Here is a 72,089-nt window from a genome sequence, read left to right as displayed (position 1 = left end):
CTTCCATGTCCTGGCTATTGTAAATAGTGCAGCAATGAACATTTTGGTACATGACTCTTTTTGAATTATGGTTTTCTCACGGTGTATGCCCAGTAGTGGGATTGCTGGGTCGTATGGTAGTTCTATTTTTAGTTTTTTAAGGAACATCCATACTGTTCTCCATAGTGCTCTATCAATTTACGTTCCCACCAACAGTGCAAGAGTGTCCCTTTTCTCCACACCCTCTCCAGCATTTATTGTTTGTTGATTTTTTGATGATGGCCATTCTGACCGGTGTGAGGTGATATCTCATTGTAGTTTTGATTTGCATTTCTCTAATCATTAATGATGTTGAGCATTCTTTCATGTGTTTGTTGGCAATCTGTATATCTTCTTTGGGGAAATGTCTATTTAGGTCTTCTGCCCATTTTTGGATTGGGCTGTTTGTTGTTTTGATATTGAGCTGCATGAGCTGCTTGTAAATTTTGGAGATTGATCCTTTGTCAGTTGATTCATTTGCAAATATTTTCTCCCATTCTGATGGTTGTCTTTTGGTCTTGTTTATGGTTTCCTTTGCTGTGCAAAAACTTTGAAGTTTCATTAGGTCTCATTTGTTTATTTTTGGTTTTATTTCCATTTCTCTAGGAGGTGGGTCAAAAGGATCTTGCTGTGATTTATGTCATAGAATGTTCTGCCTATGTTTTCCTCTAAGAGTTTCATAGTGTCTGGCCTTACATTTAGGTCTTTAATCTATTTTGAGTTTATTTTTGTGTATGGTGTTAGGGAGTGTTCTGATTTCATTCTTTTACATGTAGCTGTCCAGGGTTCCCAGCACCACTTATTGAAGAGGCTGTCTTTTCTCCACTGTATATTCTCGCCTCCTTTATCAAAGATAAGGTGACCATATGTGTGTGGGTTTATCTCTGGGCTTTCTATCCTGTTCCATTGATCTATATTTCTGTTTTTGTGCCAGTACCATACTGTCTTGATTACTGTAGCTTTGTAGTATAGTCTGAAGTCCGGGAGCATGATTCCTCCAGCTCCGTTTTTCTTTGTCAAGATTGCTTTGACTATTTGGGGTCTTTTGTGTTTCCATACAAATTGTGAAATTTTTTTTCCATTCTTTTTTATGGCTGAATAATATTCCATTGTATATATGTACCACGTCTTATTAAATCAGTTGTCTGTTGATGGATACTTGGGTTGTTTCCGTGTCTTGACTTGATAGGATTAATGATAATACCAAGCATTGTTTGAGCACTTACTGTCAGCCAAGCCATGTGCTAAGATCTCTCCACATATCGTGTCATTGTATACTTACAACAGTCTTGGATGTAGTGTTACTGTTCTCCATGTTTTTCTTGTGAGGAAACTGAAGAAGGGGTTTTTTAAGTTAACTTGTCAAAGAGGCAGCGTCTACATTTTAACCCATGTATCTCGGCTCTGGAGTCCGTATTCTTTAATGCTGAGCACCTCGGTAGTTTTCAGTAAACACCTGCTCAAGGGAATTGAATGGGAGACAATTTGTAGATCTGAGAACCATTGAGAAGACTTTCACAGGAATGCCTTGGGTGAGTGAAAGGGGCTGATGGTGAATGCTTTTTTTTTTTTTTTTTCCTTCTCATATGAATATGTTTGGAGATTTGGATGTATTTAACCTTCATAATCCACAGGCATATTTTGCCATGTGCGGAAGAATCTGGAAAAGGTGGGATAGACGAGTTAGGCAAGTGGGCTTGGCTATGGTTCTCTGGCTCAAAAAATAGCAAAGAAATAGAATGAAATAGCCCATTTTTGTTGCAGTGTATCTTCAAATTTATTTTATGATTTCTGTTACTTCACAAATTCTGTTAACGTTTTGCTTTGCTGTTTCCCTCTGATGTCCCTCCATCCTTCCTCCTTCTCTCCCCACATCCTTCCTCATTGTGGCCACAGGACTGAAGAGAGATTTGTACAGTCCTGGGGGTTGTACCAGAATCAGAAACAGGACACAGCCCCATTGTCGTAATCCCCTCACACAGAATGATCAGTTGGTGCAAACTTAAAGCACCACCATTGGTTTCACAGTCAGGTAGAGAGGATGCTGTTACCCAAGAGCATGGGACTTCAGGGGCTTGGTAAATAGGGCACGACATTATACAGTCTTGCACATACTTTCCTGCAGTTGCAGAGTGATTTCTGTGGGGGAAATTAAAAATTAAAACTACACCCTTTGCGAGCTGCTAATCTCAGAGAAGAGATTGGTACTGGCACTTTGCCCAGTGGTCATTCGTCTGCTACTTATGTGAAATTTCCATCCAGTCTGCATTTTCATCTCAGAACCAGCTGTTGAGATCCAGAAGAGCAGGGCTACAGATGTGGCACGATTAATTCCTAAAGTATAGAACATGATCACATTGCAAACAACTATCCTGAAAGTCCCAGGTCCTTGCAGGAGACAATAACGCATAAAACCATGTGGTGTATACACTGTGGAAGGGGTAGGGAGCCTGTCTCTTGCTGACTTGAAGTCCCCGTCCTCTCCTCTCCAGCCCTGGCCACTGCTGTTTGTGATCCATGCATCTCCCACTCCCCTCTCAACCTCTTGCATTTTGCCATTTTCAGTAGGGTTTGCTTCTATTCTATTTCCACATTCTCGCCCTGAACCTTTTATTATCTGTACTTACTTCCCTCTCAGGCCCTTACTTTCTTCCCCCAGGCTCTATTTTCTCAGAGGGCCCTTCGGTCCTGTCTGTTCTATCTTGATCCCAGTCTGCCAGACTTCTCCTGAGGCAGGAGATAGATGGGCCCCAGGCTGGGCAGCTGGGGTTTGTCCCCTGTGGATGGATTCTCCAAGATGAAGAGGAGAAGCTGAGCCCTGCCCAGATAAGAGACCACATATTTCTCCTTCTTGAGGTCAAGGAGACCTTCCCGACTACACATGCGCAGAAAAGCTCCTCGGAGGTCAAAAGGGAGGGTGCGCCACCCCATAGTAGGTGACGCCAACCTGCCCATAGGCCTCTTTGCTAGAATCCATCTCAGCTAAGTGATGTGCAGGTGCACATGGGAGGACCCTGAGATAAGCCAAATACGGACTCAGAACCAGGCAAACCAAGATGACCGGCCAAAGGAAACCAGAAGAAATGCCCCATGTAAGTGATTTGACAACCATGAGGGCACAACTCTCTCTCTGAGCCCGCCCCTGTGAGTCGATTCACATGTATGCATTTTCCTCCTAATAAACACTTTACTTGCACAGTCTCTTTGTGGGAATTCGTTTCTACAAAGCCAACGGGCCAGGGCTGACTTCGATATCTGGCTGAGGAACCGAAATCCTGCTTTAAGCCGCTGCAGGCCGAGGCCACCTGAGATTACTCCTTTAAGCTTTTCTACTTCTCCGTCCAGCTTGGTCCCCATGACCTATTTCACCTGCATCTCCCTAGGCTCTTAATGTCCCTGCTGTTCCCCCTCCCAACCCCCAAGACCAAGTCACTCTCGGGCTGATGAACAACCCTGAACAGAAACATCACTTGCAGCCCGTGTGTCCCTGGCCGCTTTCTTTCCCATCGCAAGCCTTCTGTTTCCTCTTAGATGTTTTCCCACCATCTCCCCTCCCATTCTCAGCAACACTGACCTTGTACCTGTCCCCCTTGACCTCTCCCTCCCTCCTGTATCCCTCCTCCTTCCTTCCTCCCCACCGTCCCTCCTTTCTTTCTATACGTCTTTTTTCTCCAAACAGAGAATTTTTTTTCTATACTCTTGCAAGTCTAATTGCATCTCTTCTCCAGAGCCAGCCTTTTGTGTATGTGTGTGTGTCTTTTTTCACACATTTCTCCATCAATTAGCTCCTCTCTTTTGAAGGTTTTTAAATGTCCTCTTTTCTGCTATGTAATTTCCACCAATATACAAACATGCTCAAGAGTCTCCCCTTATTAGAATAGTATTCATCTTGTATCTTTTGTAGCCATTATTACCTTGTCCCTGCCCTTCACGTGGTGGCCAGACCTCCTGAGTAGCCTACAGTAGCAGCCACCTCCAGCTCGTTTCTTTAATCCACTGAAATCTGCCTTGTGTCCCTTTGTTCCTCCGGGACTGCCCTTTCTAACACTGATAATTCCTGATGCAGAAGCCAGAGGACACTCTTCAGTCCTCACACTTACCTGATATCTTAGCAGCATTTGGCATTTGTTCTCTTCTTGAATGTCACTGCTCTTTTTGCTTCCACGGTTTTCCACTTTTTCCTTTGCAACCCCTTCTCATTTCCTTTATTGGCTACAATTCCTCATGCCACCGCTAAACACAGGGGGTCACAAATATTCCCCTTAAACTTCTTTTCACCCAGCACACACTTGGGAGGCTTTTTTACCTGCTGGCCACCTCTAAACACCGTGGTCTTCCGTGTCTGCATTTCCAGGCCAGATTGCTCTTCTAATAGGAAGACCATGACTTTGCCTGCTTATTTTCTATATTTTCACCAACGTAAGCAAGGCTACCTCAAACACGATGCATCAAAACGTAATTTATTTTCTTCCCCCACAAACAGAGAATCCCTCTTCTATCCCTTCCTTGCTGGGTGGTCCTGCCACACACCCAGTTGTCTGATCAGGACACAGAGGAGACACCCTAGATTCCAACTTCTCCTAGGTTTTCTTGAATGCATCTTCTCCACCGCTTCTGCCGTTGCCTTCATTTAAATGATGGCTTCTCCCCTAGTGAGACTGAGGAAATGCCCTGCCTCTGGACACACCAATGCCAGCCATGCATTTGCCATGTCCTCCTTTCCCTTTGCCCATCTGTCCGTAGCCACCCTCCTCCTCTTTGACCCCGTTGCACCCCTGCTCAAGCATTACCTTCTTGTCCTGACTTCCTCAAGTTGGCATCCCCCGCTGTGTTTCTGTGATATTTCTCCCTCTTCCAGTGGAGCATTTTCACCATCTTATATAATAAACACTGACTTACTTCCTCCAAGACTAGACTTTGAGCTCTAGGCAAGACGTTTGTGTTTTGTTGTTCTTTATGATTTATCCAGTATTCTCAGCACCTAGTACAGAGCCAGATACATGTTCTTTGAATGAAAACAAGAAAGAATAGCTTAACATTTCCAAAGAGATTAACCCTTCCCTCATCTCTGTCTGCCACCATGGTGTTCCACTGATTTAAACAGTGAGTCGTCGTATATATAGTGAAAAGGACACTGATTGACCTTGAGGAGAGCTAGGCTAGCCCTAGTCATTAGGTGTGTGAACTTGGGCAAGAAATAGCCTCTCGAGCTTTCTGGTTTTCTATCTCAGAATTAGAGAATAGAATTAGATGATTTGAAAAGATACTTCCAACCCTAAAATACTGTAAGCTAGAACGCTGTCTTCTAAAACTCTAAACAATGTGGCTTTTAACCTTGGATCCTTGGTTGAGGTCCCAGGATGCCTGCTATGGTTTCTAGGAATCAAGCGAAATCGGATTCAAATTTTTGTTGTTGTTGTTACCTGCTGTGGAAGAGATTATTGATATTAATAGAATATACAAAGTTTTATTTGGTCACATGACCACTTAGATGAGTACACTTCCCAATCTTCCTTGCAACTGGTTGTGACAAAGTGACTGGGTTCTGTGTGACCAAAGGACTAACAGCGTGTGAGCAAAAGTGATAGGGGCAGCTTCTTTGTCGCCCCGTGGCTGTTCTCCACTCTTTCCTTAGGATGGAACATAGATATATTGATGCTGAATGAGTTCTGGCCAAGAAGGGCTTTATCCCAGAGTTGACAGATCATTAAATCAGAAGGAACCTGGGGGCCTGAATGATGTATGTGTCTGAAGCTGTACCCCTGTCATCCCAGACTTTTCTGTAAGAGAAATTTAAACCTTCTATCTAGTTTATGTCACTGTTATTTTTAGTATTTAATGAAACATTTAGTCAATATACTGCCTGGTACCTTTGTACATGCCCATTTCTGGAAAGGGGGCTCATAAATTTCACTAAATTTGCCAAGGAGTCTATGACTCCATATGGTGGTGAATTAGAGATGGCCACAAATTCTTTGACAGACCTCCCATTGAGAAGTGGGTTGATGTCCCTTTTCCTTGAATCTGAGCGGATGCTGTAACTGCTTTGATGAACTGAACAGCGCCTAAGTAAAGTGGTGCCAGTTCCCAGTCTAAGGCCTGCAGAGAATGGCAGCTTCCTCTTCCTGTCCCTGGGAAGAGTGACTTTTGGAACCTCACCACCACGATGTTGGGAAGTCCAAATGGCCCATGGAGAGGTCTGTGTGGAGAAGCTCCAAGACCCCTTCTTTACCTCCTTTAAAGCTCACACCAGTACTGTGAAGAATATATTGTCATCCCGCATTAGAGGTGAGAAAAATGAAGAGCAAGTAGTTTAAGTAACTTGCCTAAGGCTACTATTAGGAAGTGGTAGATACCAACTTTGAAACTTGGAGTCTAACTCTAAAGCCTGTGGTCTTTATCACTGACGTATAAGACACTGACATATATTAGAAGAAATTGTAAACATTCAGCTAGGTTTGTTATTTAACAGTCTCTTTGCTATTGGGCCTTTTATGTATATCTATGGTAAGCTAGTCTTCATATATTTCACTTCTATTTAATGGACGCCCATTGGGGCCCACATTAAAATTTTAAAATATTTTACGGTGATCTAGCTAGCTGCTCGTCCTACCCAGGAAAGCACTGAGAAATACAGCTGTGCCATTTTGTTAGTAATTCCCAAGTCCTGATCATTTTCCCCCTTTCTTTTCCTAAGTATATGTACTTAAAAGTGTCTCGGCATTTAAATCGTTTTCTGCAACACGCACCTCATATTCTGTATTTCTGAGAGGTGTGTGCCTGACATTCACATCCCTAAGTTTCCACCGCCTGTCTGCACAAGAGTCCAACTGTTCAGTCTCGCTCATGCGCCTCCTTAAGATTCTGTTGGAACATGCCCAGTTAATGCCTGAACATGACCCCTTTCTGTAGATCCATGCACGTTTGTACGCACAGCCAATCTGCCAGTCCGGATCGACAGCCTCACACCAAAGCCTCCATTTCTCAGCAGGAATCCAGCAAACCAGATGTCAAGTGCATATTTCCTGAGTATTTTATGGGCTCCACAGAGAGGCTCTCACAGTATGGTTCAGGCCTCAGTTTAGTGCAACTTGTCAAAATGAATTGTTTCATTTCTGTACCACAAATGCCAGGTTGAGACAAAAATTAAAAAAAAAAAAATTCTGTGTAAGAGTTTAGGCTTTCGTGTCCTTAATGAAAAATCCCATGGACTTGTAGTTGCAGTTAAGGTCTGGGGCCGGGGGGGTCCACTTCTCCCCCAGCGGAGGGTAGGCAGTGTCCTCCAGCTCAGCTTATGCAGCTCAAGGGAGGTGAGAACTTGCTCTGTGAGGTCCACGACATCCCAGGAGGTGGCTGAGCAGACTTGTGACATCAGGGCAGAGTTTCAAGGAGGGGTTCTTCCTCCTTCACCTAGAGAAACTCAAGCACCAGCAACAGCTCATTAAACAAATTCCCAAAGTCCCATTTGCTCTCTGGGGTTTGCTAACCCGGACCGCAAATGGTGGTTCACTTCTTTCCTAAATGCAGAGTGGAATTCTTCTCCTCAGTCCCTTGGAGGATTGAGGAGAAGTTCATCTTTAATGAAAAAATGCCTTTATTATATAATGGTTAAGACCCTGGTCCCGGTATCAGACACAGTGGGGTAAGGACGCCGGTTCTAACCCTCCTTAGTGAAGAGTCTTTGGATGCCTAGGATGGAGACAGATGCTGTGCATTCAGTTGTACTGTACTTAACTGAGAGGCCGTGTGTGCTGTGCTCAGCCCTGGGCTTGCACAGAGTCAGCACTCCATAAATACAATCTATTGTGCATTTTGAATAATACTATTGATATTGCAATAATAAAAAAATAATGAAGATAATAATTGGTTCTGATTCTTCATGGCTTCTTCAACTATGTTACAAGACAGAGATCTTCTGACAATGTAGAATTTGGCCACAAATTCTCTCTTTTGAATTAGTGGAGTCATATTGAGGGTCCCCTGGTCCCTCTCAGCTGAGTTAATGTAAATGCAGTATTTTCCACAATCACTGACTTTTGTCGTTGTCTCTGATTTTCTCAGTCATCCATCAGTCAGCCAAGGCCAGCCTTCCCCACCCTGCTCAGCGGTTGGCACTCAGTGGCACCCCATCTAACCTGTTGTTTTCAGCTAAGCTCGGGCAAGTACACTATTTCAGTAGATGCAGAGCCAGCGCCCACTGGCGTGGTACGGACCAAGCGTGGCTGCAGTAGCTTGGGTGTCTGTGCTTAGATTATTCTAGGTGTCCACAGACCACTGTCTTCCTTTAACCCCAGTGGGTCACCACCTTGGCTTTTCCTGTTTTAGCCCTCGAGAAGCTTGCTGTTATTACAGTCTTGTCTCAAACCCCAGATGTGTTTATCTGGCACTTACCTGCCAGTCTCCATCTGGGACACAATTCCTACCATACTATGGACTGGAGTCCTAGAACTATGTAAAATTCTAAATGTCTACTTGACCTCAGGTATTATCTACTGCCTTCCCTACATATCCACGCTATCCTGTCTTTGGAGCTTTTTGGCAAATTCCTTATCAAATCCAATCTGTTTCTTAAGCCTTCCCTAACGGTTGCCATACTCATTGATCTTTTGCTTCTCAGTATTTCACTCTATTACAGATTATGTTTTCCTTTGTGTGTTACTTGTTCCATTTGAAGGTAGAAGACATCTCTGAGCTTTCTTTGAATCTTCCACTTGTCAGCCCTATGTACGATATCTGTTAATGGAGAGACTGATGAAATTACAGAATAAAGAAAGAACTTTCTATAGTTCCATAAATAAGTCTTGGATATTGTCAAAAAGTCAGTATTTTAGAGACTGTATATATATATATATATATATATATATATATATACACACACACATTAATATATATACGTTTATACATATATATATTAGCTGAAGGAATGCTGACATCAGAGTCCTTAGACTTGGTTCAGATCTTAGGTCTTCTACCTACTCACCTGTTATAGAAATATAAACCTTCTGACTCTGTTTGCTCATATTTTAAATAGAGATAATATATCTACCTAGTATTTTTTCTTGAAGATTAAAATCAATAATGTATATGAACATGCTTAGAAAAGCACAATGTTATTATTGCTGGGATTCCTATATTTTATAAGAAATAGTGTCAAGATGAATTTTTGGTTTACCTTTATTGTGATTCTATTACCAATATCATTATATCATGACCAGGGAATATTTAGTTTTGATCAAATGGCTTTGCTTCCGGCATTTGTGTACCTGAGTCAAGAATATACCTGACTCAGTGCTGTTGATCACTGGTGGTCTGTCCATTCAGAAGATGATCATGGCTGTCTCACTTATATGGCCAGATTCAGATCTCACATAGGAAGAGAAGATAACATGGAAATGTCTGACCTCAAGCACTAGGATGGGAAAAGGAAAAATTCTTAAGAAAAAAAAAAAGACGAGTACAATCCATTGGTTCTGCTCAGATCAGACCTCCACCTCTTCAGTGCCTGAGCTCAGCCTCACCCCCTCTTCCCCATGGGTGGGCTGTGGGAGGCACAGGACAACACTGGTGATTTACAAGCCCCTCGATGGTGCTGTAGAGATAATGAAAGAGGCTGGATTTGACTTTGATTTTTCCCTTGAATCACTTACTTTTTAAAAGCCAATTACTTCTGGTGAATATTTATTTGCCTTTCTGGTTCTGCAAATTATTTATTTAAATAGTTCTTAAGAAACAGCTGTTTGAGATTCTGTTTAGGAGGATGCTTTGAACATCTACGGTACACAATTCCTTTATTAGTCAGTGGCTGCACATCCCAAATCAGATCCCTTTCCGTGGGGTCCTGCAGGCTCTCTGCGCAGGTAGCTCTCGGAAGAGACGATGAACTGCTCTCTTGGCAGCTGTGGCAGGGTTAGAAGCACCCTGTGCCACTAACTGGCTTCTTTTAAACACTTTGGTCAAAGCCTTTAGTTAACATCGCTGCTCAGGTAAGAATGTTCTTATACTCCGCAGACTTCGTGAAGAGGAGGAATTATGCTGGTGAACAGAGCTGGTGGGATTTACCTATTGACATAGACAATGAGCTGTTCGCAGACATGAGGATGTGGGATGCATCCTGTCGCAGCGTCTGGTAGAAGGTACGTAGTCCATGCTTGCTAAAGTAATGCTGGCCTGGATAGAGTCCAGCCCCGCGCGTGGTATTTAAATCCTGTCTGTGGCATTCTTGCCAGCGTGTTCTAGAACACTTTCACTGACGGGGAACTCCGCAACTCTGGATATTGCAAACAGGGCTGAGCTGACTCATAATCAATGTGCTGGTGTATCTTCCCATTCTGCCTCTTGCCTCCAGGACTGTAAGCACCTTTGCCCACCTTCTTCAACCAACGTGGTCTGAAAACCCTCTCTCAATACCTCCCCTGCCCCGGTCAGAGTTTGCTGGAAAGAAAGGTTTTGACAAATCCTTCATTCTAAGGTATAAATAAGCAATACTAGCTGAGAATATTACAGTCTCTTGGACTCATTTGCATCTGATCAGAGCATGGATCTTTAAATTAAAAAAAGATCGAAACTCTATCTAAAAGTAAAGTTTCAGGCTCCCATCAGTGGCTGGAAGAGAATTCCTGCATTTTCCCCTTGCCAGCCGCAAGGCCTTCTAAGACCCTGAAATCTTACCTTGTGGGCAGCTGTTTCATATCCCTGTGCAGGATCTAAGAGGAGGCGTAAGCAAGCATCTTAGAGTGTTAAGACCTCAAGGTTAGCAAGTTCCCCCTTATTTCTTCCCGGGAATTTTGCATTATCCTGTTTTACCAATGATAAAATATTCGCCAATTTCAGCACAGTGATGTAATTTATGATTTTCCTAGTAAGTTCTTTTCTGTGATTTGGGAAATATAAGAGGTTTTTGGACTGTTCCATTGCTAAAATATTCCATCTGATTTTTGATGCTTTCATTCTCCTGAGAAAACAGAAACATTTTGCATTAAGGGAACTATTTTGTGAACACTCTAATCAATTCTAAAGAAAGTCCCTCAGTGTGAGGGGGCAGCCAGGACATTTAACTGAAAGCAGGTCTCAGAGCCAACCCCAGACCCAGGCATGGCAATTAGCAGAAGCACCGAGCCTATGCCTGGGGAATTAAGGTTTGTAAACCAGGTCTGCAGGCTCCCCAGTCCTCCTGGGACCTGCTGCAGCCCGGGAAGGGTTTGAATTGATTTCTGTCCCTGCTCAGAGATCTGTGGAATATGCCCACATAGCAAGAGAATGCTAGCATTACAGGAAGGACGTGCCTCTCACTCTCCTCACCGGATTGGTCCTGGTAGGCGTTCATTTCCCTTTGGGACCCAGTGGAGCCCTTTGTAAATGGAGGTCTCACATGAGACCCGAGGGGCCTGCTGTTGTTTCCATGGGGGAGATGCTGAACGGATGTACTCTAGTTCCTGCTAGTTGCTCCCACTCATGGATACAAATACACAGACAGCAAAGTAGCAGTGGGAACAGCACAATGAAAGCACAGAGTTGGCAGCTTGGATATAGAGAACAGAGATTGTTCCAAAGGAGAAAAGACAGGCTGCCGATGATAGGGGCACTGACGTAGATGCAATAATAGCAAGAACAGAGTCACAGGTATGAAGAGAAGACGTGGACGATCGCGATGCATCTGAGTAGAGCCTATTCAGCCCGAAAGCCCTTTCCTACATGCCAGTGTGAATATTTCAAGGGGAGGGAGGCAGGGCACACATTTCTCTCCCTCGCATAGTGAGTGTCTAGGATCATTAGGACTCCGAGTAGAAAAATGGAAATAATTTGACAAAATTCCCAGAGGCACCACATGATATAAAGCATGACATTTTTCACATATGTTTAGGCTTGTTGCAAAATGGGCAACGCTTCTAAGAAAGAGAGCTTTAAAAATGTAGATACAGAGTCAACTTTTGGTTATCTGAGCTCATGCAGTTGTGGAGGATAAGCAAGGAAATGAACATTTTTTTTAAGGCAGATAATCAAAAGCATGTATGTGTGGTTCTAGAGAGCAACGTGTGGGTGTGTGCGCAGATTTGGCATTCTGCGCGTTGCTTGATGTTAACGTGTATTTGTCTTCTATGAATACACGTTAGGGTGACTGGAGGAGCACAATAGGAGACCTGATTTCTAGTTTCTGTACTGCTGCTCCCTTGCTGTGTAACCCCGGAAGAGTCAGATTACCTCTCTGGCTGTCACCGGGAAAAAGAAGGCATTAGTCTTGCTATGCCCTTGAGGTACATCCCAGCTACAACGCGGGATGATTTGATTGGTTAGAGTGTCTGACATTCCAAGCATACCCTCTGATAACAAAGCTATGTATAATCTTGGAGCTGGAAGAAGAGGGAGACAATGAAAACAGCCCAGTCAGGAAAAGGAAAATAAGTGTCTGGGGGCAAAACAAGTGGATCATTTGAACTCAGATGCCTGTACTGAGGGTAGGTTTCAAGGCGCCTGCAGGTGTCTGTTCTGTGTGCCCAGAGCTCTGCTTCTGCCCTCAGGAGCCCGGTGACCCACTGTCCCCTGTGCACAGGGTAGTCACGGGACTGCATGTCTCCGTCCCAGATTTTGCTGCTCCCCTCCTCGTGGCCTGAATTGCAGAGTGAGACCAACTGCTCAGCCCTGCTGGGCAAGCCAATCCCCTCAACCACGGACCCCACCTGGGCCCCTTGTTCTGGTGAAACACGGGAAAAAGAAGAGTTGGAGGTTTCTAGCAATTTGAGGAAATGGCCAGGTGGGCAGATGGTAAAGTTACAGTTTGAAAAAAGCAAGTTTTTTTTTTTTTTTTTTTAAATTGTAACTGATCCAATATTTTGCAAATAGATTGTCCTTTCATTGCCCTCTTCACATCCTGTTTCCCTATAGCTTCTAAAGCCAAGGCTGAGTCCTGAAGCTCAGGACACAGGGGAAGGGCTGAGAGGAAAAGACCGCAGCTCCTTCAAAGTTTCAGAGCTCACACTCAACTTTCTCAGGAAAGCCGTGACTTCAAGAGTCAAGTTTTGTGGGGAGAGGAAGGGGTTTCTAAATGATGAAATCCACACAAAGATGGAGAAGTGGTGGATTTCATCTCTGAGTTTTCCCATAAGTGAAGGAGAGGGGTGACTTAGAACAGGAAGTGGGGAGGGGAGCTCTTCCGGGAACTGGGAAGGTGAGGATGTACCATATTTTATTCAATAAATTCTCTATTCTTGTGCATTCGGGCATATCCAACTTCTTTATGAAATTATGCTTTAAATGAAGAACATCAAGGCAATACTGGGAAACATTTCCGTTTCTGTCTCTGCTATTAGTGAAATAGAATTCCTGTATTGGAGGGTCACAGCTCTGTGACCTAGACCCATGGAACATCAAAACAAAACAAAACAGACCAGCTGCACTGGAACCACCAGAGGAGGGGGTTGTGTGTTTTAAAGGTTCTGCGGGTAATTCTGGTGGGCATCCAGATCTAAGAACCTTTTTACTAAGGAGGCCACTGAGATGTCATTTCTATTTATAGATTTAAACATTAGTTTGTTTCTCAGCCTATTGTCCTTGGAGTATAATGTTAGGTAAGGTTCTGAGTTCCTCTAAGAAACAAACAGACAAAGCAAAACAAGTCTGGTGGCGTTTGCTGAAGGGCAGGAGTTTTCCCCGAGCCTCCTCGTGAAGTGCACACTTGGGTTTATGCTCCAACAATGAAGATACTAGCTGGGTTTATGAAGCTTCCTTCTACAGGCTCTGTGGGGAGGTATTGCCATTCTTGTTATTTTCTGTGTCAGGGGAATATGCAGAGAATCACGTAGGTGGAAATCTAGGCAGTGTTTCCCAAACTCTGCTCCATGGAACACTCACGTGAGAGAGAGAAAGAGATTTAAGTGGTAAAATAAATTTGAAGCAAATATTCTCTGGAAGGTCACAATTGATATGAGTAATGTTTAAAGTGGTGTGAAGTCTTATATGAGGAAGAATTATTTAGTTTTTTGTTTGTTTGTTTTTGTTTTTTAATACCAAATGAGACCCTTCATCTTAACATTTTGTGGGACATGGTGTGTTGTGGACACCGCTTAGGAAATGTTGACTTATGACATCCTACAGAGGAGGCTTAATAAATAAACAAATAGTTTAATAAAGAGCTCTCCGGTTATGGTGGAAAAAAAGAAAATGTGCTTTACCCTAACTCTATAAACTGGTTCTAGTCCTTCATTCCATTAATAGCACAGACTTAATCTTTCTGAGCCTCTATTTCTCCACTTCTTATAAGGGCAACATGAGGACCAAGTGAATTAATTCAGCTATAGTCCAGCAAAGCATCTGCTGTAGAGTCAACGTCTCTTGGTACTTACACCAATTCTACCCCCTCCAGGGTTTTCATAATAGTGGCTGAATTGATGCCATGTGATCAAGTGCAAGGCCGACCCACCAGCACGCCTTCTTGGGGGGGGGGTCAGACCTGCTCATGTTTACCTACCTGCTTACATTTACCTGCCTCTCCTCACACGTGAGCCCACCACACCTCCAGCTCCTTCAAGGCAGGGACCGTGCTTCCCTTACCAGTATGTCCTAATCCAGGGCTGTCCTGGTCTTCTTGAAGCTGTGTGATGGGGCAGTCCTGCTCCAAACAGGGGGATTCATAGCAGGGACTTGGTGTTTTCATTCATTCTTTTCTGTTACTTCATATCTGGCCCATTCTATTTAACTATTTCGGGTCGTCCCCTCTTGATGAAGATGAAGTTGAGATTTGCTGCCCTTCTTCAGAAGTAAAAGTGGATGCGGGCAGGTGGGTAGGAACTTGAAGTGAGACCAGACATTGCTGAAGGAGTCGGGCCCTCCCTTTCTACAACCCCAAAGCATCCACGTGTGTTCTGATGCCCGCAGGACACATTGTTCTGAGATCGAATGTGGGCTGTACATTTTCCTGCCAGTGTGAGAGGACTACGTTCTCAGAGAACAGTCCTAAAGCCATCAGGGTGGGAAGCAGAGAAGGGACTTGATGCTTCTCCTCTCACGTGTGTGGTCACTCTGCTGGGCACTTTGCTTTCATTGTCTCTTTCTACCCTCATAACAGCTTTGTGAAGTAGACATTATTGTCCCCATGTTAGATGACACCCATGATTTAAGTAAAGTGCCAAACACATAGAGTAGTTATGTCCTCCATAAAATGGAGCCTCTATTATTATTTGTCCCCAAATAGGAAGAAACAGGCCTGAGATCTATTTAACAACTTTTCCCAGGCCACAGAGTAAAAAAATGGCAAAAACAGAGTTTCAACCAGGTATTCTGACTCATAAATCTCTGCAGTTTCTCCTCCAATCCTTGCTTTGTAGAATAAATAAGGAAAAGAGCTTTGTTGCTGAGATGTGATGCTACTTTCTTCCTCCTACTCCTTTGTTTTGACCTTTTAAAATTGGGAAATACAGTTGACTCTTGAACAACATGAGTTTGAACTGAGCAGGTCCATTTATGCATGGATTTTTTTTTAAATAGTAAATACTACACAATCCTCAATTTGTTGAATCCACGAATGTGGAACCATGGATGTGGAGGGTCAACTATATATTATAGTTGGATTTTAGACTAAAGGGAGGGTCAGCACTCCTAACCCCCATGTTGTTCAGGGTCAACTGTATAACACAAAAACAGAATCGTAAAATAATCACTAATACATCTTAATGCATTATTATATAGCTAAGACTGTGAAACAACCATCTCAGTTCCAAACTTCAGAAACCCCAGGGCCACCCAAGGAAAGGGTAACCACTCTCTTCTAGATAATCTTCCCTGCTCTTCTTTGTAGTTTGTACGTATCTCAAACCACATTATCATTATTATTTTTTGGCTGCATCACGTGGCTTGCGGATCTTAGTTCCCTGATGGGGATTGAACCCAGGGCCACAGCAGTGAAAGCACTGAGTTCTAACCACTGGACCGGCAGGGAAGTTCCTCAAATCACAGTAATTTAATTCTCCCTGCTTTAAAAACCTTATATTAATGGATCATACAGAGTGTACTGTTCTGTGTCTCACTTCTTTCAGTCAACAATATGGTTATGAGATTCACCCATGAGCATTCCTGTTGCTCCAGATCCTCATCAACATTTAGTATTGTCAGAGTTTTGGATTTTGGCCATCCTAATAGGTGTGTAGCAGTATCTCGTCGTCTTAAGTTGCAATTTAATAGTGGCATAAGATGTTGAATGTCTTCTCATTTGCTTACTTGCTGTCTGTAAGTTTTCTGTGATGAAGTGTCCGTTCGGGTATTTTGCCCATTTTAAATTGAGTTGTTCATTTTCTTATTGTTGAGTTTTAAGAGTTCTAAGAATATTTTGGATGAGTCCTTTATCCGACGTGTCCTTTGCAAATATTTTCTCCCAATCTGTGGTTTGTCTTCATATTCTTTTGACATTGACATTTGCAGAAGCTTTTAATTTAATGAAGTCCAGTTTATTTTTTGCTTTCATGGATTGTACTTTGATGTTGTATTTAAAATCATCATCATATCCAAGATTTATCCTATGTTATCTTCTAGGAATTTTATAGTTTCACATTTTACATGAAGGCTTATGATCCATTTTTAGTTAGTTTTTGTGAAAGATATAAAGTCAGTGTCTAGATTCATTTTTTACATGTGGGTTTCCAGTGGTTCCAGTATTTTTTTCTGAAAATGCCATGTTTGTGCCATTGTATTGCCTTTGCTACTTTGTATAAGATTAATTCATTGTGTTTATATGGGTCAGTTTTGGCACTCTACGTTCTGTTCTATTTATCTACTGTCCGTTATTTCTCCAATACTACACTCTCGATTACTGTAGCTTTATAGTAAGTCTTGATGTCAGTTAGCCTTAGTCCTCCAACTTTGTTCTTCAGTATCATTTTGGCTATTCTGGGTCTTCTGCCTTTCCATATAAACTTTTGAATCAGTTTGACAAGATCCACAAAATAAACTGCTGGGATTTTGATTGGGTTTGCATTGAATCTATAGGTCAAGTTAGGAAGAACCAAGATCTTGACAATAAATATTGAGTCTTCCTATCTGGGAACGTGGAATATCGTTCCACTTTAGTTTTTCTTTGATGTCTTTCATCAGTTTTGTAGTTTCCTTCATGTGGATCTTACACATATTTTGTTAGATTTATACCTAAATGTTTCATTTTTGGGGTGCTAATGTAATGAGGCATACCTCATTTTATTGCATTTTGCTTTATTGCGCTTCATAGATACTGCATTTTTTACAAATTGAAGGTTTGTGGCAACCCTCCATCAAGCAAGTCTATAGGCACCATTTTTCCAACAGCATTTTCTCACTACATGTCTCTGTGTCACATTTTGGTAATCTCACAGTATTTTAATATTTTTATTATTATTATATTTGTTATGGTGACCTATGATCAGTGATCTTTGATGTTGCTGCTGTGACTTGGTGAAGGTTCAGATGATGGTTAGCATTTTTTAGCAATAAAATATTTTTTTAATTAAGGTATGTTTTGTACTGAATACATTGTCTTTTTAGACATAATGCTCTTGCACACTTAGTAGACTACAGTATAGTGTAAACATAACTTTTATATGCACTGGGAAACCAACAAATTTTGTGACTTGCTTTACTGCAGTATTTGCTTTATTGTGGTGGTCTGGAACTGAACCCTCAATATCCCCAGTGTATGCCTTATGTGTATTTGCATTTGCATTTGTTCATTGCTAGTATATAGGAAAGCAGTTGCATTTTTACATTAACCTTGTACCCTACAACATTGCTATAATTACTTATTATTTCCAGAATTTTTTCTTGATTCCTTCAGATTTTCTACATAGATGATCATGTTGTCTCTGATCAAAGACAGTTCTATTTCTTCCTCCCCAATATATAGACCTTATATTTCATTTTCATGTTTTATTGTGTTAGCTAGGTCTTCAAGTACAATGTTGAAAGTCAGTGGTAAGAAAGGACATCTTTCAGTTGTTCCTGTTCTTAGCAGAAAAACTTCTAGTTTCCTGCTGACAGTTTTTATCATGAATGGGTGTTGAATTTTGTCAAATGCTTTTTCTGCATCTTTGGATATGATCATGAGATTTTTCTTCTTTAGCATACTGATGTGTTGGATTACATGAATTGATTTTTGGATGTTGAAGCAGCATAACAGGGAAAAATCCCATTTGGTCATGCTGTATAATTCTTTTTATTCATTGTTGAATTTGATTTGAGAACTTTTTATATCTATGCTCATGAGAGAAATTGAGCTTTAGTTTTCTTGTATTATTTTTCTATTTTGATATTACGTTTTGATATTAGGGCAATGCTGGTCTCATAGAGTGTGTTGGGAAGTATTCTCTCTGCTTCTATCTTCTGCAAGAGATTGTAGAGAATTGGTATAATTTCTTTGTTAATGTTTGATAAAATTCACCAGTGAACATGTCTGGGCCTGGTGCTTTCTCTTTTGGAAAGTTATTGTTGATTCAATTTATTTAATAGATGTAGGCCTATTCAGTTTGTCAATTTCTTCTTGTGTGAGTTCTGACATATTGTGCCTTTCAAGAAATTGGTCCATTCATTAGGTTATCCATTTGTGGGCATAGAGTTGTTCATAATATTTCTTGATTATCTTCTTCAAGTCCATAGGAAATGTAGTCCGCTCTTTCATTTCTAATATTAGTAACTTGTCTTCTTTCTTTTTTCCTAATTAACTTGGCTAGAGACGTTGATTTTATTGATCTTTTCATAAAACCAGCTTTTGGTTTTGTTGACTTTCTCTATTGATTTCCTGTTTTCAATTTCATTGATTTCTGCCCTAATTTTTATTATTTCTTTTCTTCTGCTAATTTGAATTTAATTTGTAATTTTTTCTAGTTTTCTAAGGTGGAAATTTCAATTATTGATTTTAGATCTTTCTTCTTTTCTAATATATGCATTCAATGCTATAAATTTTCCTCTAAACACTGCATTTGTTGCATCCCACACATTTTGGTAAGTTGTATTTTTGTTTTCATCTAGTCCGAAATAATTTTAAATTTCTCTGGAGATTTATTCTTTGACTCATGTGTTATTTAGAAGTGTATTATTTAATCTTCAAGTATTCAGGAATTTTCTAGGCATCTTTCTGCTATTGATATCTAGTTTAGTTCCACTGTGGTGTGAAATTTGACATTGTATGATTTCTAATCTTTTAAGATGTGTTTTATGGCCCAGAATGTGGTTTATCTTGGTGAGTGTTCCATGTAAACTTAGGAAGAATGTATATTCTACTGTTGTTGGATGACATATGATGTATATAGGTGTCAGTTATATCCAGTTGTTTGATGGTGCTGTTGAGTTCAATACATCCTTACTGATTTTTCTGCCTGCTGGGTCTGTCAGTTTCTGATAGGGGGATGTTAAAGTCTCCACATATACTATATGATTTACCTATTTCTCTTTGAAGTTCTCTCAGCTTTTCAGTTTTTGCCTCATGCATTTCAATGTTCTGTTGTTAGTTGAATACCCATTAAGGATTAAGGATTGTTATATCTTCTTGGAATATTGACCATTTATCATTATGATACAGTCCTATTTATCCCTGATAACTTTCCTTGCTCTGAAATCTGCTATGTCTGAAATTAATATAGCTACTCCTGCTTTCTGTTGATTAGTGTTAACATGTTATATCTTTCTTTTTTCTTTACTTTTAATCTACATGCTTCTTTATATTTAAAGTATGTTTCTTGAAGACATATAGTTGGATCTTATTTTTTGATACACTTAGGCAATCTCTGTCTTTCAGTTGGTACATTTTCTTAAAGTGATTACTGATAAAATTGGATTAATATCTACTGTATTTGTTACTGTTTTCTCTTTGTTACCCTCATTCATCATTTCTATTTTTCTCTTCCACACTTTTCCTGCCTTTGGTAGTTTTAAATGAGCATGGTATATGATTCCATATTCTCTTCCTTCTTATCATATCAATTATACTTTTTAAAAACTTTTTTAAATGCCCTAGAGTTTGCAATATACATTTATGAATAATCCAAGTTCATTTTCAAAAAAAATAGTATACTGCCTCACGATAGTGCAAGTACCTTATAAAAACAAAATACTCCTGCTTCTTTTATCCTTTCCCTTGTATCATTGTTGTCATTTATTTCACTTATATATAATCATAGATGTATACTTTTATATAAGTACATATATATGTACGTGTATATATGTACATATATATTCATATATGTAAAGATAATTGACAACATTATTGCTATTTTTATTTGGAATAGACTGTTATCTTCATGTCAATTAAGAATAAGAAAAATAAAATTTATACTTTATCTTCATTTATTCATTATCTGATGCTCTTTCTTTCTTCATGTAGATACAAGTTCCTTTTCTTAATCATTTAATTTTTTTGCAAGACAGGTCTACTGGCAACAAATTCCCTCAATTTTTGTTTGTGAAAGTCTTTATTTCTCATTCCCTTCGAAGAATAATTTATCAGGGTATAGAATTCTAGGTTGGTGGTTTTCTTCTCACAACACTTTAAATATTTCACTCCACTCTCCTTTAATTTGAATGGTTTCTGAGGAGAAGTTAGGTGTAATTCTTATCTTTGCTCCTATATAGGTAAAGTTGATTTTTGTTTGTTTGTTTTTACCTTCTGGTCTCTGCCCAAATTTTTCTTTATTTTTAATTCTCTGAAATGTGAATTTGATATGCCTAGATGTGATTTTTTGGCATATACCCTGCTTGGTGTTCTCAGAGCTTCCTGCATCTGTGGTTTGGTGTCTGACATTAATTTGGGGAAAATTCTCAGTCATTATTTCTTCAAATATTGCTTCTATTCCTATCTCTCTTTTTTTTTTTTTTTTGGTGTCCCCATGATGCCCCTGTTATTTCTTTGTAGTTGTCCCAGAATTCCTTGATAGTCTCTTTTTTTCTTAATTTCAGTCTTTTTTTCTGTTTCTCTTGAGCTTTGGAATCATCTATTGTCATATTCTCAAGCCCAGAGATTCTTTTCTCAGCTGTGTCCAATCTACTTATGAGCCTGTCAAAGATGGTCTTTATTACAGTGTTTTTTTATCGCTACCATTTCTTTTTGACTCTTTCTTAGAATTTCCATCTCTCTGCTTACATTATCCATCTGTTCTTGCATGTTTTCTGCCCTTAGCATATTAATCATAGTTTTTAAAAATCCCCCATCTGATAGTTCCAACATTCCTGCCATATCTGACTTTAGTTTTGATACATATTCAGTCTCTTCAAACTGTATTTTTTGCCTTTTGATATGCCTTATGATTTTTTATTGCAAGGTGGTTATGATCTACTGCATAAAGGGAACTGTAATAAATAGACCTTATTAATGTAGTGGTAAGGTGTGGGGTGCGGGGAAGTGTTTTACAGTCCTATGGTTAGGTCGCAGTCTTTTAATGAGTCTGAACCACTGGACCCTAATCTTCACAAGAGTTTTTCATCCCCCCCAAGCCCCCACCTCTGTTAAGTGTAACACAATGGCTTAAGAAGGCTGGAGTTGGGTATTTCCCTTCCCCCACGTCATTTAGGCTCTGAGAAAACCCCATCGGGTAAAGTTTCTCCTGAGGGCACACCTTGCTAGGAAGAAGAGATACTCTGTTTTATTTCAGAATGGTTCCTTTTCCCCTCCCCCTGTAGGAAGCATAAGGGGATTTTTTTCTCCAGTATTCACTTTGAGGATCTTATAGAGTTCCTAGAGATAAAACTCACAAAAAACATGGGGCCCTGGTATGACTGGGTCCCCCTAGAGTTTTTAACTCTCAAATCTGTCCACACTGGGCCTCCAGCAATTTGTCAAGTACAGTTCTCTGGTTCCTGTGAAGGTTTCAACTCATTGGTTCCTGCTCTAGTACATTATAATTCTTTGTATTTGCCTGTATGTCTTTCCAATTTTAGGACAGTGGTGTGCCCTGTAACCTCACTTATATGACTGTTCTTAAAAGAGTTGTTGATTTTTCAGTTTGTTCTGCTTTTTACTCGTTAGGATGGAGTGGCAACTTCTAAGCTTCTTACGTGCTGTACCCCAAAACCTGAACCATCCTGTTTTAGTACTGAAAGTGCTATGTTCCTAGACAGTCTTCAGTCTTGGGCAAACTGGGATAGTTGGTCGCTCTTTGAATATTTTATAATTTAGTTATCCATTTTGATAATCATGGCAATCATTTGTTTTTCCATATTTTGGGCTATTGTGAATAACACAGCTGTGGGTATTTGTATACCTCTCTCTTAGTGGGGTTGTTCAGGCATTTCTGTGGGTTATGTACACAAGAATGGAGTTGCTGGGTCTCAGGATATGGGTACTTTCAACCTCAGTAGATTAACACCGAACAGCTTTCGAAAGTCTTTATACCACCACTCCCATGTGGGTGTATGAGGATTTCATTTGCTCATCATTCTCACTATCACTTGGTATTGTCATCCTTTAGTTTTAGCAGTGCTGGTTGGTATGTAGTGACATCTTATTGTTTCAGTTTATCCTGGCACCATTTTAACTGTGTGTCCCAGGATTCTATGAGAATCCATGCAGACCTGGGGTGTGGTTACCTGGCAAGTCTTTTATTAGGCAGCCGGATCTCCAATATCCATTGCTTTGGGGATGTCAGTGCTGTTACTGTACACGATGGAACATACTTCCCTTAAACTCACTTTTAGAAGCAAGGACGACTTTTGGCTGTATATGAACAAGCAGGTGGGCTCTCAGCAACAGGTGATGTCCCCATGTCCAGAAGCAGCACTAGCTTGAGCCACCCAATCCCTGTCCTCCATCCTGGTCTCACCACCACGATCATCAGGGACTTTGTAACGTTATGGACATTGTCAATCTCTCCTGTGTCTCTCTATGATCTTGGCAAGAGCACGGAAGCAAATCCAGCCAAGGTACTCTTTCCCTGTGGCATCCCAACAGCAAGGTTCTCATGTGCACACGCTGGACCCTGTTCTACCTCCCCAAGAGTGGTAAGAAAGTCACTGGCCACACTGAGAGAGATCAAAGTGCTATCCAAACTGGCCAAGCACATGATTAAACCAGGATATATTGTTTGGATACTCTTCTCCCGACTAGAGACATCCTGATGGGGCTGCCTAACCAGATGCCATGGAGGTTGGGGTGCTGCTGTCTCTAAAGGCCGCTCCTCCCTGGAACACCACCCAGAGGTACCCAGACATCAAGAATTGTGGAGACAGGGCCCAGCCAGGCATTCATCAGCTCACTTCCTGCAGCATGCCATCTCCTGCACTAGCCCTGATCAAAATAGAGACTTTAAATTTAGAGAGAAGTTGTGCCGACCGTGGACTTCAGAGCTGCCCCTTCAAGGTCTCTGAGAATTCTTTGCCCCTGGGATGCTGTGATGACTTTCCCTTGGACTGTGGCATGGAAGATTTCCCTCCTTTTTGAATCTTATTTGCGTCACCTAAGCGGACTGACTTATTTTTCTGTCAGTTTTTGCCCTTTCTGACTGACTTGACCGACTAACAACGTCCCCAGCTTCCACATGGCCACACCTGCTTTCCCCACCCCTCACCTCTGATTCCAGGTGGGAGCTGAGGGGTGTTGAGCCTCAGTGACTCCCACTGCTGGGTAATTTGGTTTGTTCTTTGTGACAATGTACCAAATATTGAGCCCTGCCCTGGTGTTTCAGGAAAGGATCACACCTCTCACCCTTCCCAGAAGGTAAAATGTTGACAAAGGCAGAGATCCTTACTGAGGAGCTGTCACTGTCAGGTCCTCAAGGTTTTTTAATACTCTGTATAGATCCAGATTGGCACCGAAACACACTCACAAACTATGTTTTTGGAAGAACTGGAGGGTAAGCAGAATCTCAGGACTTCCGGGGAAAGAACCAACTTCCTCCACTCTTCCCACATATCCAAATTCAAACGCTGTTTATGATTTTAAAATGGTATATACAATCACACAGCAGGAAAGTGCCAGAAAGGGCTTCTGGCTAAGATAGACACTCAAAAAGTGAGGCATTTGTTCGAAAAACTTCAGGCTCTTCTCCCCCAAATCCCCTCCTATGCTTAATATCCAGAAAGTTGAAAGAAAAACGCATTTTTATCAATTGCTCAAGAGCTTTGGCTATCCTGCTGGAGTCGCCTTCTGCGGCCTCAGCCCGCGATGGTGACACCAACCCAGGAACTGCTTTCTCCCCTTGCGATGGCTTTTGCTCACTGCTCCAAAGATGCAACTTCAGGGTCATCCCAGGCCACTCTTTAGCTTGGAGCGGAGGTCTACACACAGTGGATTTGGCTGTCTCATTGCAGCACCAGCTGGTCGTCTCTGGTAGGAAAGAATTGAAAGAGTATTTTACACCATGGAAATTGTCTTCCAGGCCCAGATGGACCGTCGCTGTTCTAGCTTTGACAGGCCGGGATAGATATATTCAGAAAGCCTTCCAGCTATTTAGTAACTCTTCCAAAACACTGTCAGCACCCATGCTAGGGAGCTAGGAGTGGGAAGGAAGTCTAAGTAGGGAACTAAACCTAGTTAGTATATATTTGCATAATTATCTTGCAGTGAATGGATGTGTGGTTGGTGGCAGGTTGGAGGTCGCCATGGACACTGAAAGCCAGAAGGACTTGAACTGCCCTGGGTCAACACCTCGCACCCCTTCCTGAAAACTCCTGTGCATTTTAAGTGTTGGGTTAAAAAAAAAGCAGAACTCCTCCAAAGCAGGTCACCTGGGAGCAAAACAGATAAGTTTGGGCCCCAGACCCTTGGGTATGCTTCCTGTACGCCCAGGGGCAGGGGTCAGCTCTGGCCACGTCCACCTGCAGCCTCTCCAGCAGGGTGGGGAAAGGAGGAGGCGATGGCAGCAAGATCTCTGCGGTCACTAAGGGATCAAAGATGCTGGGCAAAAGCAAGTATTTTAAAAACAAGATTATAAAGATACTGTCGAATTCATGGCAGCAGTGCCCTGAATTTAAATATAGCTCTGTGACTGTTAGCAAAATGCTGTGGTTATGAGATGACTATTAATATAGCTGTTTGCCTGAGACAGACAGAAGGGGGGTGGGGGGAGAGTGAGAGAGAGAGAAACTTCACCTGAGTTATGAAAGCTCATTTATTTTTAGGCTAAATACGTCCCCTTTAGGACCAACCTTTACTTTGTTTGCTTTGAAAGTTCTCAAATTACAGCTTCCAAAAATTAAACAAATATACCAGCCCGGCAAGCAGAAGAAGTAGTCAAGGTAGAAAACGGTGGCCCCGGGCTGCCTCGTTTACTGACAACACTTGTTCCTCACAAAAGAGCTTCCGAGGCTGCAGAAATTCCTAAAATGTCAACTATTTCCCTCATTCATGGCGTCATCCTTTTTAAATAAAATTTCTTGGAGCTCCCTAGACCCGTACATTTGAAAAGAAGAGAGTGCAGTTCTTGATGTGATACTTAGTCTTCTCGTTTTTCATAAGAAAACCTCGAGTGTTTCTTTTTTAATCCTTTTATTTTTCGGTTTTGTTTTGCATCAGTATCTGAACTGTAGAATTAAACTCTGGTTACGTGCTAATCTATGCTTTAAAACTCGCCTGTAAACTATTTTTTACTGCTTTAACATTTTTCATTCAGCACATTAAACAAGCCATTGCTCTTTTTAGGTGGGGATTACTAATAGTGTTTTGACGGATTGATAATTAAACACTGGGCTGCTCCTTGCCTTACATAACTCTCCTAATGACCCTGCCAGGGTGGTTATGAATAAGCTTGAAATAAACTTCCTTCAGAGCGCAGCTCTGGGAGGGGACGGGTTCTCTCAGGTAAGGCAACGGGCTTATGCTCTGTGCAGTAAATGACTGTGTTTTAAGTGAAACACCAGACTGTCTGGCTATTAGCCAGTTTCATGTAAATAGAAAATGCTCTTCTATGGCAGTATTTCCATCACTTCCCTCATTTAATGGTCTAGACTTTGCCCAAGATATTCATTCGAGGGATAAGGAAAATATGAATATTACATTTTCCATTGGAACCAAATTAGGCAACCGAATTGGGCTGGCTTTGAAGAACCAAACTGTCTAAAATGTTCCGTTCTAAGTCAACATTGCTAACACAGATGAAGTCAGAGAGCTTGTAGAGAAAGATGGACGTTTTCCCTAAAGAATCAATCCAAAATGAAGTCTACTGTCATCAATACCCTTTATGAATCACAGGGGTTAGCTTTTGACTAGCTGTTTGAGTCCATTGAAATCATTCCCTCTCATCCGAGCCAGTGTGCACACATTGAGTGCTCACTGCATGCAGCGGGGCAGTAGGGAGGGGGTGGGCGGAGGCAGAGGCAGACAGAAAATGGAAGGGTCTGAGCATTGCCCCAAGGAGTGTGTCAATGAGAGTTTAGGTATTCAAGGCGCCCTGGCACTGAGCCACTCCTTGCTGGATTTTCTATTTTTTAAGACTTTTCCATGGTTAAAGTTGTCTCCTCTTAAATCACTCCCTTGAAATTAAATGTATGACCTGGAATGACATTCTAGAATGTATGAATTTCCAAAAGAGCTCAGTTCCCTGAAATTCCTAAATGTATAAATGTCCAGTGGACTATTTGACTCTTCCAGTCCAGAAACTCCTTGAGCTAAATGTCTCATTGATTTTCACTATCCGTGTGAAATTGAATAGGAATTACATTACATGCCATAGTGAGAAAAGGCCGAGACTCTGATCAATCCTATAAAACATGCATGAAACATGTATATATTTGTGTGTGAGATAATATAGATTTATGTTTCTGTTGCATCCCGTTGGTCATTTGTTGGAATTCTCTATGGAACATGCCATAATTTATGTTTAAAAACATACTACCCTTTGAGAAAGAAACTCCATATTTGAAGATGCCTCTCTCTACTCCCACACATCATGAATGTTTTAACTTTAGGTTCATCAAAATTCTTGAACATGTACTTCATTATGGCCATGTTTCCTACAAAGCATTTTGCAGATAAAAATGTCAAAAATATATGGTTGAGCAAAGACCTCCCCGTATTTGGTTTTGACTTAAGTTCCAGTTACACTAATTACCGGAGCAGGATTGGGATTTCCTTTTCTCATTATTAAAGCATACAACTCCAATCATAATGGGCTACATTATCCCGCTACAAAGGCCCCGATTCACAATGGCTTCAAGCCTCTGCAAGTAGCTCCTGGAAAAAGGCTGCAGAGAGGGAGATGCTGTGAATATGCCTGCCAGGGGCTTGACCTGTATCCCCAAAGGAGGGAATGAATGAAGTCATTCCAAGCGTTTAAAAAAAACCACAAAAAACAGCCAAAGAATCATATTATTATTGCAGTGTTCCCGAACACCACAGCCTCATGACAATGCAGTTTTTCCCCACCTGCATTTACAATTTCACCTGAAACAACCGTCTATGCTTCCTTCCGTTTAAAGGTTAAGTTAAAACAGAATGTGGCCAATGTCCATCAACCAGAAGCAGAGAAGCTGGGAAAGTGAACATTCTCCCCAGAGAAGAGGTGCAGCTGCCTTGCGTGGTATAGGAGGAGCAGAGAGGCAGCAGAATTCCAACAATTTCCAGAAAACTAGTCTCTGTGACCCCTGTAAGGCAGTCCCATGGATACAGACTGAGCTGCCAATAGGTGTCAGTCTCTGTTGCAGACACGGGGGAGAAGCCAGAGGGTTTGTAACTCCTGATCTCAGGAGCGCTCTGGGTCACCTGGGCCAGCCTCACGCATCTCTTTCCAAGTCTGTGTCCATTCTGCCGGGAGCCTGGAATCAGCCACGGTGGGCGGGTTTACACCTCAGAGATCAGCAAATGCTATGAGTCACATTGGTTTCCTTCTGTTCAGAGAGCTGCTCGTTAATCATCTACACAGCACACCACTGATTATATTCTCCTGGAGGAGAGACAAATAATGGACAATTAATGTGTGCTAGGTCAGGAGGTGGTTAGGCTAAGAAGAATAAATACAACATGGCAGGCGAGCGATGGATCGAAAGGCCTGAAATCTTGTACTTTCTGTCTGTTTTTTGTTTTAGTAGAGAACACTCAGGCAGTATCATTTGACTAAGAAGGTCCTGGAATCAGGGAGCCGGGGCCTGGGTGCTCGCCCCTGCAGTTCTGTGATTGTTTTTTGGTTTTTTTTTTGCAAGTCACTTAGCCTTTCTGAGCCTCAGTTTTCTCATTTATGACATAACTGGGTTGGACCAGATGGTCCCTAGATGGCTCTCTGCTCTCTGATTCTCTCCTGATTTTTGTAAGCTAAAGGATTAAGTGGAATTTCTCTAGCTAGGCCAAAAATTTGTATAAGGGCAGAAACAAATGTTCGGAAAAATATAATAATCATTACCAGATTCACTGTAGGCCTCCATACATTTAAAGGTATTTATGAAAGACCAGGGTCTTGGGATCAAGAGGAGTCATGTGCAGTTGCGATCTGACCCAGAAGATTGTAGAGCAAAAAGGGGCGCAGACCTCGTGGAAGTATGACTCAGAAGGCTTTTACAGAGGAAAGGCCTATATGTGTGTTTATAGCCAGAAAAGAATCCACTTGAAAATATTTTTTGAACATGATTAGTGCCCTACTGCTGAATAAAGCGACACCCCAGGATGCTCCAAAGTTTTCACGTGGCTGAACTGCCCCACTGCCCCTGCTCCCCTACCTGCCTTCCCACGGCAGCCCGGCAGCCAGAGGAGGGGACAACTGAGACGATGAAACGTGTCCTCCATCCCAAGGACCAGCTTGCACGGGGCCTGAAATGCATCTCCCTCCTGTTCCAGGTGAGAGCTCCACAGCAAGGGCAGACAGTTGCTCCCACCCTGGAGAGACCAGCCTGTGCAAGGGATACGATGGAGAGAGCTCAGAGCCCGAACTTTAAGTGCCAAGTTCAAGTCCACCTTCTGGTGCTGACTAGCTGTGATCTATTAGGCAAATCACTTAAGTCTTTGGAGTCTTGAACTTTTTTTTTGGTCTATAGAATGGCCAGAAGGCCCACTGTCTCCTAGACTGCTCTATGGATTCAGTGGTGGTAGTGTACATACTAGTGCTTTGCAAACTGTGTTACTGTTATTAAGTATTATTGCAATGGCATTTCCCCCAAAGAGGAGAACATTCTTTCTTTGTAGGGGTTTCCCATTCTGGCTACAAAGAAATATATTTGATGCCACTCCAATCAAGTTCTAAAAGGAAACCTTACTCTCTCTACAAAGTAAGAGAGACAATTTGTAATGTTCTTCCTACAGGGAGTTGCAGACGGAGGGAGTGAACTCAGATGAGCTGGGCTCAACTTAACACTGAACAGATATTTCAAAGCTTGGAATAATTATGGTTTAGATACTGCACTGCAAACAAACACATTTCCAGTGATGACAATGAGCCCTGTGGATGTTTGAACGTAGTAATGCTTTTCCTCACAAATTTGGAGAGCTCTGCTCCCTGAAAAAAATAAAAGGGCAATAAAAGGAAACATGAATATGAAAACCACCTTCATTCCCATCTTGATCTTTTTTTTTTTTTTTGTCCAGCGCTTATTGTAGCTGTGTACTGTCCTCTCCAGCATTACTAAAGCTTTTATATGACCTTAAATTTCAAAGCTACAGGTGACCCACAAGGGCCATATACTTCAAAGACAGTTTTGATTAAATGAAACAATATTTGTGTAATACGGACCCCAGATCTTTGAACTGTCCCTGTTCAATTCATCCTACAAAGGTTCAATTAGGAGAGATCAGAAGACACGGCACCCTGGGCCGTTTCCATCTGTCACTCAAGTTTGTCTTTTCAAATATCTTTTATATCAACCCAGGAAAACAATTTATTTTGAGGATGCAATAATCATAATTCAAAAGCCACTTTCAAAGAGGCAGTGTCCTTTGCTAGCGACTGTGGTGTCGGCCACGCAAGCACCATTTGAAGTGAAATTCTAAGCCTCGGCAGCCTTGTGATTCCTCGTCATGTTACAACTTGTCTTACTATTGATAATTTGTACTTGCTGCCAACAAAAAATTCTAGCCCAAGAGGCCCAGCGTTTGGTGAGCCTTTGTATCAGTGACTGGAGCACATTTCACTTCTGAATCTTGTGGTTTTGCCTTCAGTGAAAGAAAAACTGATCCTAACAGTTTTAAACTTGTTAATTCAAGCCATATGTCAGAAACCCAGTCTCCATATGGTGCTATACCACCTTATATTTACAGGGGGCTGCTTTCAAAACATTATTCTAAAAGCTATATTTGCCCCAAAGTTAATATGTGGCATATCCTGTGCCATGAGTACTGTTTTTAAATATTGCAGGCTTGGAGGTTGCACGCTGATAGAGCAAAAATGTACTGATTATTAAAAACTAATTACGGCGTGTTTTACTGGCAAAAACGCGCTAATCAAGTCCTTGACTAGGGAAGTATCCTGAAAAGGAGAACGCCCTGCCAATCGTCTCTCGCCAAATATGGCTAAAAGGAAAGAGGAAAAGAGAGAGCAAAAACATAACCTCGTTGATTGTAAATAAGACTCGGTGCAAATTGTCCATAACCGATGTATAATTACAACTAAGACACAAAGTCACTTTGTGATCTCAGCTTTGAGGAGAAGGTAGAAATGAAGCAAAGACTCAAAGGTCCTAAAAATCCAGAGGCTAGCAAAGGCACCTTCACCCATTGCCCAATGCTTTTAAATCGGGGTCTCGAGCCGGCAATCCTAGTGACCCAAAGTGTTAGAGAAGATGCTCCGTTGCATATTGAGTTCGCTTTCCCAAACACCTACAAGGAGACCGCAGATGGATTAGAGCATAATTATCTTCCAACAGCTTTGTTTGATCTGCAGAGTCCAAGCAAAGCATGGTTTTGATTTGAGAGATGAGCTTTTGAACGCAGCTGGCACCATCTAGACGGTCGGTGTGTGTTAAATATATCATTTCTTTCTTTTTCTGGATTAAAAAAAAAAAAGTGTTTCCCTTGTGTCTGGTTCCTGGTGGGCATTTATATCTCCGTTCTTACTTTAGAGACTTGCAAAGTTCACTGGCAAGAGTCTTACACGTGGAGGGCTGCCCGGCTGTGGGCTCTTGCTGAGGCTTTAATTCAGTTCATTCTTCATGAATCAATTCTGGTCTTTTTTGTTTGTATTTCACACATTTCTCCCCTGTTCCACCATATCCTTTCTCCTCAATAACTCCTTCATGCCTAGATTCTCGTTCTTCTCCTCCTCTGGCATGAGGTTTTCTTTGAAACGTATGGAATGATTCCAGAGAGATTTTCCAAATCATCAACAAACTATCAGTTAGAAGTACTGCAATGCATTTAAAACTTTTTTTTTCCATGACGATAAAAATGTTGCTATATGCCTAGATTCCAAATCATGAGCAATTGAATCAAGAGAGACATAATGTGAGTCCACGTTTTTTCTTAAGCCTCGACAAATCTGCAGATCCGCGTCTCTACTTTAAAGGCAGGACAGGTCTGTGGTGGGAAGGGAAACGATGGATGCGCTTGAGAGAATGACAAGTTTCATGACTTAGTAACTATTCATGGTTTCTGTGACACCCTCACTTCTAAGAACAAAGCGTAGCAGTTTTCTGAAATTAAAAACACGTGCATTGAATGAGCTGGCTCAAGGATTAAGGGGGAAAGAAATCCATTCAGGATTTCCCCAGTTAGTTAACGCTTCCAACCAATCAAGCCATCAGGGTGCACAATCCCCTTTGCTACAGCAGTGTGGGAAAGACTGGAGTGAAAAGGGTGCATTGCCTCTTATCCTGCAGACATGCCAGAGAGAAGGGACCCTGCCCAGCCATGGCGTTTCAGGACTGAAGGGAAAGATTAGTGCTTTCTTCAGACTATTAGGTAAAACCCAGACCAGATTACCTGCTGCATGACGTCATCATCTGTTATTTGCAGCTGACATTTAGTTAAGGGTGAGCAATAATCACGAGGTGTGATTTCTGGTGTCAGATTAAGGCAGACCAAGATCCTTATCTTGATCTAGGAAAGATGTCCTTTCAGTTAAGGGCTTCCTCAAATTTCTCGTGCTATGGAATGAAAGTAACCAGCTTCCTTTGTAGTAAAATTGATTAATGACTAACTCATCACCAAGGTCGAAAACTCATTATTTTACAAAGGGGCGTTTTGTTTGTTTTGTTTTCTTTTTAAAGGATCTCAAACTCTAAATTGTTGATTTTGAATTTGGTTTTTTCCTCCTTCTTAAAGTCTCTCCCTGATAGCTGTCATGCCTCAAAGGCTACTGGTGAAACTTGGAGACCACCCCCCTCCCCTGCCTTTTAATTTGATATTATGAGAAAATTCTGGTCCTGATATATAGGCAAATTCTAAATCAAAAGGGACACTTTCTGATTGATGCCCACAATAAATAAATACCACATGAAATTCTATGAAACTGAGGGCTCTCAAATTATAAAAACAAGTCAGCTTTGGTCTTCAGAGAATGAGATGTTTTTGCATAGTTTAAGAATAAAAACATATTACCCTAACAGAGCTCTGTAACTGTGCCTTCTTGGTGTGCTGCTATCGGGAAACATCTGGCACTGCCACTGAGTATTTGTGTAAGAGCTACCTGCGTACAATCTCGTACTTAATCTAAGCCCTCCCCTCTTTTCCCATGACTGTCTTGGCACTTTAAGCGGAGGATGGCAGATGATGGAATTTCTAAGGGAGCCAACTGCTGGACGGTTACTAAATTATCTTCTAACAAGCTGAGTCACTCAGCACATATTAGGTTAACTGACCATCAGCAGTGATTCCACAAGATAAATTACACATATTGAACTGCCCCCCAGGCTGCAGGGTCTGATAAATTATTAATGTCACAGAATTGAAATGATTACGTTGTAAATAGCAGGGTTTTTTTTTTTTTTTAACTCAGCCTATTTGAAATATCCTCCCCCTTTCTTAACATCTATCCTCTGATGTTACCATTTTTGTTGTTTATAATAAGGATAATAAAACATTCGTCAAATCTTTAAAACATTAAATAAATAATGGTTTCTTATTGAGTATATAACAAATAAATGCAGTCTAACAGTGTGGTTTCTCCCTCCTCCATTTAATTACAGTTGCCTTTTAGGAATTTAACATTTCATTATATATAATGAGTGCATTTACACATTGGGATTGCCATCTAGGGTTTTGTTTTCAAAAATATGTTGTTACAGTTCATGGCCTTTTGAAATAATGGTGCAGCAGTGATAACGTTGAAGAAAACTGATGTTTCACTAGAAATAGAAAGCAGCATGTACAGTAGTTATGTTAATCATCCCACTTGCTTAGTATAAGGGCCACTTTGCGCATTTCCACACTGCAGGTTAAAATGTATTGGCCTGAAATATGCATCATTTAATTTTAAAGGAAATAGAACCACAAGTCCTAAATCACATTTTTCTCTCAATTACCTTCCATATGTGTGGTCCCAGTCTATGTTTTATTTGTAAAGGTAAATATAGAGGTTTTAAAATGAATTTTTGTTGGATTCTCTTTGGATAAAGAAATGCACTAATTTCAATCAAACCTCTACACCTCGTGAAATAAAATTTCTGCCGTTGGTATGCAGAAGCTTAGTGGTTACTCAGCAGCCATCTACCCCATCGCACCCCCGGGCTTCCCTGCCAGTGGAACTTTTCATTGCCAGGCATCTGGTTGAGAGCACTTGAAGTCAGGGTGAGCAGACCTTCCAGCCCAGCCCAGAGATGAACACTGATGAATGTCAATCAGTTCCTCCAATCTCCCTCCCACTGGCCAACGACTGGTTAAAGAGGGAGCATATGTCCATGTATACTCAGGGCGGTCAATGAGACCTAAAGGCCAAGTCTACTAGGGGGTCGGGGGTGGAGGGGGTCGGGGGTGGAGGGTGAGACAGGAGACGGGTAGGAGGAGAGGAATTTTCTTTCCTGAATGAAAAGGCAAAGTTGCTGGAAGCAAAATCCTCTTGTCTTCTTCACTCCTCCTTTTGACCTTGGACATGCATGGAATGCTGGAGATGCAGCCACCCGTTTGCTTTTGGGTCCCAGTGGCATCGTGAAGCCCAGAGACCTGTGCCTTCTTTTCCTTCCACTGACCTCTTCTCCTGGAGAGAAATAACCTCCTGGAGGCTTAGCTTATTCTACTTGGGTTTCTTGTTACCTGCAACCAAGTGCAGCCGCACTGATACAATTAGTAGGAGATCATGATGTACATACATGAGGCCAGATGGCGCCCCAAAGTCCAAAATTAACTTATGCAATGATATTATAATTGCTTTCCCAGTAAAGTGACTAAGAGATGCTATTTCTCTACATTTTCTCTGCTATACTAAAAGATGTGTTATTCTTAAATCTAGGGTAATACTTCTTGAGTTAATCCCAGTTAAACTTATTAGTAGAAAATACTTGATATGTCAAAGAAAACAGAACCACAATTATTACAATACCTTTGAGGGACAGAAGGGCCTATGTCAAACGTTCCTCAACTTTTCTTAACTCATTTTTTAAAACCCAGATGTCTGGATGTTCCCCAAGTCTTCATGCCTGCTGGGGTAATCCTGTCCTTTAAAAATGTTCTAGGGGCTTCCCTGGTGGCGCAGTGGTTGAGAGTCCGCCTGCCGATGCAGGGGACATGGGTTCGTGCCCCGGTCTAGGAGGATCCCACATGCCGCGGAGCGGCTGGGCCCGTGAGCCATGGCCGCTGGGCCTGCGCGTCCGGAGCCTGTGCTCCGCGGCGGGAGGGACCACAGCAGTGAGAGGCCCGCGTACTGCAAAAAAAAAAAAAAAAAAGTGTTCTAACATGTGTCCCATATGTGGTAGAAATGATGTTGTCCAGGGCTGTGTGTGGTGATGTCACATTTATCCCAGTAACCTTGGGTCTGATCTCTGGCTTCTGCCTTTTGTTGCTGTTTCCTTCCCAGCATTGGCCCAGGAATAAAATGCAGTCACTTTTCATGACTACATTTATTCTTTCAACATATACTTAACTTCCAACCACGTGGAGAAAGGTTAATGTGGAGATTAAACAAGAGACACTATGTAAAGTACCAGCACAAGTGCTCACAGGAGCGTCTTTCTTTCTTTGTGGAATCCTGATTCAACGCATCAACTCTGCATTGATGAATCTGGATTTCAATCCCTGGTCCATGCCAGTTTGACCCCTGACAATATATTTAGTTTCTATAAACCTTAAAAAAATGGGGCCCATAGTAATACCTGATACTTAAGATAGCTGAAAGGACCAAGTGTAATACTGCAAAAAATTACCTGGAAAATACATTCTCTGTTACTCTGTGGGTTTTGTTTTGTTTTATTCTGGGGTTTTGACTTCTTTTCTCCAGCTTCCCTTTTGCAGGTGTGTGCATGGTACCACTCTATTCTTTCTTCTTCTCCATTAGCTTATGGATATCAAAATGGCAGTTAAAATGCAAATTTTCAATGCATTTACCCCAGAATTTGTGTAATTCACAGCGGTGTGTATGATTTCTTTCATTAAAACAGAACCTCGCTAGGTATGGAGGATTTTATTTGATTTTTGTTTTGTTTTGATGTGTGGGCCAGGCATTGCTTTTGATGTCCTTAGTGCTTTCAGGGCTAGTTTGATAGGGGTTTGTATTTGATCTGGGGCTTTTACTTTTCTGAATCTCAAATGTGTTTGCACAGAAAGAAACATTTATGCTCTTTACTAATCCTCTCTCTTAACAACAGAATTCAGTGGGATGCACCAAAATGGTCTCTGTTTTGAGTTCAAAATTAGCTTGTCTTCTCAGTCCCTTTAGAAACTGGAAGATTTGATGGCCTTCAATAAACTCCAGTTTTTGTCCCATACCTGAAAAGAGAAAGTTCTAAATATAACGAGTTCCTTCTGGGAGGGTTTTATTCATGCTGCCATAATCAAATCAAAAACAACCACCCCGAAGTTTTGATGGTCCCACATATTTCTGCTCATTTGGGTAAGGCCAACAAGCCCACTTGAAGATCAATTCGTTTCTACCCATGTGTAACACACAGATTCCTAGGTGCCTTCACAGAGAATATTTTAATACAAATGTTTTATTTTTGTTACTTTTTTTTAAAGAAAACAAAATGCCATTCTCTACATTGCAAAGGTGACATTTTTGAAAATCATTGACATTTTTCTACATCCTAGGCTATTTCAGGCAGTGACATTATTAAATTAATTCAACAGAAGTAGAAAAATTGCCCACAGAGTATGCAGCCAAATAGAAAGTCCACATGTGTAAACATGATCAACAGCTGAAGAATTCACATATTCAGAATTACTCTTAATTATGTGTCCTTAAGTGTCCTCTTATCAAGTTGACAAGACTAAGCAATGAATACTGGATTTGAATTTACACATCATGTTTTAGTTCCCTTATCTCTGTTGATATGAACAAAATTTGTGCACACAAGAGTATCAGTGGATATACTTAGAACAGCTATATTTCTAAAAAGTTGTCTGTAAAATGGAATTTTATATATGAAACACATAAATGTGAATTTGAAGAGTTTCCTTTGTGGATTATAAGATCACAGAAGATTTCTTTTTTGTAATCTCAAAGAAACCTTAGATACTGTGAAGTCCAGAGCTCTTAAAGTGGGCTTCAGGGAGAGAACACGATCATTAATTCCTGTCTGTTTATCTTACTTAAACAAATAAAAAAGAACTTGAGCTTAGGTAATATTTCAAATATAAACTACCTCTCACACTCTCACCCAGTTTGAATGTCAGAGGTCCAGGGATGTATCCCCAAAAGGTGCATGTTCCAGTCAGATCAACCTGGCTGAACATTGACCACAGAGCTGCAGATTTTAACACTTTAGTTGCTGTATCTTGGGGAGATATGAAGGCCCGGGGATGGCTATTTTGGGAGGCTCAGGGCAGTGGTTCTTTACATCTGGATGAAAGTGGTTCAATTCTGTATTTTAACAAACTGGTATGGCAGCACTATTGCCGGCCACCTGAGTACCAGTCAGCGTGAGTCCCAGATGGTGCCCAAGGTGAGCTGAGGGGGGAGAAAGGAGTTTTCCCAGGTGGAGCCTTGGACAGGTTGGTTCCACTCATCCAGTTACCTACCCTATGTACTGCAGAGAGTCCGGATTCAAGGGAGAGGTTTTGTTTTCTCTTTTAAAGACCAGAATTGTGGTAAATATGTGGTAGATAGGTTTATAAGCTGGTGGGAAATATTAATAATGCACCAAATTGGAAAATCTTACCTAGTAACTTCCTTTCGAAGAGAGGAAGTGAAACTGTTAGTGACCTAGAGGGAAGAGGTTCTATGGTGGATATGGAGAGTGTCTCTGACATGTCTTCAGTACAGAATCAGTCTCCCAGCTGTGGGAGAAGGCTGCAAGGCTGCATGGCCCTTCAGAGATGCCATCATAGATGACAGAAACACTCAGCACACGGAGGGTTGTTGAGTAAGAGAAGGGTCTTTGACACTAAGCTTTTGGAAGTTCAGAACTGCATACAAGATACATAAATGCTCCAAGATGACTTTGTCAACAAAGCAAGATTTTCTGGTTTCATTCATTCATTCATTCATTCATTCACATGGAGCACCTCGTATGTGCCATTTACTCTGCTAAATACCAGGGTAAAATAATAAGTAAAACAGACATGGTTCCTGTTCTCATTAATAAATTTCATTATATTGAAGTGTGGACTTTGTTTTATGGGACACACATACACACACACACACACACACACACACGCATCCCTACACACATGCACTAAAACTATTTAGATGGCATTATTTTGGATGTAAGTTCTGTAACAGTCAATATGTCCTAAAATTTGAAAAGTGTGCATTTGCTTTAAATGCGTAGATCTAGGGCTAATTACCCACTAGATCCCACCCAGGCCAGTCTGTATTAGCCTCTGTTCCTGCTTTCTTCCTCCCCAATGGATACCAATGTGTTGAGAACTTACACTTGGCGTTCTAGGTACCTTCAAGCAGTTCCATGAGTGTACATTCTCTCTAAATATCGATAACCTCCGAACTTAAAATTCCACAATTCCTAACTTCTTTAGGTCTCCAGAGTATCAACTATTAAGTACCTATTCTGATGCCTGTCTTACACCTCAGACTTGGTATATACAAGGGAGAGATCCTGAGTCCTCACTCCCCACACCCTCCCACAGCTCAGTGTGCCCCAGGGCAGTTACCTGCACCACCTCACAAGCAAGTTCTCCAGCCAAAGCCCCCGCATCAGGCACGACCCTCCCCTCCCCGCATTTCTCCATATTCAACTCCTCAGCAGTCCTTTCTAAAGTATCTTCAGGATATACCCTGAATCTATATCTTATCAATCTATTTCTACCTCCTGCATCCTAGACACCATTATTTCTTGCCTGAGTAATAGGCAATAGCCTTGTAATTGACCCCCTTTTTTGATTCCTCTGTAATTCATTTTCCCTGTAATGGCAGAAGGATTTTAAAATTCATGACCCATTCTCATACCTGCCACTTCCTACAGCTCACCATCACACTTAGAATTATAGCCAACTCTTCTGCAAAGCTTACAGGTTCTACTGACCTGGATTCTGACTCATTCTTTTCTTTTATCTCCTACACTATTTCCCTCCCTGACCCTCACCCAAGTACAAGCTTCACTCCACACGGTTTTCTTACTGCCTTTGAACACACTAACTTTTTTTTTTTTTTTTTTTCAGTCTTTGGGACTTTGTACCAGCCGTTTCCTCTCTTGGAAAGCCCTTTGTCTAGATATTCCACTGGCTTATTCATTTCTGTCATTCAAGATTCAGCTCAAATATCATCTCTTCTGTCACCTTGTCCAAAGGTCAGCCACACAATTGGGGCTGATACACCCACACGAGAAAAACAAATAAGCAAGCAAATAATATCTGACGTCATTGCTTTATTTTTTGCTCATTTGTCTTCCCCAACTGGTACATTAGTGTCTGGCCCAGGGTATGCATTCAGGGTATGACTTATTTGTTAAATAAATGGCTGGAATAAGGGAGGAGAGTGTAAATTCCAGCCAAGCATTTTTAGGCATATACAATTTTAAAAAATTGAAAGTATTATTTTTGAGGCACCATAGATACACAGTATCAAGGCTGCTTCCTCAGTGTCAATGTAGTTCTTTGGCGTTTTGAACAAGGCGTCTAGCTGACTTCCATGGGTACCTTCAGATTGTTCTCTGACAACTACTCTCAGGCCCAGTCTGGCAGCATCATTTGCTAGAATCAGCAAACCTGTGTAAAACTTCACTGACTTTTCTATAGGTGGAAATTCCTATCCAGGAAAATCAGCTGTGGCTTTTAGCAGCACCATGACCATTCCCGATTTTAATTTTTCTTAGCCATCCAGTGAAGGGCTTTCGCAGAGTAAACAAGCATGAAATGAATCTTCCAGAGTAATTTAGTCATTTAAAGAAGACTCAAGGTCTGGAAACACTTTAAGTGGTGCCAAGTTCTCTACTTCCTCTTTTCCTGTGTTAACATTATTTTCAGTTGGATGAAAGTACCGAAAGCCACTCATTTGTCACTAAAAACAATTATAATATAATTGGGGTTCTTCCTTGGTGACTCTAGACAGTGTAAGATGGTTTATAGGTGCTGAGTATCCTGCTACTAAATTTTCTCATCTCACTGAATGATGCTGGCTCATCCTCTGAGCCAGACGTGGCTTCATTACTAGCCCGGGCCCAATTTTTTTCTAATATAGAAAATTAGAACTTGGAAACTGTACAAGGAGTATTTATATTAAATCATCTGTGAAAAACTGCAGGATGGGACTCATCAACCAAAATTAGAATTCAAATGCTATTTAAAAGCAGCAGTCTCAGATTGTTTGGGTCTGACACTAACCTGACCCCATGAATTCCCTAGAATTAACATCTGGGCCGTGCATCTTCTATGTTTCCACCATGAAGCATTTATATTTAGTGCTACTCCTTTCCTCGAGTTCTTTAAATATATTGTCCTGTTCTTTTCTCAGCAAAATAGAAAAATGGTCCAACTTTCACTGTCTTCAAGTGTTTCAACTCTACTAGAAAATTAAAAGGTGAGAGAAATGCTGAACAAAAACATTTCCTTTAAATGCAGAAAGAAGTAGACAGGTCAAAACCTGAATAGTATTAATGAATTATTTTAAAATGTATATATCTGAATGAGATAATTAATTATATAAATATAAAAAGGGACAAGTATAGCCAGCAGGTTAATAATGAATATTTCAGAAGCTAGTGCTTAAAAAAAATGTTTCTTAATTATGTTCATGTACAGATTTCTGAAAGAAAGGGTGTTAATGGGATAAAAGAATTTCAATACATAATATGAAGATGAACGAAAATGAGTCGTGAACAAAAAAAATGAGAGTAGATGACATATAAACAAGTTGTAAACATTACAACTTATTTTCTTCTACATACTATTGACACAAAATTTTCTCTTTGTTACCTTAGATTTTAGAGGTGGAAGTGTAAGTTAGTCTTAGACAAGGAAAGCTAAACTTCAGTGACTTCCAATTTTTTTGTATATTCACCTCTAAAACCTAGATTTCTTACCCGAGAATACTTTGTAGCCAAGAATAAAGTCATATTTTGTATATAACAAACAAACAAAATAATTTTTTAACATTTGAGGCATATAGAGTCTGAGAAATCCATTCTGGGTTAGAATCTATTAATTGTGAAATGTAGTTTACAGAAACTTTGACTTCTATGCCCATATTTGCACAGAAGCTATAGTCAAAGCATTACTCAGTGATTACCTGTGGCTTTGAGCTTTGGCTGGGCACCATGATTTGCTTTCATTTGACATTTTGGGACATTTTATTTTCACCCAAATGAGAATCACAGAGCCATAGAGCTGAATTTGAGTTCAGAAATCACCGAGTACCATTTTCACCCACCCCTGCCTTGGGGATACGGTCTCTGAATCCCTCTTTGTGTAAGCCGTTGTAGTTCACACCGTGAGTCAGAGAATGAGCTTGTATAGATTAGGGATTCCAAACCTCAGGCGCATCATCGCTCCTCAGTGAGATAGGCCAGTTCAAATTTTCTGCAAATGTTAAAAAAAAAACAAAAAAAACGCAGTTCAGAATTCTGTTCAGGGAGCCACCATGTGGACTCAGTATTCAAGTGGACAAGGGATTTATTGTCTCAAGCCACGTGGAAGGTCTGGGGCCTGACCTGCCAAAAGAAGCCCCAGTTCTGAGTGCCTGATGGATGCCCTTCATCTCACTTTACCATCTTTAGTACCTCATAGAAGATATTCAAAAAGCACCACATTCTATAAATAGAAAAGGAATTGCAGATTAGAGATTAGTGATTTGAAAACACCCATACAGCCATTTGGCAAAGAAGAAGAAAACCAATTCTACATATCCTTTATTTTCAGTAAAATATTCCCTAAGAAATAGATATTGTAGCCCTGGAAAAGTCAATTTCAATGAATACCCATGGCTGTACTGTCTCAGATTTCAATTAACTATTTTTCTAATGGTCTTTGGGGGTAATTCCATTCATTTACTCCATGTTAAAGAATTTACCCAGCAGGTTTTTGTGGAGGTGGTCTGACCATGTTAATTTTCCTACTGTAAAGAAATGTAAGAGTGTAGCAAGGCTCTCCATGTGGCCCCTGCCTCTGTCTTCCCTTCTCAGAGCACACTGGTTTGATTCAGGGTCTCTGTCTTTTTCAGACACAAGCCACAAGCTTCACTAGGCCAGTCACAGAAATTTCATTTTCCTTACATACGCTTCGTTCTGAAGCCAGCATGTGACAACTCAGAAGAGTCGTGAGGGAGTATCTGCTGAATTATTCCTGAGAAAGGGTTTCTTCTTATAAAAGTTATCGTCAGGAAGAGATTTTTTTATCTGCTTCCACTGGACACTGTTGTGTGCAGATATCATGTCCAGGTTGATATAACCATTTCACAGCCATCAGGGCAGCCAGCTGGAGAGTGGAGCTGAAATGCCAGGGGGATCCAGTGCAGAAACGGAAAGAACGCTGGTTCCTGGTGACGTCACTGAGCCTCTGACTAACCAGCCCTTTCACTGTGATGCCAGTGACTTCTCCTTATACAGGAAGATTCCATTTTCCACATTGTTAAGACAGCTAATTGAGACTTTTCTGTTGTTTTCTGCAGGGAGTCCTAAGGGACATACAAAGAATATAGAAGTAGCCTGTTCCCTGATATTTTTTTAAATGCAGTGACCCCCATCAAGGACTTCTGCTTCAGCAATATACTTCCATCACTAAAGATGCTGCTAAGAATATATAGTTGGCTAGATTACTATTGCCAGTGATGGAATATTCAAAATCTAATCAGTTTTCAGTTCAAGGAAATAACCGCTAATAAAAAAAAAATGCTTTTGGATCATTTCATGAGGCAGAGTACTTTATTCCATATGGCATCCTGCACGTCCATATGGCTTCAGGAATTAGAGAGGTATATGTGTCAAAATATTCAATCAGTTGCAGCCCTTAAAGTTGATAATGTTATGTGTTTGGAGCATACACCATCTCATGAATATGGGGGAAAGTCAAAGGAGCAAATGCCAGCCAAAGGAAAATCATAGTGAGTTTATATTCAGGAGAGAGAAAAGAAAGGAAAGAGACCCGTGCTGCTGTAATTTAATCTAAATCATGTGAATGATACTGACTCCATGCTGCAATAACCCAGTCACGGGTAAAAGCAGTGTGTAATAAGGTTTATTCAAATAAGAATGGGGCAGGAAGTTCTGATTCTTTTACATTTCAATTGGCATCATTTCAGAATTTCCACCATATATCAAGCAGTTACCTTGAAGAAAAAGACATGTAATAAGCAAACTTAAACACCTTCAAAATATTTCAGTTTTTTTTTTTTTTTTTAAATCCTTTTCTGTATCCAAGCCCACTTCAAAGATTGTTCTTAACCCCTCCTGGCCCTGGCTGCCTATAAACTGTTTAAGTGGTGACTGATCTGAGAATTCTTCTGCAAATTAGGCTTTCCAGATAAAGGGCTTAAATAGGCTAGCTGCCCATGTGGAATACCCAACAGCACGGGCACCTTCCATCTTGATGGAAGGGCTGGAGTCTGGGTCTGGTGGCTCTCAGAGTGAGGGGGGAAGGCTGCTCAGGAAGGCAGGCAAAGCTTCCTGGGCAACAGGTGGTTTGCAGGGTAAAAAAAAAAAAAGAAAGAGAAACAAGGATGAGCTAGAGCTGTATTTTGGTGAAACTCTTCCAAGGGAAAGAGGGCGGAGATGTAGAGGTCGATGCTGTGTGAAAAAAAAAGAGTTAACAGCCAGAGAAACAAAGTCAGTTTCCCTGGGAAAAATACAGCAGCGTATGCGTCAGTCAAGAGATAGTCATCAAAGTCTACAAGGGCCACAAGGCACGAAGAGACCTATTTTCTGAAACGGATTTCGCTGTAAATTAACTACTCTCAGATCAGAACGCAGAATACACCCAGTACAAGTTAGGTGAGTAACATGCAGTGTGTGTGTGTCTGAATTTTTGTACAAAGGAGTTTATAAATGAATACATTCAAAATGTATTTCATTTCATCAAAGAATGATACTCCATAGAGTATAGTGAAACTCAAATGGCATAACCGCTGGCCAATTCCCTTCATTTCTACCAATACTCGGCATTTCCCAGTCATTGGAACTCCAGGGGTGCCCGCCTCTGGGGTTCAACTTACATACAAATTGGCAAGACGGTGTCTTTCAAACAACACATGAAACTACCTAAGTTTGAATTACTGCAGACACAAACCTATTAAAAAACAAACAACAGGGGCTTCCCTGGTGGTGCAGTGGTTAAGAATCCGCCTGCCAGTGCAGGGCACACAGGTTCGAACCCTGACCCGGGAAGACCCCACATGCCGCGGAGCAACTAAACCCATGTGCCACAACTACTGAAGCCCGCCTGCCTAGAGCCCGCGCTCCACAACAAGAGAAGCCACAGCAATGAGAAGGCCACATACTGCAACTAAGAGCAGCCCCCGCTCGTCACAACTAGAGAGACCTGCGTGCAGAAACAAAGACCCAACGCAGCCAAAAATAAATAAATTAAATTAAACAAGCAAACAACAAATCGTGGCATGATATTGAGTCTGATGAACCTACCCTACACCATCAGGATTGATCCTACTCTCTCCTCCCCAATTTTTATTTAAATTCTTTGATGTGCACATATCACATCCCAACACAAAGTTGGTCTCAACCTCGTACCACAGTTGTGAGAGGCTTGAGGGCAAAGTGATGCCCCCTGGCACCCAGCAAGAGTCTGGTGTCCATCTGGCCCTCAGACATGGTGCAGGACGGGTTGAGGCATCCGGAGGTTCAGCTCCACTGTTGAGTCTGGCCAAATCCTTCCCTGTTTGTGTGGACAACCCTGATATCCCCAGATCCCACTGGTTCTGCCTTCTAGGAACCTCTAGCTCTGCATAACTTAGTGCTTAATTACATTCTTCAAGTTTCTTTCTCTCTTGTCTCTCCAAATACGTGTGAGCCTCTTGAAGAAAGAGGCCATCCCTGGTTTTTCCCTTAGTTACTTGTTTTGAGAGCTTAGCATTGTGCTGAGGATTTGTGAAGTTGATGGTTTGCAGGGTGGGAAAAGAGGGCATTTCTAAAGCACTAGAGAAACCCTGTCCCTCAGTTTATGAGGATTCCTTGCTTGCTGTGAGTATATGCCGAGTACAAGGCACAATCACATCAGATTTAGCCACCGTTACCTCCCCCTGACCTTCCTCAGAGGGCAGTTCTGGTAGAGAAGAATCAGAAAGAATTTGGAAACAGAAAAATCTGTTATTTACTAGATTGTAGCACTGGGCAAATAACATCTCTTTATTTCTTCATTACTAAAATTGCAATAATGCAACTTCCTTGCATGTTTTCAGGAGTATTAAATGAGATAATGCATAGGATAGATTGAGCAGGAGAGGCGATTCCCTTTCTGTGCTAGTCACCAATGACTTGCTCCCTACTTACTGTATGAATGACCAGGCAATTAGCTGTTCTAGTCATACCTAAACACACACAGGCACACACAATTTCAATATAGATGTATATCTATGTATGTTAGTAACCCAAAACTACTGTGTTCGTTTTTATCGCTGCCACAGCAAATTGCCACCGACTTAATATAGTACAGATTTGTGATCTTACAGCTATGTTCACATGGGTCTCACAAGGCTAAAACCAAGGTGTGGGGCGCACTGCATGCCTTTATGGAGGATTTAGGGGAGAATCCATTCTGTGCTCTCTGAAGCTTCTAGAAATCGCCTACATTCCTCGGCGCATGGCTCCTCCCTCCGTCTTCAAAGTCAGCAATGGCGGCATGAAGTCTTCTTATGCTGGTCTCTCTCTTCTAAGGCATCATGTCATTAGATCATCTTGGATAATCCAGGATAATCTCCACATCTCAAAGTCCTTAACCCTAATCATATCTACAAAGTCTCTTTTGCCATATAGGGTAATATATTCACAGGTTCCCACAGTTAGGGCATGGGCATCTTTTTAAATTGGGGAAGCATTATTCTGCCTACCACAGCTATGAAGAATTCATTTCAAACCTCAAGTTTGCAGAATGCATATGCACACTGAGAATTCCTATACCCCCTCAGTCTATAAAACTAACCCATCCCTCTTACAAACTTGTGATGCTTTGAAATTTTTCTCAAACTAGAATGTCTGTCCTCTACCCTCCTTTAGCCTCCATTACACATGTAGCTCCTTAGAGGTATCTCAACAACAAAAACAACAACACTCTGTCAGTCTCCTATTTCTGGCTGAAACACCATCTTGTCTGCCAGACCTAGCCTTGTTTTTTTTATGAAGTCCAATTCTTTTTTTTTTTTTTTTTTGTCATGAATGGTTTTGATGTCATATCTAATAATCTATGGCCATTGAAATTTTGAAAGGATTGCATTTAATCCCTAGATCTCTTTGGGTAGTATTATCATCTTAACTATTAAATTTTTCAATCCATGAATGCAGGATGCTTTCCACTTATTTAAATCTTTCTTAATTTCTTTCAGCAATTTTTTTTTTTCAGTTATCTGTATACAAGTCTTTTACTTCCTTGGTTAAATTTATCCTTGACCATTTTATTCTTTTGGATACTAATGTAAATTGAATTTTATTTTTTTTACAATTTCTTTTTTTGGATTGTTGATTGCAAGTGTATACAAACAAAATGAGTATTTTGTTTTTGTTTGATTTTATAAACTGTAATTTTGCTGAATTTATTAGCTCTAGTTAGTTTTGTAAAAATTCTTTGGGATTTTCAATATATAGAATCATGTCATCTAAAAATAGAAATAAAATTCCTTTTCCAAATTTGGGTGCCTTTTACTTCTTTTTCTTGTCTAATTTCTCTGGGTAGAACTTTCAGTAAAATGTTGACTATCAACGGTGTGAAAGTGGGCATCCTTGCCTTGTCCCTGATGGTACAGCGGAACTTTCAGTCTCTTACTGTTGAGTATGATGTTCTCTGTGGGCTTTAAAAAAATGTCCTTTATCATATAGAGTAAGTTTTCCTCTATTCCTAATTTTCTGAGTTTTTTTTTTTAATCATGAAAATGTGTTGAATTTTGTCAGGTGCTTTTTCCACATCAATTTAGATAATCATCTGTGTTTTTTCTCTGTTATATTACTGTGGTATATGACATCAATTGACTTTCTTATGTTAAACAACCCTTGCATTACGGGGATAAGTACCACTTGGCCATGGTTGTAATCCTTTTTACATGTTGTTGTATTCCATTTACTAGTGTTTTATTGAGGAAATTTGCATCTATGTTAATAAGAAATGTTGATTATTTTTCTTTTCTTGTGGTGTTTTTTCTGGCCTTTTAAAGTGAATTAGGAAATATTCCCCCCCGCTCATATTTTTTGGAAGATTTTGAGAAGGATTTGTGATAATCCTCATTTAAATATTTGGTAGATGTCACCAGTAAAGCTGTCTGGTACTAGACTTTTCTTTGTTTGGAGGTTTATGATTACTGATTCAATTTCTTTACTTTTTATAAGTCTGTTTATATTTTCTACTTCTTCTTGAGTCAGTTTTGGCAATTTCTACAAAATCTTCCATTTTGTCTAGGTTATCTATTTTTGGTGTACAATTGTTCTTAGTTTTCTCTTATAATTTTTTTTATTTCTCTAAGATTAGCAGTAACATCACCTTTTTAACTTCTGATTTTAGTTATTTGCATCTTTACTTTTTCTTAGTCAGTGTAGCTAAAGGCTTGCCAACATTTGTAAATCTTTTAAAAAACCAACTTTTGGTTTTATTGGTTCTCTATATTGTATTTCTAAACTCCACTTCATTTATAGCTACTGTAATCTTTATTATTTCCTTCCTTCCACTAGCTTTGGGTTAAGTCTGCTTTTGTATTTCTATTTGTAATAGAAATAGGTTAGGTGTCTGATTTCAAATTTTTCTTCTTTTTTAATGTAGGCCTTTACAGCTATTAATTTCCACCGGAACACTGCTATTGCTGCGTCCTATTGATTTTCATTCATCTCAAAATATTTTCTAATTTTCTTTGTGATTACCTTTTTGACCAGTTGGTTGATTAAAAATGTGCTGTTTAGTTGTCATATTTGTAAGTGTTCCAAGTTTCTTTATGTTATTGATTTCTAACTAGTTCCATTGTAGTCAAAGAAGATACTTCATATGATTTCAATTTTTAAAATTTGTTGAGGCTTATTTTAAAGCTTAACATTATGGTCTATCCTGGAGAAAGTTCCCTGTGCACTTAAGAAAAATGTGTATTCAGCTGCTGTTGTGTGGAGTGTCTGTAGGTCTAGTAGGTTTACTGGGTTGTTCCAATCTTCTATTTCCTTAGTGATTTTCTGTCTGGATCTTCTATCCATTATTGAAAGAAGGGTATTGAAGTTCGCCACCATTATTGTGGAACTATTGCAATTCTGTAAATGTTTGCTTTATATATTTTGTGACCCTGTAGTTTGGTGCATATATGTGTATATATATAATATATAACTGTTTTATATATATAACATAATATATAACTGTACTATATATAACATAATATATAATTGTACTATATTATATATAATATAATATGTAGTTGAATCTAGTATACATAATGGTTATATCTTCTTAATAGATTGAGTCTTGTATCAATATGTTATGTTCTTATTGGTCACTTTTAACCGTATTTGACTTAAAGTATATTTTGTATGATATCAATATAGCTACTCTAGCCGTTTGTTACTATTTGCATGAAATATCTTTTTCCATTCTTTCACTTTCAACTTATTTGTATCTAACATGAGTTTCTTGTAGACAGTGTATTGTTAGATAGCTGTATTTAATTGGTGTGTTTAATCCATTTATATTTAAAATGATTATTGATAAGGAAGGACTTCTGCCATTTTGTTATTTGCTTTTTATATGTCATATCTTTTTTATTACTCAGTTCCTCTAATGCTGCCTGCTTCTTTGTGTGTTTGATTCTTTATGTGTGTGTGTTTGTGTTTGTGTGTGTATGCTTTCCCCTCCTCATTTCTTTTTCTGTATGTTTTTACATTATCTTCTTTGTGGTTAACCTGGGGATTACATTTAAAACTCTAAATTTATAACAATCCAACTTAACTTGACAACATCTTAGCTTCAATAGTATTTATAAACTCTTCTTCAACACAGTTCTTCCCTCTCTCCCTTTATGCTGTTGTTACAAATTATATCTTTATATACTGTGTGGCCATTGACATAGATTTATATTTTTTTATGATTTGTGTTTTAAATTATATGAAAACAAAAATGAGATTTAAACAAATAATTTTAATACTTCTGGCTTTTATCTTTACCAATGCAATTATCTTTACTAGTGTTCTTTATTTCTTTGTATGGCTTTGGCTTACTACCTAGGATCTTTTTATCCTGAAGGACTCCTTTTTGTATTTCTTGCAGAGTAGGCCTGCTACCAACAAACTTCCTAGATTTGTCTAGGGATGTCTTAGTTTCTCCTTCATTTTTTTTTTTTTTTTTTGCGGTACGCAGGCCTCTCACTGTTGTGGCCTCTCCCGCTGCGGAGCACAGGCTCTGGATGTGCAGGCCCAGCGGCCACGGCTCATGGGCCCAGCCACTCCGCGACATGTGGGATCTTCCCGGACCAGGGCACGAACCCGTGTCCCCTGCATTGGCAGGCGGGCTCTCAACCACTGCGCCACCAGGGAAGCCCCTCCTTCATTTTTAAAGCATCATTTTACTGGATATTGAATTCTTGGTTGACAGGTTTTTTCTTTTTTCTTCCTTTCATCACTTCAAATATGTCATCCCATTGCTTTCTGGCCCCCATAGTTTCTGATGATGCTGGGCTGTTGACCTTATTGAGAACCCCTTTTAAGTGACAAGTTGCTTCTCACTTACTGCTTTCAAGATTCTCTTTGCCTTTGTCTTTAAATGATTTGAATAAAATGTATTCAGTGTGGATCATTTTGAGTTTATCTTATTTGGAGTTCTTTTAGCTATTTGAATGTATAGATTTATGTCTTTCACCAAAATGCAGCCATTGTTTTTTTAATGTCCCGTCTATCCCTTTCTCTTTCTCCCCCTCTTCTGGAACTTCTATAATGTGAATGTTGATACACTTTATGATGTCTCGCAGGTCCTTTAGACTCTTTTTATTTTTCATTCATGTTCTTTCTGCTTCTCAGACCCAATACTTTCAATTGTCTTATCTCTAAGTTTACTGATTCTTCTTCTTTCTGCTCCAATCTGCTGTTGAAACACTGGTAAAATTTCCATTTCAGTGATTGTACTTTTAAGCTCCAGTATGTTTCAGCTTTTTCTATTTCATTTCCTTTTTCTAATTTCTTTATTTTATGGATATAATGCTTAAATGGATGAACTGATTCTTGAATCTCTTTAGTACATCATTTGCCAGACCGTCACTCCTAGTTCTATACTTTCTCAACTCTATAGTGTCTATCTTGCAAAAAACACATAAGTTATTTATACCTATGGGAGAGATAATCCTTCAGTGGTGGTGAAGTGTGATAAGTGCTGTGACAGAGGCATGCCAGGTGCTATGGGAGCCTCAGGGAAAGGACATGATTTGGTCAGGGGGTGAAATGTCGTGGAGACTTCTGGAGCATGTGCCACAGTTACTGACATTTGTAGGACAAGCAGGTGGGCAGTGGGCTCAGGAAGAGGAAACAGATGGGAAAGATTTGTAAAACAGTATGAAATACTTAGTATGACACATAGTTCAGTACTCGTGATGGGTGGAGGACTTGTGAAGCAGGATGTGTTATCCATTTGCAGCCATAGTGTGATGAGCTGGTATGCCCTCCTTTAAAAAATAAATTTATTTATTAATTTATTATTTATTTTTGGCTGCGTTGGGTCTTTGTTGCTGCATGGAGGCTTTCTCTAGATGTGGCAAGAAGGGACTACTCTTCATTGTGGTGTGCAGGCTTCTCATTGTGGTGGCTTCTCTTATTGCGAAGCATGCGCTCTAGGTGCTCGGGATTCAGTAGTTATGGCACGCGGGCTCAGTAGTTGTGGCTCGTGAGCTCAGTAGTTGTGGTGCACGGGCTTAGTTGCTCCATGGCTTGTGAGATCTTCCCAGACCAGGGCTCGAACCCGTGTCCCCTGCTTTGGCAGGCAGATTCTTAACCACTGCACCACCAGGGAAGCCCTGGTATGCCGTCTTAAGGAGCTGGGATATGATCCTAAAGGCACTGGAAAGATTTTTCTGGACTAGATTTTTTTCTGCCAAAAATGTGAACTGGTAGCATTGTGAACAGAGAAGAGGACACCATGGGCACAGTTAGGCTAGAAGCAGTGGAAGAGTCAGGACATCATTAAACAGGTCAAACTAAGTTCTAGCTCTATTTAGGGGGGTGGCATGGATGGAGGAGAGAAATGAATTTTACACTTAATTTAGGAGGCTGAATCCCTGTGACTTAGTGACCAATTAGATGTGCCAAATAAATGAGGTACCCAATGGGACCTCAACTTTATGTCTTCATTGTAGTGGTGGTTATATGACTGCAAGCAACTGCCAAAATTCACCAAATGTGGATGGATTTATTACATGTAGCTGATGCCTCAATACCGCTGAAAACTAAAAAATAATCTCAATTATAGAATGAAGTGAATATGAATGCATTTAATAAATATCTTTATAAATAAGCACTTTTGAAAATAATAATTCATCATAATATTGATATGACTTTTGCTCTGCAATCTCATTTTGGCTTCATTTGGTCTTTTAGTAGAATCTATTTACCAACAGAAGTTGTACACTCATAGAAAATGTGAAGCAGCCCCACAAGAACCTCATTTTCACTTGTCCAGTGGTGGCTGGGGATATGGAGACTTCCTGGCACAGAGCTGTTTTCTTCATGCCACTTTAAAATAGCAGTGTGGACAGCAGTACTATCTCTTTCTATCACCCACAAATGGTTAGTGCCACCTCCTGAAAAGAACTGTCCCACTTGGTGTTTTAATTGTAACTGGAACCCTCTCTACAGTGGCTCAAATGCATCGTTTGAAATGTGGCAGAGCTAACTGTTTGCGCTGTGGCCACTTTACCTCTGTGATGCATTAAAAGGTGTAATCCAACTGAAATGTAAATCACTGTTCTTGACAACAAATTACACATGGAGAGAGCAGGACTTCAGAGGAGCTTTAAGCTTCAAAGGACCCATCCGAGACCTATTGCTTTCAGGTCTAAATTGCAGCCACACTATTTTCAGGGGCAATAGGAGGTTGCTGAGGCACTCTGATTACAAGGTGATGGTAAACAACGCTTTTAAACACAGTGCCCGAATAGAAGAACACACAGCATTAATCACTTGGATTCAAAAACACAAGAGGAAAGAGTGGTTTCCCTATGTGCTGTAGCTCTAACTAACCCCTGCAGATGGCCCGCACTGGGATCCCTTGTTAGAACACTAGTTCTTATTCCTTAATGATCATCGTATGGCCAATCCTAACTGCTAGTCTATTGCAAAAAAAAAGAAAAAAAATGATGAATTTTGTTTGGTTCATGACTATGATGAGCTATTATTATTCTTACTATTATCTCTGACTTTGACTTCTCCTTTTCCTTGGTAGAAGGTGATAAGGACTGAGGCCTGAGATCATAGGTCTCAGGGGATGAAAAGGTGCCTGAAAGTTTTCCGAATCCTGGGCTGCCATGCTTGGTGAGCTGAATGAACAGGCATAGACTGTGAATTTTTCTAAACTCTGAATCCAGGCCTGAGCTTACCACAGCTGGTGTTTCGGCTTGATGGGCATGCAGATGACTGATTGACACAAGACAAGAATCTTCTGGTTGGTTGGCTTGGATTCATTTTTCACAGGATTGCTTATATAGTATTTACACCTCTAGAGAATATCGTTTATACTTTACTTTTCCCATATTTAAATAAACCTGGAGACAGAGATAATTATTCTGTACCCACTTGCTAGATCAACTACCTCAAAAATATGCAAATCAAGTCTCTTCCCTCCCCTTATTAAGAACTTTAAACTCTTTCTTTAGAAATATTTCCTTAGGGGAATTCCCTGGTGGTCCAGTGGTTAAGACTCCATGCTTCCCTGCAGGGAGCATGGGTTCCATCCCTGGTCAGGGAACTAAGATCCCACATGCTGTGTGGCATGGCCAAAACGTTAAAAGAAATATTTCCTTAGTTGACCATCCAAAGTCCTCAGTGATATGTCCTTCTCAGCATTACTTGCCCTACAAAAGCTCACCCCAGTTTATACTAGTTTTCAATTAATCTCTGAGTTTTTCCACCTTCCTTAAATTTATTCTTCCTAAAATACTATTTATCAAATTGCCTGTCTTAGGCCCATTGAATGCCTGTCCATCCATCCATCCAACCATCCATCCATCTTTTCATCCATTAGATAATCACTTATTAAAGGGTGAACACTTGGTACTGCAGATGAGAATTGACATAAAAAAAAAAACACAAAACATTGATGCAATACTCAACGTGCTCAAGGACTAGCTGGAGGGGAGAGGGTGGAGAATAAACACAAATCTTAGCCCATTGCAACAAGTGTAGTGGCAAAAATTTGTATTCAGAACAATGGAGTCATCCCAGGCTAGTATCTGGTATTTCATTGCAATTACTTAACTAGGTCACTGCTCATTCTACCAAACAGTGATCTTCGCAGTACCCTGTGAACGCTTCCTGAGGGCTTATGAAATGTGGATGTTAGAAATGTGAATGAATCACTGTGTGATGTCAAGACCTCCAGCTGTAGCAGACACTTATCCGCTATGAAGGTATCTCGAAACTTCTAAATTCACCAGACATGGAGTGAAGAACTTTGGTGTGAACTAGATCAGGTCACATGAGCAAATGGCATCTCTGTTCATGAACATCAGGCACAGCTGTGCCCCTTGAATTCTCCGAGGGCAGCAGGGAGGGCTGTGGTGCCAGGCTGCCTAAGAAAGATACTAAAAAATAAAGAAGGAAGGAAGGGAGGGAGGGAGGGAGGGAGGGAGGGAGGGAGGGTAGAGATAGCTAGAACCCTAACTCTCAAACTATCTTCCTCTATGGCCTTGAGTAAATTAGTCTGTCTTCCTGAATCTAAGTTTCAGGAAGACTTATTGGAAGAGATTGAGCTATATTATTTTTCAAATTCTATCCATTCCAACACACTATTAGCTAAGAAGTTTCTGGAAGCTTCGAGCAATTTCAGCAATACTATTTTTATGAGAATAATTAAAATCTCTCTCTCTCTTATATGTAGATACATATCTCTATATCTATCTCTGTACCTATCTATCTATCCAGATATAAATACAATAAATTTTAAATGCATGGTACTGCCCCCAGATGAGCACCATCTCCTACAGGTTTTATGACCATCTTCTCAGTGGCCTGTTTTTAAAAATTTAAATGTGTGAGCATTTTCTTTCTTTGTGATATAAACTTTGTTGATTCCACTCTTCATGCTAGAAATGATTAGAGTAGCTTTGATTCTGTAGTTTGAATCCTACTGTCTGCAACCTATAGCAGAGAAATGGTATGAGAGATAAGGTATAATTAGATTTCCTCCCAGTGTATTTTAGTCTTTGTTGCTGAATAAGATATGGTGTAGTACTGTATGTGGGGACTGATGATAATTAAATGGCAATTCTGTGTGACTATTTTTAAAGGACTAAACCAGTTGATCATTAACACGTAAGAATCATATCACACTTAGCATCTCTGAAGCCACCGTCTACACAACTGAGGGTGCTCTGGCTGTCTTACAGAAAAAGGAAATCACTTGTATCTAACTGCGGCTTATTTGAATGAGTGCCTTTAATTAGATTTTTATAACTGCGATCTTATTTTTCTTAAATAAGACGTAACTAACTTGAATAGTGTTATTTTGTTAGACTTACAAGTTGGATGTCTGGATGATTGCTTGTTCAAACCCACTTGTGAGGATAAAAGGGGCCTATTTTAAAATATGCATGGGGAATAGGCATTAACCATGGACCTTCCCAGGCAAACTGGTACGTGTGGCCATCTGACTCATATGAGGCTTAGATATTTGAGGTAGAGAATCGCAGATGATTCAGTAGGCAAAAATCTCTCTACTCACACTCTCTGGTATATTCTAATTTTGAGATTTATGTCACTTAGAAATGGAGACTCTGGCTAACTTTTGAGAATTCCATTAAGTTGTAGTTTCAAGTATACTAATAATATCAATTTATTTCATAAATACAATTTGTGACTTAAATATATCATGGAACTGAAATATTCACCTTTGATTATACAACCTAGCTCATGTTGTCCCAAAATAAGAACAAAAATGAAAGGCATGTTTACAAAGTTCAACTCAACATTTTAACTGTATTCAAACCTAAAAACAAAAATATACCTGCACCATAATTTCTACATACTACTTAAAATAATGCTTTGTGATCATAAATTTTGCCCAAGTGTCCATTACTTATTTATTTTTTTACAAAGCTTTAGTAGAATAAATGTAAAAATGCTCTGGCATGTCTTATCCAATTGTTACTTTTATCCAGAAGTAACCATTTTCCCCTTCTCCATGACCTAAGTACTTTGAAAAGTATCAAATTTGTCTTGTAATGATCAAAGTATTCAATAATGTACACAAATGAAAGGTAGCTTCAATTTCATTACAAATTCAATTCAATCACAAAGGCAGCTGACAGTACAAATTTGTAACAAATTGGGCAATTCAAGAAGCTATATTAATGAATGCTATGAAACACAGGGATCGTTTGTGTAAATGGAGTTGAAAAATACACCTGTTGTTTCCCGCTAGTGATAATAATCATATAGCCAGGCCATAGAATAAGGTCTGCTTTCTCAGTCTATGCCCATTAGGAAACAACCCTTCATTGTTACTTTGCATGTGGAGAGGGCTTGCAGATGGTAGGGCGACAGGAAACGAAGCTGTGGGAATCATTTAGTGCAACCCTATACTCAGACAGGTGCCACTTGTAGACATTTTAATTGATCTCATTTGTTAGTTATACCTGTAAATCACACTGTTATCATCCCTGGACAAGGAATGGAAACCAGAAATTGTCACAGACCGAAGATAGCAGACCAAGTCCCCAAATGGACCAGCCATATAGATTTACTGGCTTAGTTTCACAACAGTACATTAGATTGAAATTAGATACCTGGAAAAATCCAAATTACATGAGGCCTCTTGTTTCTTTATATCACATTGACAGAAAACATGGTTTAATATTCTACTGCAGCCGAGGCTGCATATCATATATTAAGATGTGTAAGTGTGTGTGTGTGTGTGTGTGTGTGTGTGTGTAAGAGAAAGGAACTTTTGAATTTGTAAAAGGGTCCTCCTGTTATAGTGCATACAGAACATCACTGTGGTACAGTAAAGATATGCTTTTACCCAAATTCTTGTTAGAAAGTACCACTTTGCATCTGGTCACTACCATCCAGTATCTGTAATGATGGAAAGATATGGGTCAAGAATAAAGAGGCATTCAAAGGTTGTAGATTTCAAGGGTGTCCCAGCCTAGGTGGTGGTGGGGTGGGAGAGGTCTGCTTTTCTGTGTTTCTTTAATGAATCACTCAGGAATAGTTAACCCTCATAAGGTCTCTGAATGAGGATACTGCTTAGGGATTACATATAATTTCAGCATAAAGTCCATTACAAAAACAAACAAGCAACGCCCCCCCCCACCCCGCTCAAACTAACTTTCACTCAGCATAAAAAAAACTATTTTGTCTTTTCAAGCCCAGGAACTTTTCTAGCCTCATCAGCAACAGTGTTGCCTGGACCCTGCAGCAGTCAATGGAGATACATCTCCTTGAAGTCATCCCAAAGCATTAAACATCAGCATCTCTGCTGGCTGGGACTTTAGTTAACTGGAGGCCAAACCCAAACCCACTTTAGCTTGAATGTAGTGAATTGATGTGAAATAAAGTCCATTTTCATCTGCATTAGTAAGAGTTACAGTTAACATCATGAAATCAGTGTTACTAAATGCTCTAAAGTATTTTGTTATGAATCACACTTAACAATGACTATTTCCTAGAGAAATATCAATGTAACTGGCATATGAAAAATTGCTAAATTTACGCCAACTAAAAGACAAACAAAATATGTTCTTTTGATCAAAACTGAACTTGCAATTATCACTTTATCAAGTTATCATTTGTCTCTTTAATCCTTAATTTATGTAGTAAAATGTTCTATTTGACTTTTGAAGTTTTCCCTTTTTTTTAAGACAAGTTAACTGTATTTATAAGTGAGATAAGAACAACATATAAACATTCAGAAAATATAATTAAAAATAATAAAAACTGTGAGGTGAGACGCTGTGGTAGATGCTGTTGCTTAAGTTGTGTGAAAAATCTACTAACAGACATTCTTCAGATCAGTGATTCTTAACTTTTTAGGGGCATGGGGTTCTTGAACAATCTGATTGAACACTCATCCCCAAACTGAAATCAACACACTTTGTTGTACAGGATTATATGTCTGGAAATGGATTCCCTTCACATTCAGTATATTAAAATAATCTTTACTCTTGTCTTCCCTGAGCAATTTATTGGCCTTTTCTGAAAGAATCTGAAATTAGCCCACAGTAGGCAAATGAACCAAAGTTAATTTTTGTTCTGCTCACATGTAACTTTCAATGAGGAGGCAGCTATAATTTAGTGGGAAGCTGTATTTGAAAACTGGGGAGTGGTCTCTGATAAGGAAGTGACCTTTAGCATCCTGTCAGTTTAAATATTTTGTTCTAACAGCAGCAACACCTCAGCTGGGAAGGTTTTGTAGTAGCAAATTGAATGAAATCTCCCCTACCTTAAATTGCCACGTAAGAATAAGGTCTGAACCCTCTAAGTCTATTCAAGTTGAACGCATGAGGCATAATTTCTTCTGTCTGCAAATTCATTAGATTATAAAGCTTATGTTGCGTCTCTGGATGCTGTGTGGAGATTTTTGCCAAGTAGATTCACAGTGAACATCCCAAGGTGTTGAGTTAGCAGCCTCCTTCTTAGAAATGGTTCTTGGTTTGTTACTCTGCCCGGGTGGAAAATGATCCTGGGGCTCCAGGTAGCCATGCCAACCGTGCTTCCCATTGAAGAACTGGGTGTTAGCTTGATTCCTGTTGACATAAGCTGTGGCATGTCCAGGAGCACTGAATCATCAAGCGGAGGAGGTGTGCTATGAGGGGACAGGCTGGAGACAGCCAGGCACATGAAGAAGGCAGGAGCCATTGGTCAAGCTCTGATCGTGCCCGCTCTTAGCTCCTTACCACCCTTCTCCGATGTGCACCTCTGCGCTCATCAGGAGTCCCCTGCAGTGAGAAGGAAAAAAGTAGAATCTGAGTTACAGGTGGCTATCTACACTGGGAAGAGGGTTTAAGGGTGTTAAAACCCCGTTCATACGTGAGAAAAACAATGCAGAATGAAAATCCTCCCCACGGGCAGAACTTCCAATAGTTTGTCTTACACGGCAAGGAGAGAGCTGAAATATGGATTGATGATAATTTATAAAATGGGGCAAGTTGTTTGGCTGGATGGTCGGGGATTCGAAATGAGCAATAGTTGTGAATTGACAATGAACAGGTATGCGGATAGAAAGCTAGGAACAGACTCCAGATGTGAGAATATCTATGCCTGATGTGAATGCTAATCAAAAGGCTCCCGCTGCAAAAAAACTCTCCTCGGTATCAGAGGACGTGTTAGCCCAACCGTGGGTGTCAGACAGCCTCCTTCCACAGTAGCGTCTGCCCACTTGTCCATCATGGTTCAGACGGGAGCTATGGAGACCTGGACAATCAGTGAGGAACTGGGGCTGCTGCTCTGCTGTGGGGTAGCAAGTCCTGGGGATGAAGCATAGGTGAGCTCCTGGGGCTCCTTCTGTGCTGACATTATTCAGAGAGGAAGTTAATGGGAGAGGATTGTGATCCTACAGCAAAGACACCACCAAGGAGTCACATGCCTCCAGCATGAAACTGGATGACCCTAGTGGGGTGAAGAACTCTAACCAGCTGCTGTGTTGGTTAAAGACAAAATGAGGTTGGTAGTGAAAGAAGGAAGTCGTATGTACCAACCATTACCATCTGGGAAACAAAGAGTTTAGTGTTTGTCTGTATGTCCTCTCTCTCTCTCTCTCTGCATATGTAGATATACATGTGTATATGAATTACACACATATTACATATATCATTATATCACAGTATATTTAAATATATTAAATAACAAATACATATTATTCTATAATACATTATTATATATTATATATAAATTATGTGTGTATATATATATATATATATAAATAAAACTTGGATTTGTTGGCAGTAGTTAAATTATTAAATTTTGTTCAAATATTACAGAATACCAGGATGTGATTCCAGCTTAGTAAGATGAAGGATATGCATTGGCAGGAATCCTGTGTTTGGAGCTGGATGCAATAACTGTCAACACTGTCTCCCACTGAGAAAGGGATGAGTGTACTTCCACTTCTGCAAGGGACAGTTTTACACTCTTGAGTGGGTATCCTTTTATTTGGAAGTCTTACTAACAGAAGAAGAATGTGGCTATTAGGCCACAAAAGAAGTATTTTGTGCACGTATTTTCATCCTTGTAGGCGCTCAACACACAAACCCCAATTATAGGCAGTGATGGTGGGATCTAGTACCTGCTTCACTGCAGGATAAACCAGGGAGATGCCCACCTTCCCAGCCCCTGACAGCCCAGGCAGGACAAAGACATGTGACCCAAGCTTAGCCAAACCTCCTTCCACAGAGATGAAATTTCAGATGCTGACCCGAGGGTATGGAGACAGTTTAAAAGATATTCATAGTACTGGTGTTCTGTTCTACAGCCGTGAATCTCAGGCATTGACAACATTCTAACCAGATTTCTACAATGGCATGAACTTGGCTGTGGTTTCTGCTGTCTAGCCTAACTTTTGTTTACCTGATTTTTTTTTTTAATCTGTTCTGCAGTGTTTGTAGAGAATCTTCAGATTCTGTCTGTAGAGAAATGACAATGTTTACTCACCTTCAAGTAGGAAAAGGCACTTCCATGATGATCAGGTCACTTTTATACTCTTTCAGGTTTTTTTCTTCCTTCCTTCCTCCCTCCTTCCCTCTCTCCCTTCCTTCTTCCTTCCTTCCTTCCTTCCTTCCTTCCTTCCTTCCTTCCTTCCTTCCTTCCTTCCTTCCTTCCTTCTCTCCCCCACTCCCTTTTCCCCTCCCTCTCTCCCCCTCTTTCTTATACATACATACTTAAGGCATGGATTGTTTTATTCACATAACATTTAACGAGACCGTATTTCATTAGTTTAAATATCTTTCTTAGGTATTTCTCTTATACATTATCAGGGTCAACAGCCCCTAATTTTCAACATTAATTTAACGCTGATGACTTTTTTGATTGTGGTAATTTCTTGAGTAAATCCAGGATTTTTTTCTCAGGAAATCTGACTTTATATCAAGGAACCTCCATTTCTGCCTTTGTCATCTCTGGCAAATCCCCGAACTTGTCTACATTTTTATTTCTTTACCAATGAAATGGGAATAGAAAATGCATTTCAAAAAATGTGATAAATGAGATACTGTTTTGCAAACATTATGTATATACTGGTGTACAAAACAACATTGGCTGTCAGTACTGACTTGACTATATGGCACGTTCTAGGTATTCAGTGAATATTTCTGTGTTGAATGTGTTTATTTCATTAATCTGTTACCTCTACTTCATTAGTCATTAAGGAGGCATGGAATTCCCAGGGAAAGGAACACAGGATAGGGCATTTTTGCTGGAGAAAATTTGAAAAGTCGGTAAGGAACTCTGCCTCTTCTAGCTAGTAGGGAGGAGACAGATTCACTGGGTCTCAATGAGTATGGGCACTGGGTGAAAACCAGTGAAAACGGAAAAGGACTAGAAGGGAATGAAAGAAGGATGCGTCTCCAGGAGAAACTGTGCCTGTTTAGGAATTTCCTGCCATGCTAGATCATCTTGGATAAAATCCTAAGTTTTACTTCCTTGCTTAAAAATCAAAATAGTTCCAGAATGCTTCCAGGATCAGGTACAAAACCTTAACGTTTATTTATTATGTAGCCATTCTTCCTCTGGGGGTTATTCTCCCAACTCACCTTTCCTTTCTCCTCTGAATCCTATTATGCATTGTACACCTCAGCCAAACTGTACTACTTTAAATTTCCCAGGTACATGTATTTCTTTCCTGTCAGTCCATTTATCATAGAAGTTTTATGTGTTATGTTTTTATTTTTATTCATCTCAGAATATTTTCTAATTTTCCTTATGTTTTCTTCTTTGATCCCATTTGGTTACTTCGAGGTGTGTTGCTTAATTTCCACATATTTGTGAATTTCTCAAAATTCTTTTCCTTTTTTGATTTATAATTTCATTCCACTATGGTCAGAGACATATTTTGTGTGATTTCAATCTCTTAAATATATTAAGTCTGGTTTTATAGCTTCAAATAGGCAGTACCCTGGAGAATGTTTGATGTGCACTTGAGAACAATGTATATTCTGCTTTTGTTTGAGAGTGTCCTATAGATGTGTTTCTAGGTGTTTTCTAGTGTTGCTTCAGTCTTCCATTAACTAGTTGGTCTTCTATCTAGTTGTTTTTTCCACTACTGAAAATTGGGTATTGAAGTCTCTAACTATTGTTGTTAAATTGCATATTTCTGCCTTCAGTTCCGTCAGTTTTTTGCTTCATGAATTTTGGGGGCTCTATTGTTAGATATTAATACATACATTCTTATGACTGTTATATCTTCTTGATTAATTAAACTTGTTATTATTATAAAATATCCTTCTTTATATCTATTAATTTTTTCATAAAGTTTATTTTGCCTGATATTAGTATAGCATTAATGCAGTCTTTTGTTACTATTTGCATTGTACTTTTTAAGAAATTCTTTTTCTTTTAATCTATTTCTGTTTTTATAACTAAGGCATTTTTATAGATAGCATGATTGAATCATGGTTTCTATTTTTTAATACATTCTGTCCATCTCTGCCTTTTGATTGGAATATTTAATTAATTTACATTTAATAAAATTGCCAAGAGGTTAGAATTTATGCGTGCTATTTTACTATTTTTGTTTGTTTCTTATGGATTGCTGCAAGTTCTGAAAAAGTTGAAATTGACAATTTTTGCCATTGTTCTTGCTGCTTTTATGGAAGAGAGGATTTTGAATGTCCTCCCTCTGCTATTTTTGTTGATGTCAATATTGCATTTCTTTTTGCTTCTTTTTAATAGTTTTTATATCTGCTGACATTATCCATTTGGTATTTCATGTTGTCTACTTTCTCCATTAAATTCTTTAACATAATAACCATAGTTATTTTAAATTCCCTGCCTGATAATTCCAGCATCTTAATCATATATATATCTGGTGTGATGATTGCTCTATGTCTTTACAGTATATATATATATATATATACATATATATATATATATGTATATATATATATATATATATCCTTTTGTCATGGCTTTTGCATTTTTTTCTTGAAAGATGGACATATATCAGGTAATAGGTCCTAAGGCAATAGAACTTTAGTGTTAGAGTTTATCTTAATTGAGCTATAAAATGAGTATGTTTTAGCTATAGATACCAGAGTGTTCAAATTCCTCTGGTGGATTTGCTTTGCCTTCCCATCTTGGCTTTGGGGTTTGCCTTTATACTACTTCTCAGAGAGGATCTGAGTCTCCCAGCTCTTTCGGCTGTAATTTCCTGTTGTTACTGGAGGCTTGTCAGTATGACTGGGGTGTGCAGGGGAGGGAGATATTCTCTGATATTCCGATTAAGCCTCACTTTCATAGTGTACTGGTGCTTTGGATGGTTGGCTTTCGGGACTACTGCTATCCCTACTCCAGTGTTAGAGTTTTTCCCTCATGCCTCCTAGCTCCTTACTAGCCACGGCATTAAGATGGAGTAGGGCAGAGTTCCTCTTCACCCAGAATTGAATTGGTGAAGTTCTTCCCCCAAGGGACTAGGTCTTTTATAAAAATTAATTAATTAATAATTAATTAAGTAGGTTGTGCCAGGCCTTAGCTGCTGCAGGCCAGCTCCTTAGCTGTGGCATGCATGTGGGATCTAGTTCCCTGACTAGGGATCCAACCCGGGCCCCCTACTTTGGGAGCGTGGAGTCTTATCCACTGCACCACCAGGGAGGTCCCAACTAGGTCTTCGTTAGGGAGAAGAGTCAGAGGTTTTCACAAAGGCTATTCGTCCCTTCCTTTACAGGGGCCACTGGGGAACTTTCTTGTATCCCTGTGCTAACCTAATAGGGTTTCTGGAGGGAAAGCTAGTGAAAGTGTGGGAGCCCCCTATGACTTTCAAAATAGGTCTCACTCAACTTCCAACTTTTAGTCAAAATAACTATTTAAATGTTTCTATTAGTTATATGGCATTGTGTAGCTTCTGTCGCAGGTAAGCAAATCTCAAGTACTTTATCTTCCTGGACGCACCTGACTCTATACATTCTGTGGTGTCAGTTTCACTTGCAAACTCAGTTCCCTGATGGGTCCAAGAAAAGTTGCTGATTTTCAGTGTTTTCTAGCTTTTTCTTGTTGTAAGGATGAAGTAATGAATTTCAAGTTCTTTACATATTGTAGGTGAAATAGGAAGTTCTTCTCTCTTAGTTTAATAGTTCAGTACTTTTCATTTTAGCCACTGTGGTGGATCTTTAGTGGGGTCTCATTGTAGTTTAATTTGCATTTTCTGACTACTAATCTTGATTGGCTGCTGGAAAGTCCTTATTCTGTGAATATACTCTTCCTCCTCCAGCCTCTCATCTATTTTCTACTGGGTCTTCACTCCTTTTTTATTATAGAAGTTCTTCATGTATATTTTGAACATGAGATTTCCAATCGGTGTTTTTTTTTTTATTCAACTTACAATGTCTTTGATTAAAAAAAGTTTTAATTTTAATGTAGTTAATTTATAAATCATTTCATTTATGGTTTATTTTTTATAATTTTTTACAAATAAATGTATTTATTTGTTTTTATTTTCTTATTGCTTTTTGTGTCTCGTTTAAGAATACTTTTCCTACCCAAAGTTTTAGAGATATTCTCCTATGCCACTTCCCAGAAGGTTTATTGTCTTATTTTTATGTTTAGAACTACAGTCTAACTGGAATTGACTTTTATATAGGTTGTGTGGTAGGGATCGATTTTGTCTTTTTTTTATTATTATTAGGCTATCCTATTATTGGCTATCTTTTTTCTCAACTATTAATGACCTCCATCATATTTACTAAATATTCTTAGAAAGTAAATTCTCAAGTTATAACACAGTACTTTGAATACTGATCGTCACTGACTGATGATGGTTCAACTTACGTTTTTTCCACTTTATGATGGTGCAAAAGTGATAGGCATTCAGCAGAAAGCGGGCTTCAAATTTTGGCTTTTGGTCTTTGCCCAGGCTAGCCATATGTGGTACTATCCTCTCTTGTGATGCTGGGAAGAGGCAGCGCACAGCTCCCAGGCAGCCACGCGATCCTGAGGGTAAACAACTGATACACTTACCACCATTCTGTACCCATACAACCATTCTGGTTTTCACTTTCATTACAGTATTTAATAAATTACCTGAGACAGCCAACACTTTATTATAAACTAACCTTTGTGTTAAACAATTTGGTGCAACTGTAGGCTAATGTAAGTTTTCTGGGCATGTTTAAGATAACCTAGGGTAAGCTATGATGTTTGGGAGGTTAGGTGTATTAAACGTATTGGGATTCATGCTATTTTCAATTTGTGTTAGATTTATCAGGATGTGACCCAATTGTAAGTTGAGATAGATCTGTATTTTCAAAAATAGCACACTCTTTGATAACTGTATTTATTTTTTGAAAATGTGCAATCCTTTAGATGGGGGAGAGATAAATTTGGATAATACAATTTCTGTCCAAACCAATAGATTTAATAATGTGATAGATTTCCTTATGTAGATTGTACAATGAATAGGACATTATCAAAAATATTTTCAAAATAACTTGTGATAGTAATATAGAAGTATAAATCTCAAAGCTAAAAACGTGGAAGGTAATTAAAAATTTGGATTAGTAAATTCTAGTATATTTGTTAATAATTTTATTAATAATAATTCAATTATAAATCTTTATAGTCATAATAATATTCATAAGACTAATATATTGATACCAGATTTTTTCATATTAATGTAACTTTATTAATACAATTGTATGATTGACACCTCCATGTCTCAGTCTCTTTTACTTAATTCTTTCCTCTGTCATCACCAAAGTTTTGGTGTTCCAGGCTTTCCTTTTCCTAGTACCGGGGGGGAAAGTGCTTTTCAAAGCTGTTTGTTTCATGTTTTCCAATGGCCCATTGGCTACAGTACGTTATATAGTCAATCGCAGATTTAAGGGGTAGAGAAATAGACCGCACCTTTTTATAAGAAGAGGGGGGATATCAAATTGCAAAGGGGGTGTCCAGCGTACAGGGAGGTGGGAATTTGGAGCCATTTTGGGGGTTATTTATATTCACTTTGTAAGCACAGCACTTTTTACAGCATTTGATCCATAGAAGGCACTAAATAAATGCTTGCTGCCTGAATGACTGACTGAATGAATATTTACTGTGAAAGTAGGCATCCATATTTCACATTGAAGAATAACTTTATTTATAATTACTTTGCTTCTTCTTTTAAGACTAGCTGCCTTGAAATGGTAACCTGCTGTTACTTTAAGTTATGGCCATTCATTCTTATTTTAGGTTAGGAAATTCAATACAGTGCGTCCACATTTCGTCACAGCAATGTGTTAAAAATAGACCACTTAGCAGGCTTTTCTTTTAATAGATCTTTATTGGAGTATGATTGCTTCACAATACCGTGTTAGTGTCTGTTGTACAACAAAGCGAATCAGCCACATGCATATACATGTCTCCATATGCCCTCCCTCTTGAGCCTCCCTCCCACCCTCCCTATCCGCCCCCCTAGGTCATTGCAAAGCACCGAGCTGATCTCCCTGTGCTATGCTGCTGCTTCCCACTAGCTATCTGTTTTACATTTGGTAGTGTGTATATGTCGATGCTACTCTCACTTGGTCCCAGCTTCAGGCTTTTGCAGGTTAGAGGTTTTAAACATCCAAATGATGAAGAAACAACTTCAGCATTTTGTTAGTGAGGGTAAAAATGGAATACATAGTATCGACTGGAAGATTTCTTTTTCTCCTCGAAGAATAACAGATAGTATGGCATATGCTTTTCTAAATGTGGAGCTGTTCGGGGCCGAATACAACTAGCACAACAGTAGCGATTAGATGACTCAGCTTCGAAAATGCTCCTTGACTAGCGCTATGCAAAGTCAAGTGGTCTAGAATGAAATACAGTGAAAGCTGTAGTTAATAGATTGATCTGAGATTTTTTTCCCTAGGTTTCAAGATTAGTTTGATTTCCTAAAGAAGTTTTTTTGCTTGAAAAGTCATGATAAAAATGTTTGTTCACCTATTCTTTATGCAGTCTGGAAATTATTGAGGGCTGAACGTCCTACCATTTCTGACAGATGCAACAGATGGTTTAGCAAACAATTCTCAAAATTGCTCGCCAGAAAGGTTTTTTTTAAAGGTATGAATTCAAATTTTCTTTCTGGAGCTCATATTGTCAGAGTTGTTCAGTTGTAATCCTCACTTGTAAAGGATTAATGTCTTTAGACATACTTATGAAAGCTGCCGTGAGCATCACATTTCTTGGTTATATGATTAGGTTTCACAGCTTTGGGTACAATTAGCTAGTTTCCTACTTCGTCCTACTGTTTTAATTGCTCCACTCTTTTCTGTCACTCATCATTTCATCTTCCTGGAGGTCAAAATGGGACCAGTTACTAATCAAGGCCAATGGCAACCACGAGTGCATTGGGGAGCCATGTTTCATCTGTCAAGGGGCATCTATCACTCCTCTCCTTGTCAAAAAGAAAATTAAATTAGACTAATACAAATCTCTATTTTGCCCTGATTAAAGGCCTATGTCCTCCCTAGGCATTGCCTGACACAATTTTGACTTGTAAGAGACTCAATGTTCTTATAACATTATTTGGAGAGAGTGTGCCTGTCTCCCTGGGTCATTATTCTTCAGATTCACTTGTTTTTCATGGACTATAGGCTAGATAATCTAGATCTCCTTTGGGGTGTTAATTAAAAAGAGTATCCAAAATTAATCAACGGACTCACTAGGGCGAAGGGGAGCTGTCTGAAGGCCTTGGAATATAACATGCTTCTGGTACAGAGAAATGAGCCCTCGGCTATTGACAAAAACCAAACAAGTGTACAGACTGCAATGTGACATAAAAATTCATATATATATACAAGTACACACTCATTTTTCTTGTCAGCTTGTCAACTTTAATTATAAAGGTTGATTTGCTCTTTGGCAGATCTCAACATTGTAGATGTTGGCTATTTGAAAAGCATCGTATGGTCAAGATCTTAGAAAAATGGCACAGGAAGGCGATGGATGAGTGATGTATTTAAAGTCCACACTGAGTGCAAAAAAACTTGAATTGTAGCTAAATTGTAAACATTCTGTCATCCCTTTAAGAAAGAGTACGTTTTATCTACAACAGAATATTGATAATAGATACAACCTTGATTTAGAAGGTGTAATTGTTCATCATATTTTGCATTATTGTTTTTAAAGTTTCTTTATTCTAATATATTTCTACTTGGTATTGAGGGTTTTCTTAGAATTTTAGGCTAAAAGTAAACTGTTTTTAGCTAATCCTGAGTTTTGCACACACTGAAAAATGTGTAACCTCAATACTTTAACTTCAACAAGCATTGTTTTTTCTCACTTCAAACTTACAGAATCAAATATCACTTTTTTTGTAGTTCTTATTTAGTTAATTAAATGCTAGTATCTCTCCACTGTCTGTTGTTAACTCCTTGCTGAACCGTAATCTTCACTGCCAAATCAAGTGTGATGAGGTCTCATCCTGTAGCTCCAAAGTTCAACATTTTTTTCGAAGTTGAGAGCGTAAGGATGCCCGCTTTTACTCTTTAGCCCTATAAATGCTGTGTGTCAAATGGTATACTCAGAGTGCTTATATTCTCTAAAGGTAGGTGCCCCTTCAAAGCCTAGTCTTATTTACGTTGGGGAAGAAAAAAAGAATCTGTTCATTGGTTCCTGTGAGTAATGTTTGGATCCTGAGTTATCCATATTGGTCCTGAGGTTTGGACTGAAGCTGTTATTGGTAGACCTTGCAAGGCAGTATTAGTATAATTTGCAAATTGGTGAGATTACTTTGTTACAAAAAGTGAGTAGTTTCTTACACCAAACCAACACCCTGACTTGGGTTTACCAAAAAAAATGAAAGAAAAGCAATTAAGGCAAGTCATGTTTTGCACTTTTTCTGGGCAATTGGACATGTATTCCAAGAACCGAATTGCATATCTTAACAATCTAATTTAATATTACCTACTTAACAGCATGGTTATATACAGTTTATTTCTAATGGACAATACCTATTTAAAGGCTGTAAAATCTTCCTACTTGATTGTGTATACAAGAACATTCTACCAAATTATATTTCTTGACTCATTTTAATTTAATATTATTCATATTCATAAAACATATTCATAAAACACATTCATATTCATAAAATTTTATGTGTCATGGTTTAGTGTCAGTAAACTTGTTATTGGCCAGATGAAAATGCAGGCAAAAGACAAAAAGACATTTCCATGATCAATTTGAAGGACACAATGCAATTTTGTTTTGTTTTGATATTTTCATAGAGACATATAAATAAAACTATAAATGCATAAGGAGCTTCTAAACCTCTATAAACTATTCTTTTCTTAAATTCAATGTTCTGAATGTTGGCAACAAAAATAATTTACTAATGATATTCATATTTGGTTCAACTATTTTTGGTATAATTGATAGTTTAATGGTCTCAAGTATTTTCCCCAAAGACCATGATCAAATTTCTGGTTCCTTTTACCTTCATTTTGAAAAAGTGTTTAGTCTGACTAAGTACATTATGTCCTAGAATAGCAGTTCCTACCTGTCATTTCAAAGCATAATATTACAAACAGACCAAATATTCCCAGAATTCTTTCATCTCACATTTGCCTTCATTTAACAAATATTGACTGACTTCTAATATACAAGCTCTCAGAGAAATTATGTTCTCTTAGGCACATAATTTTCCTGTAACAATATACACCATCATTTCTTAAATATTATTTAGTAACAAACGGGTAGTCATAAGGGAAGTGGGTAAGTTTTTAAGTCATCTAGTGGATAGATATTGGGATCCACGTAACCCAAACAAAGCCATTGTTCATTAGGTCAACCTTATCATTCCTACAGTTTCTAGCTCATGTAGTTTCCATCTGAGGCCGCCCTTCGGGTAACGGAGAAGAGCAAAGAATGACATCTATTTCCAAAGGTAGGAACGGCGTACCCACCACTTTGAATATCCCATTAATAACCTCTGGGTTGAGTAGGTTAACTCTTTTGAAATGATAAACTGTGACTATGGAAAAGAAAGTACCATGACCAATTGTGTGGATAAAGAACATAACATGTCAACTGGAAACCAATACATAAGAAACAATGAAACACCACAGAAGATATAGCAGGATGGAGAAAGTTCTGTTTACAAGAAATCCTCATATGTATAGTACCACATGGGATTGCCAGAGTTGGAAAGAATAAATCTCTTGGGATGGAGAACAGTGAGGTGTCACAGAACCCATGATCTGGTCCAATAAATGGCCACCAACTGTCATCTAAGGAGGGCTGATTCTGTTTACCATAGAACTTTCCTTTGCTAAGTAGACATGCCATGCTGAGATGAGGAGTCTCCTGGGCTTTCTCCATGCAGTGTCAAGTACCTTCTCTAACTAAATATTCAAGAATTATTTAAAGTCATTGTTGGACTTTCCGTAGTACCCACATGTGTCTGGACTGACATCTTAATTCAAGCCTACACATATTCAAATCTGTGTCATTGTTCAAATTTGTCTTGGAACTTGTCTTTAGAAATTTCTCTAAGAGTTAGTTGTACATTTTAAAAAATATTCTCATTGATAACAAATGTGCTTTGAGTGGGTTAGATTCATTTAAAATTCATTTTAAACAGTAAAGTGTCATTTGATCTTAGTAAATTAATTTAACGACATGGCTAACTGATTCTTTCCTGGGTCAAAAATATAGAATAAAGTACAAAACGTCTTCCAAAAAATATGGGTTTCAAAGTTTTCTAAGCAAAAGCATTATTAGGGTAAGTGTATGAACTACCAAGAAGTTTTCAATTAGGATGGTATTTACTTTGATTTCAGGTTCTGTGTGATTGATTTCAAAGAGTCATATTTTTATGCAGACGTTTTGTATTTACATTTATAGTAAACTTTTTGCCAATAAAAGAGATCTAGTGGGTGATCTTTTACATTACATAAAACAATCAATCTAGACTTTGAAGACTTTTGATCAATGATCTCTTAAATATATATATATGTATATATATGTATATAATTTTGAAGAAGCAATTTTTGAACAACCACTTTACACAGAGGTAGTAAATGTAAGGAATACTCTGCCCTGAGAAACACAAAGATCTGAAGATACAAATGGGAGTTTTAGTATACGTGCTGCCGAAGCGAGCACACAAATGGGATTTTTAAAAGTTTAGAATATTTATTTTTTATAAAAGATGCTTATTAAATCTTTATAGCATTTTTAGGATGTTTATAGCACAAAGCCTACTGAACATACATGACCTACTTTGATTCTCATAGTAGTCTGGGGGGATATTATTAACAATTTTTACAGATGCAGTAATGAAAGCTTAGTGAATTTCTTTTACCTTAACCCTTAAAGAAAAGAGGCCAGACACCAAAAAGATGCAGTCCCCTCCCCGCCCCTCCCCTTATGGTGACTTTCTAAGGATAATCTGAAGCACTAAGATTTCTTTAACAGTACATGAACCCCCTGGCTGTAAACCGGGATATTACATCTTGGTGCAAAAAAATCACTTATATTGGAATATAAGCACAAAGACACAGAAATATAAGTATTAAAATACATTATCATGAGTAACATAAGCATAATCATTCTCAACCCAAACCCTCAAGGGAGTATTAACATTTATTTCTTGTTGCCATTCAAGTGCTGACTTGTGTGTGGACACTTTAAACTCATGTTAACCTAAAAACCCCTAATAGGTATTTCTTAGGGTATATTTAAAATGTAAGATTTTTAAAAATCAGATATTTATTTACTACTTGATATGACTTAAATCTTAGATACTTTTGCCAAAATATTTCAAGTTATAGCTGGATACTTTAATGATTTCAAAGGAATATTTAGGTCAAAACTTCTTAACCAATTTGTATTTATTTCTAACATGACCATTAAATAATGAAGAAGTTTTCAATGCTGTAAAATAAATTGTCAAATTGTCGATAACATAATAAAATAGTTCAGCACACAAGTAGTTAAAAATCAATACAAGTGTATTGACAGAAGCACATTTGTCTTCACTATCATTTTATTTTCCTAGACAAATGACTCATCTTTATGCATCTTCATAAAACAAGATTCTGAAAGCTATTTTTAAAGTTGTAATATTCTTTATGTACAAAGACTGTGTAAGCTTTTGCAAATTAAGGAGCAGATTCACTAGAATATGACAGAAATTGGTAAATTTGTGAAAACTTTAAGAAATGTGTAAGCCACGCTTACTTTAAAACCAAATTTTAAACACTCATATTAACTAGTGAAAAATAACAGCAATCTTTTAGAATTGTTAAGATTTTATATTTTATATATTTTTTAAATTGGTAAAATTAGATGCTATAGATACTTAAATCTGTCCTTTCAAACTGTATTTCCTAGGCTATTCTTTGATGCTATTATGGAATTTATAATACACCTTTTTACCTGGATAGACTTGAAGATTCCCCTCTTATTTCGGAGCACAAATTATTTTATACAATTGAATAGACATAAGATATTTATTTATTATAGATAACACATATTATCTATAATATATAATGTGTACATAATTCTGTATATGATATATAGCATACAATGTATGATATTTTGTTATCCTATGGGATAACAATAATGGTAGCAAATGTTCCCAAATATAAACTCATAAACCAAAGGTATTGTAAAACTTGATAAAAATAAGAAAAGGAAAATAAATTCATCAAAACTTCTTAAGAGAACATCTAAGCTATCTTTTAGTTACTTATTCCAAATAAACCAAATATATAAGGAAATCCTTCTAGCATGATCTATGTTATCAATCCTACATTAATCTAACTGGGTTAAATTCTCCAAATAAAAGCTCTGAACATGTGGCTTGACAGGGGTCTGGCACAGAAATAGAATTTTGAAATCTAAATAGTTGTGAAGCTAGCCCAGGGTGTTTGGTTACCATGTATGAAGCACCGGGGTCGTCAAATATGGAACAGAAACTTCTGATAGAGTTAATGTTTCAATGATGGCAAATTAGAATTATATTACCTTTGAAAAATTACTCAGCTATTCCTTAACTGCCTATCTTGTTAATTTGATTAATAAAAGAGAATAACATAAAATGGAGCGAGGAATGCATGTACATAATTACCAGATAACTTAGAAAAGATATCAGGTGGGCATTAAGTTTACGTAATCTGAGCTAGGCAGTGCAGAGTTCCTCCACAAGTGCACTCATGGGCATGTATTTATAAGTAATGTTCTCACACCAG

This window comes from Phocoena phocoena, chromosome 14, assembly GCF_963924675.1.
Source record: "Phocoena phocoena chromosome 14, mPhoPho1.1, whole genome shotgun sequence".
NCBI classification, from domain to species: domain Eukaryota; kingdom Metazoa; phylum Chordata; class Mammalia; order Artiodactyla; family Phocoenidae; genus Phocoena; species Phocoena phocoena.
The sequence above is the reverse complement of the archived record's forward strand: the minus strand, read 5'-3'. Positions refer to the sequence as shown.